The sequence below is a fragment of the Thermobia domestica genome, chromosome 7 (genome assembly GCF_964235325.1).
Source record: "Thermobia domestica chromosome 7, izTheDome1.hap1.1, whole genome shotgun sequence".
Classification (NCBI taxonomy): domain Eukaryota; kingdom Metazoa; phylum Arthropoda; class Insecta; order Zygentoma; family Lepismatidae; genus Thermobia; species Thermobia domestica.
Window position 1 is genome coordinate 145,924,145 of NC_137460.1, and position 68,515 is coordinate 145,992,659.

At 35.8% G+C, this 68,515-nt stretch overlaps 1 long non-coding RNA gene across 1 annotated transcript; it reads left to right on the forward strand.

Annotated features, from left to right (window-relative positions):
• Nucleotides 1–13,090: 13,090 nt before the first annotated feature.
• LOC145690459 (uncharacterized) lies at nucleotides 13,091–60,452 on the forward strand. Its single transcript, XR_014132236.1, has 3 exons — nucleotides 13,091–13,157; nucleotides 31,677–31,772; nucleotides 60,100–60,452. It is a non-coding gene; the product is annotated as an uncharacterized LOC145690459 (long non-coding RNA).
• Nucleotides 60,453–68,515: the final 8,063 nt, after the last annotated feature.

Genomic DNA, 68,515 nt, shown 5'->3' on the forward strand with positions numbered 1-68,515 from the left:
ACCGATGCATCAAACCACAAAAACATTAAAATCTTCCCGGTGCTACTAAGATATTTTGACAGTGAAAAAGGTATACAGGTAAAACTATTAGAAGTGAAATCATTACCTGGGGAAACAGCTGAAATTGTGAGTACATATTTAATGAAGTGTTTGAAAAATGTCCACGCCGGTGAGAAAACTGTTGCTCTGTGTGCTGATAACACCAATTGTAATTTTGGAGGCGTCTATAGGAAAAGAGTTAACAACGTGTACAAGAAACTGCAAGAGAACTTGGGCCATAATATACTCGGGGCGGGATGTTCAGCTCATATTATTCATAACACTATTCGAACTGCTGCTGACATGCTTCCAGTTGATATTGAGTGCATCGTTTCCAAAATATATTCTTATTTCTATTTATACACTGTGCGTGTAGAAAACTTAAAGGAATTCTGCCAATTTGTCGAACAGGAATACCAAAATATTCTAGGATACAGCAAAACAAGATGGCTCGCACTTCTTCCTGCTGTGGAGCGACTACTGAAAATGTTTGAGCCATTGAAGTCGTATATTCAGTCTCAAGATAAATGTCCATTTATCTTGAAGTTATTTTTCGAAAACTCTTTGTCCGAGGCATGGCTATTTTTTGTTCACAACCAGGCATCTACTTTTCAGGCTGCAATTGAGTGGAAGGGCAGTGTGTCACTGTTTTTGAAGTTTTTGAAGCAATACAAAATTTGAAAGTAATCCTTCTTTCTAAGTCTGAAGATTGTTTTCTCTCCTCGTCAGTAAGAAGAATACTTGATAAGTTAGAGAAGGAGGGACTTCATTCCGAAGTTCATAAATTTCGCCAATACGTCCATGTATTTTATCAAACTGCAGTAGATTATTTGAACAAGTGGACTGAACATTTAGAAAATTTGGAATATTTCAAGTGGGTAACCCTCAGATCTGTTCTTACGTGGGAAGAAATAGAAAAGACTGTGAACTTCCTTCAAACTCTTCTGCATTCACACAAGATTGATGAATGTGCACTGTATGATGAATTTGTGTACATAAAAACAATTGTCACACTTGAGAAGTTAGACGAGTGGAAGTCAGGGAACACATCATCAGATGGGCGCTGGGTGGAAATTTTCTCTCACTTTAAAAGTAACGAAATACCCTATTCAAATTTCATGAAGCTCGTCGAGTTTCTCCTGTGTTTGCCAGGAACCAACGCGCCGACAGAACGAGTGTTCTCCATCATGAATAACATTTGGACAAGTGAGAAGTCTAATGTCTCAGTCGAAACTTTAAGATCTGTCTTAATCACAAGAATAAACTTCGATTACACTTGTGTGGACTTTTATAAAATGTTATGTACGAAGAAAGACCTGTTAAAGAGAATCCATGGCACGCAGAAATATCTGTAAACTGATTGTGTATTCTGGTTTTGTGTGTACCCATCTTGATGGTGTGAACTTCTCAGAAAGGATTATTGAATTGACTTCATCATTATGTAAGTAAATCTTCCATTATTAATTGCTATTTCAAATTACTTCCTAGTTTTATTTTAAATTAGTTACTTCAAACACAGAGAAAAAAAGCCGAACGTAATTTGCAGTTCTATTAAAAATTTCAATGATTTTCTCTTTGTTTCTTTTATTAAATTCTTTAGAAATTCGACAAAAATTCCGCACTGTTTTTTTTTTCTCTGTTTTCCGGAGACGGTTATGCTTATTCACTCTCTTCTGTAGTGATCTTATAGTTGAAAATTAAAAATGTTTTTCATGTTGCTTTGAACCTTCTTTCCGAACGGACGTAGTGGCTCAAGCCTTGACGTAATAGTATTCGAGGGGTAGCAGGTTCGATCTCAGCTGCTGGCCATCCAGGATTTTCCAGGGTTTATCCAGTTTACTTGTTTACTAATGCATTGAGAGAAGGTAAATAAAAATATATACAAAATTTCGGTGCTGGGCTCACCAATGTGATTTTTAAAAATGTCCCAATTTCGTGCTGTGAAAATATGGTAGCCTTACATTATAGTTAAGTGGTTTTAGTTATCCTGTGTACCAAATCACATTGGTGTATAATAAATTCGAATAGTGATTGTTAATAAAGAAGCTGTGAAGAATACAAGGCGCCCTTTCCATGAGATACCATGCGAAATATCTCATTTAAAAAAATATTCTTCTGTATTTCAGTTTTGTATTATAAATTCATACAGCTGTTATTGGCAGAACAGGTAAAGAGTATAATCACTTACAAAAATATTATAAAGTTATGTAGCTATAAAACAAAACAATGTAATACATCAAGAATAGTTCGGATAGTCAAACGTACGATGCATTCATGAAATACTACATTGACACAAGTCTCTAATTTACGATTTTTACGGCATCGAAGCTTGCACAGTCTTAATGTACATCCATACATCTAAGCATATTGATTGTTCCTGTGTTTTAAATCAACGTTTGGATAATCAGTATCTATTGTAATTCTAAAATATAGGTATATTAATTTCCGTAAAATGTGGTCTCCCTGTCACCACGGCACTGCACGTCCTCAGGTTGTGGATCGAGGAGAAGGCCTCTGGGATATAAAGGTTAGCTGCGAATATACTGAATAAGCAGTCGCGGACAGACAAGGAGTGATCCTCCAGCTTGAGGATTTGATGTGGGGCTAACAACTCATCCTGTAAAAAAAAAAAAAAAAAAAAAAAGGCTTGTTCAGATATATTGCAGAATCCTCGGATCAGAACTGATAACTTGGCACGAACTCAGCAAAGAAAAATCAACATGAGAATTGGAACATGGAAGATAAGAAGTCTCTATAGGGCAGGCGCGTTAAAATGTGTAACGAATGAGTTTAGAAATAGAAGATGGACCTAGTGGGATATCAGGAAGTTAGATGAGAAGGAAATGGAGGATTCAAGTCGGGAAATTTTACGTTCTTTTACGAGGAACGAATTAAAATTTACCAACTAGGATAAGGACTTTTCGTTCACAAACAAATATGTAATATCAGCAATTACATGGGTTGAATTTGTTAATGATAGATTTTCTTTTAATTCTCTTAAGGGTCGGTGGTGTAATATTATTGTTTTAAGTGTACATACCCCAACAGAAAATAAGGATGACAATAAGAAAAGTTTCTTACGAAAGAATAGAACGGATATTTTATCATCTCCTGCAATACCATATGAAAATTCTGTTAGGCGCTTTCAATGCAAAGGTAGGACGAGAGGGTATTTTCAAACCGATTATAGGGAATAAATGTCTGCGTAAGGAAGATTGTGACAACGGCGTTAGACTCGTGAACTCTGCAAATCCAGAAACCTTATCGTGATGATTACAAAATTCCCACGCAACGTTCATAAATATACATGGACCTCACCAGACGGGAAAACACATAATCACGTTTTAGTAGATAGAAGAAAACAGTCTAGCACACCTTATGTTCGGTCGTCCAGAGGAGTTGATTATGATAAAGAGAGAGACTATCGTTGAACAAAGGAAATATTCAATATCTGAAAACAGAGGAGAGTCAGATGAGAGGGGAACCAGATTGAAGTATCGAATAAATTCTCGGTTTTATAAGGTTCGGAGAGCACTAGTGTTCAGGATACTTGGTTGAAATTAGAGATAACATTAAGATCTCAGCAAAAGAAATATTGAGACACGCAGAAATACGTACCGTAGGAACAAAGCATGGTTCAACCAGGAATGCACTAAAGTAACAGAGAAGAGAAAACAGAAGAAACAGCGTTGGCTACATAATCCGAATGAAAAAACTACATAAAATTTCACTGTCATCTGGCGGAAAGCTTCCAAAACTTTTATAACAAAGAAACGCGATTTTTGAAAGCTAAAATTAATTAACTTGAAGATAATAGTAAAAATAAAAACATTCTGGACATGTATAAATGCATTAACGGACTTAAGAAAGGCTATCAATTTCGTGCTTATATATTAAATAAAGCTAAAGGAACAGTTATCACTGATCAGGATAGCATCTTAAATAGATAGAAAGACTTCATTGACGATTTGCTTAACACATAGCCAAAAACTAATGTGCGTGGAGAAAGTGAAATGCATACAGCATAACCGTATATTCCAGAACCTTACTAGACAGAAATAGAAATAGCTATTTAAAAAATTAAAGAAACACACATCTCCGAGTATAGACGAAATTCTGGTTGACTTAATTTTAGCTGAAGGAGGAAAATTGTAGAGCAAGATACACAAACTGATTCTCCTTGTCTGGAACAAGGAGAAATTACCACAAGAGTGAAAAGAATCAATCATTATTCTAGCTCAGAAGAAAAGCAACAAAACTGATTTAATAATTATTGAGGCATTTCTCTTCCGTCAACATCCAATAAATCCTCTTAAACATTCTATTAGAAAGATTGCCTCCATACGCAGATGAAATTATTGGAGATTATCAGAGCGGATGTAGGTAAAATCGATCAACTATCGACCAGATATTTACTATTCAACTAATACTTGAAAAAGAAATGGGAATACAATACTCTGGCACATCACCTGACTTTAGACTAGGGTAGGAGGGAAACATTGTATATACAACATGCTTACAGAATTTGCAATACCGAGAAAGGTAGATTAATTAAGATATGTTTAAATAAATCCCAAAGTAAGGTTCGAGTAGAGAAATTTTTGTTCACGAGCTTTCACCTTGAGAATGGCCTGAAAGAAGGAGATGCGTTGTCGCCATAATTATTTAACTTTGTTCTGGAGAACACTATAAGGAAAATCAAAGACTGGAATCTGGTCCTAGAGATGAATTGTATTTATCAGGTTATGGCGTATGCTGATGATGTAAATTTAATAGGGGATGATAGAACAATAGAAAGGAATGCAGAAACCTTACTTAACGCTTGCAGAGATATGGGCTTAAAAATAAATGCAGAGAAAACTAAAAAATGGAAGTTTGTCGGGATTGTAATACTGCATTTTATGGATGCATTAAAATACCAAATAATATTTTCTTTCGACAAAGTGGATACTTTCAAATATCTAGAATCATTATTAACAGACCAAAACCATAATCACTATAAAAATTTGATGTCAACTGAAAGCAAGGATTTAGTGTTATTATTCAGCTAAACATCTTTTGTTGTCGCGAATTATGTAGAGGAATTTGTAGCTTAAAATATAAAACGATAATCATGCCTGTTGTGCTTTATGGTTGCGAAACATGGTCACTGAATCTGAGGGAAAATCGCAGACTGAAAGTATTTGAAAACAAAATTCTTAAACCAATATTCGAACTCCAAGAGAAACGAGAATGGGGAATGGCGGAAATTTCATAACGAGAAACTGCATAATTTTATAACGTTTACAAAACCATTGTTAGGGTCACCAAGTCTAGGAGGCCCAAATGGGCATGTTATGTAGCCAGAATGGAAGAAATTAGAATCGCTTTTAAAATTCTAACTGGAAATTCAAATAAGAAAACAAAAATTAAGAAGACCGAGGCGCAGATCTGAGGAGAATATTAAAATGGTTCTCGCAGAGATTGAAATATAACGTAGAAACTGGGTCCAGTAGGCTAAGGACAGAAATCAATGGAGAGCTTTTGTAAACGCGGCACTGAACCTCCTGTGTCCATAGGCCATAGAACTATATTAAATTGTTGATACATTTAGCTTCTTTTTATTTGACAGAAATTATATTAGAGGAACTAAAAAGTTTTTTCTCTAGTAAAGAGGATTTCGATTCAAGGTTTCCACAAATTAGCTATTTACGTTAATACCAAAACGTTAATACTAAATTTGGTGGTGATTTTGATATAAAAAGGCATCCATACTTTCTTTCAAAGTGTATATATATATATATATATATATATATATATATATATATATATATATATATATATTCCCATTTGTATCGGCGCCCTTTTAGTAGACTTGTCCACCGCCCTCATTAGTATCCCAGCACGGCCCTGATTCCAGCAACTAAAGAGAACACATCATACCACTTCGTTTCCACTTCAGTTTTCCTTTATAATTTATTTCGTGATCATAGTGACATGGAAATTTTCAACTTAATAGATGAAATCCACGTAATCATTAATTCCTTAATATAAAAAATTATTTACAAAATGTTTTTAACGTTAAAGTGCTTCGAAAGTCCCAATTGTCTATAAAAATGTACCAAACGACGAATACAGTAGTCTATGTTAACTAGAATCGATAATGGAACCAGCATGTGGGAGGAGTGCATGTTACATAATAATATTTTGTGCCATATTGTGCATGTATATATTTCATTACGTTTACAGTTCCACAGTGTTACAGGTTGTTATTATCCTTCATGGAATGTATGGAGTGGAAATATATATCGCACCCAACGTTCCCCGAACTTCTGACCGTAAACTGGGTAATCACTATTAGGAACGATCAGCTGATTCAGCTGAGGTGAATACAGGGAATTACCACGAACACGATATAAACTTAATGGCAATAGTCCATGGTTCGAATCCCGACTTTCACCACTTTTGTTCTTAGTTGGTTAATGTTTACTTGTGAGTTGGTATCATCCAGTCCAAGAGTCTGTTTTCTTTCATGAACCAGTACAAGGACGTTCAAGGATCAAACCCGAAACTATTAAATCTGTTTACTAAGTTTGATTGCAATTTGCACCAAGGATATCAACAAGAAATAATAATAATAATAATAATAATAATAATAATAATAATAATAATAATAATAATAATAATAATAATAATAATATATCAATACGAAAGAAAACTATGAGTTTTATTTTAATCCTACTTTGAATCTTTTTATTGGTTTTTAAAACTGAGGACTATTCAAATGAAGATATGAGCGTCACTTGTTCTCCCTGTGACAGTACAAAGCGGCTAACTCTTTGTAATAATGCCAACATCCGACTCATCGATAGACCGCGCCTACACGCTAATGCCCTTTTGATAGTTTTACTCCTGATAAAAAAAGGCGTTAGCTCGCCCAGTATACCTTTAAACGTACAGTTATATTTTGGTTCAAACAGTGTTCCATTTATGTCGCTGCCTTGCAAAATCTCGTAAATAGTATCACTGTGGTTTTATTGTTACACTGAAATGCATTTCAGTTTTAAACTTCGGGACGAAAAGGCTATAAACGACACTTTTTCCTTAACAGTCAATCTTTTTCAATTTCACAACTTGTTTTAAAAATTTTACAATAATTTCGTAGAAAGATAAGAACAATTGTTTTTAATAATAATAATGATATGTTTGTAAGGTCTCTGTAGTGGTGTTAGTCGTGTTAAAACAGTATTTACTTGTGTTGTATGCAAGTGGGATAGTGAGAAATAAAGGAGTGTCTCGAAAGGTACACTGGTCACTAACGATATCAGTTTGAGGCTCCCCTCTTGGTAGTATATATGTGAGAAAATACTTTGTACACTATTACTAGCACTAACAATAACTTTCATATCACATTCGGTGATGTTTTATGATGCCTAGCACAAGCCGAGTTTCTCATCAGCGTCACCTCCTGTCATTGCAAGAAGTTCATTTCAGGACAAGCTGAAAATCATGGTCTAGAAGGTACCGAGGATAATGATTTCAAGAACGAAGAGGATGTTCCTAAACCTAAGAAGAATAAAACTTCGCAAAGTGAACGTTTCCCAAAGTGTAAGAAAGGAGATACTGAATACGTGACTAATTGGGAAGGTAAATGTAGAAATAAAGTTGAAGAAAGTTTTCAAAAAATGAAGGAAGAAATTGAAAATCTTTCGCTCATGAAATATTTTGTTTGCTTATGTCCGATGAAGTATTTGAACAAATTGCCGAGCAGACAAATCTATACGCTCAGCAGAAAAACATTAATGAGTTCAGTGTTAGTGCTGACTTCATTAAAAATTTCATTTTTATTTTACTCTTATTGGGATATCGCACATTGAAGAGGGAAAGGGAATATTGGTCTGTGATATGAGGATCTTCATGTAAAATTAAACAAGAAAACGCCAAGTAATATGGAGGTGGGCGGAGCAAATTTCCAGGAAATATCCCACAATATGTGCACTTTAGCCCATTTGGACACTTTGCCGCCAAATTAGCAAATTGTTGCAAAAGCATCATTTTTTATGTGAGAACTTCTACGAATGCAAGAAATGTGTACCTGTGCCAAGAAAGAGACTGTTTCGAAGAATTTTACACAAAATAGAAGGTCCTTTCGAAAGATGTAATGTTAAAAAAATGTCACCTTTAAAACCCAGTGTACCTTTTAAGGTACACATCTGTATCTACGGAAGGGCATAATATATTATCCTGATATAAATGCGTATTTATTTTTTTCAAATTATAGTGTCCTTACTATACATACCAAAGTTGAGTTAAAATATCTCAAGTACATTTCCCTTGGGCGTTCAGGAGTTAAGAATAGCGTAACTTAAACAAGCATTCGATAAGAAAATATCATTACTAACATCAAGAAATGTGTCGTTAGAGTTTCGAAAACGATTTGTTAAGACTCTGGTATGGAGCGTGGCGCTTTACGGATCAGAGACGAGGACATTGAGAAAAGCTGAAGTATCCAAGCTCAAGGCATCTGAAATGTGTTGTTAACGCAGAATGCTCTGCATATCATGGATCGAGAGGAAAAGGAATGAAGACGTACTAGAGTAAGCTAATGAAGGACGACAGATTACAAAAGCCATCCTTTGATTATCGCACAAAGAACCAAGAAATGTCCCCCAGGAATCACACTAAAGACCTAACCGGACGTATAGATTTGTTCAACATGCCTAGTGGAGGGAATGCACGACCCAATTGTTCATTCAACAGACTACTGTCATCTTACTGTTTCGGGGATCAGTAGAGTTCACTGACGAGCCCATGATTGGGCGGGATTGTAACGTCAACATGCATAACACACACTCTTGGCACATGCATATTATTACCCCATGCCGTAAGCGTCGATGGACCACAACTAGCACATCTAGCCAAAAATTGGCGGTCCCGCAGCGACGATCCGGGGTGACCCCACTTCCTTTTTGAAAATTTTGCCACCAGGGGGCCACCAACGGCAGAGACGCGACGGAACGCCAATCAACCACAAAATTACTCCCCCAAAATATGTTAAATCACCTATATGCGTGACTGGTTTACATGAAGGTGAGGGGTCGCGGAGGCTCAGTGGTAGAGCGTTCACCTCCGGTGCTTGGGGTCCCTGGTTCGAACCCAGTTCGCGCCGTGTGGACTTTGTGCTGCACAAATACCGTTCTTGTGGGTTTTCTCGGGGTTCTCCTGTTTCCTCACACTTTCTTCATTTCACTCATCTTCACCGTCTACTTTAGCCTAACCGGCATAATCTTGTGACATAAAACTTAAAGATTTCATTACATTTCATGGAGGTGAGGCTAACAGACACGATAAAAAATGTAAAGTACACCGGCTGGGCGCGAACCACCAACCTTATGATCACTAGGCATGTGTTCTTCAGATTTTGCTACAGAGGCGATGCAGAAAGCCTGGCATGTAGAGGAATAAATCATGGAGGTGTTTTAAATTTCGCTAATAAGAGTGCTATTTTAGCCATGTATATTCGAATACTACCGTTTGGGATCAAATAAAATGCGTTCACCATGTAATTTTATATATAAAAAATGACGCGCGTCTATTTCCTATATTTCATAGTTCTCCCATATTCACTTTGTAATCATCGGCGACAGTTGACATCTAAATTCATACAATTATGCACACTTATCTCAAGATTTTTCACTTCATGATGTAGAGGCAGGGGTTGCTCTTGAGTCCCGGAGATCATTAAGAAAACATCATATATAATAATAACAGCATGCACATGATTGAAGATAGTTCGTGTTGGTCTCTTTCCGATTCTCCGCGACTAATTGAAGGAGCGTAGACCAAAATGAAGTCCTCGCTGCTACGCGGTGGTAACTTTAACACCCCGACTCAAGATATCTGTTTCGACTCGACAAAACCCGCCGCCAGTGGCATATTAGGGGAATTTCATCGACGAGTCGCTATATCGGTCATCGACATTTACCGGCAAGTTGGACATTAGGTCTTGGTGACGTTTACGACATAGGGTATGGTACGGTTGCCATAAATAATGAAAAACGAGAAATCAGAAATTAGTTACAAGCTCTACAGTGCATGCTGGAAGTGTCCCCTGTTTTGATTCAAACGCTAGTTCACATGTTTCACCAGGTGGGCGGCAACTTTACGAAGATTAGAAGTGTTAATGTTCTCAATGGCACTGTGAATGTTCGTTTCCAGAACTTGAATAATTAGTTCGAGAATTATTCTTGTATACCTCTTGCTTTAAATAACACCATAGAAATGTATAGCAGTGTTGCCGGGTGCATGTAAGTAAATATTTTATCATTATGATTTCAAAGTTAGTTTTTCATTGTTTTAAGGAATTGCATAATGTAGACAGATCCTTAACACACCTTTTGATACACTGAAACATCAGCGGGGTTGCCGATTCAGAGTGTTAATTTATGAAATGTAGGAAATGAGTGTTAATTTAGGGAATGTATATACAATGTCCCTAGCTCCCCTTTATAGAGGCCTTGTCCGATTAGTTATCGGTGGAAATAAAAATTCTTTTTTCTGCTCCATAGTTTTCAAGCCACTCCAACTAAACAAACTGAAAATTAACGACAGAACATAAATACGTATGAGTTATGAGTCAATTTACATGTCTTGCAAAATAAAAAAATGATTTACAAATTCTGTTACATCTGGCAACACTGTGTGGTTCCTTGTGTACTTCAATCGTTGCTTCCTAGTCTAAAAATATATGCATGAACAAGGATTCATTTTGGTATAACTATTATTTGTGTATAACTTCAGGTTCAAAAGTTCTACAATCTCAAACTTCCGGTTGCATTGTATATTGGAGACCCTGTATTTGAGCTTCCTGTAAGTACACTGCCCGATTACTGGAAAATGTTCAAATGGCGTTCCGTCACATGTATACATGCATAATGGGGGTCCCCCATACTTTAGTGTCAATGTCCGCTACTGATGGTTCAACAAGAACTTTTTAAGATGTTGGATCGGATGTAATAGTGCACGGCCTTCCCGGTCTCCGGACCTGAATCCACAGGATTTTTATCTGGAGACACACTATAATTCTGGTGTATGTTACTCTTGTTAATGATATCAACGACTTGGAACAGCGTATCCATAACTTTTTCCCATGACCCAGGTATCTTCGAACAGGTTCACCAATCTATGAGCTGGCATTGTTTTGTTTTGCTGTCTATCTCTTTGACATCTCTTGTGATGTGCCCGACGAATGTATATAATTGTTTGTATGTATATATGTATCTATTGTGTGTGTGTTTATGCATATAATTAAAGCACTTTTTTTATTTATTATTTATTTTTATTCAATTTTGTAGCGGAATTCAAATTAAATCAAAGTATTTTATTGAAATCCATGATCAGTCTGTCGGCTGAAAATACGTGTAGTACGCAGTTCTTTCCTTCATCTATCGTACAGTTTGTTATGCTTCAGCATTATAGTTTTGGTGTTGTTTACTTTTATCGTTATGTTTGTTAACTTTATATTTACTTTAATTTACTATTGTTTGTTTCTGTTGTCTATGTATTTCTTAGAGGAACATCAATTTTGAACTATTTTCAAATGTATCATCAGTTTATGAATATAAATTTTGATGTTGAGACACATCAATGATTTCAACAGCATATTATATAGCTGCACCGAAAGTAACTCGAATGAAATATACTAGAGGAACTTGATCTTTGGTCGGTACCGGATAGAAAACAAAGAAAAGAAAATCGATTTAGAGATATAACACTGCTGACTGTAAGATTAAAGAGATTGTACTCTACTCTTCACGGACGCTTCAAAATATAAAGGAAAAAATGTTGGTGCAGCAATATCAATTCCGAATTTAAACATTCTTAAAAAATATAAACTTCCAAAAACTTTCACAATTTTCGAAGGAGAGGCTTTTGCAATAAGACAAGCTCTAATCCACATTAAAACTTTAAAACTTTATTGTTCATGTATATGTTCAGACGCTCTCAGTGTATTACATACTTTAGAAAAGACTAATTGGACTATCAAAACTACCTGGCTTTTACTTAATATTAAAATTTTATATAAACAATTACTAGAAAATGGGTATATAATTAAGTTTTTATATACTAAATCACATACCAACATAAATTATCATGATGAAACAGACCTGGCCGCGAAATCCGCATGTGATGATGGACAACCTGCTCTGATTAAAATAAGTCATTTAAATCTTAAACCAGTGGTTTGTCTTCAACAATCTCAATCAATAAATGAATGGAAAGCAATTAATCGACAAGGTCCAGGCAAATTCTACTGGCAGATCATGGATATAAATACATCTAAACCTTGGAATATCATACACAACTGGACAAGACATCAAGTTATCCTATTTTATCGACTACTTTTCAATACAGCACTAACACCCCATAAATTATACAAAATAAATAAAATTGAAAGTAATCTATGTTGGTGCAAAAAAGATATTGGATCTATTGACCATATAATTTTTGCTTGTGATAATAAGAAAAAGGAAGGAAATTTATAATGGATACAATTTTTAGGAATCTTGGATATGGACCATACTGTCTACAAAATCTTCTGGCATCAAATAATTGGAAAATCATTCACACCATTATAGAATTTCTACAACTAAATTAAATTCATATATAAAATAAATAAATAAATAAATAAAAACAGACTAATCTGATAAAGCAATTTAGCGAAAACTCATAATTAGAAGATTATAATTAATTTTTTAAAGACCAGTCCGTATAATCAAATGGACAAAATATAATAATTTTTATATCCAAGTCTGATAAAAGTTTAAAAAAAATAATAATTTTATGTATTATATATCAACAGAGATCAACAATTTCAGAGAAGACCTAATTATTTGATTTCAAGGATTATACGGAACCGCACTGACAAGGAATTTTAAATTAAATTTTGGACTATTAAAACAGAATACATAACTTATATAAAACAAACCAACAAAGTGTAATAGGGAATACAGTTCGAAGCTGCCTAAATAAAACCTAAACCCTACTTCTGGGTTAAAGAAGAAGAAGAAGAAGAAGAAGAAGATTAAAGAGTCGGTAAAGTTCTCTTTTAAAAAGTTGTGATTATTGGTCTTTTCAAGGTAGCATTAATTTTATTTTATTTTCGTTTTCTGAAAATTGTCTTAATCATGAAGATATTAGGCATGTAGAGTTAAGTCTTGGTCAATCTTTGCTTTCTTGGTTTCCTATACACTTGCATAGCCATGAAACTAATTACATCTAAAATGCACAACTACTAATTCGAAATATTTATCAATAATCGATATTGCCTCTTTCTTGTTTCTCTGTTTTATTCATATTCTGCTTGTTTCATGTCAAAACAGATTCTTGTTATGCTATACATGACGATAAGGCACGAGCCAAAAGAAAATACTAATAATAACTTCAAAGGTAATACTTTACAACGCTGGTGTGGCTATTGTAGTATATCTGGATATCAGATTTCGTTGTAGTATAAGCAAGTAAACCATATTTTTTTTCATGAGAATACGGGACACCTTTGACGTCCCCTGCCCCCAAAACTTTTCATTATAATGAACTGTAGCTCTGGTCATGAACAACAGTATGATAAGCGAAAGCTTCCTCAGCTGCAGCTACTTTTCTCTCTTCGTCCCCTTCAATTAAGTTTATGGAGTGAAAATATTTACAGTGTTACTACAAAGGAATCACTTTAAAAGCTCAAAAGACGGTGCTTGGTGTCCTGGGTTCGATCCCAGCCCCTGCCAAGTGAACTTTGTGGTGAACAAACACCGTGTGCGTGGGTTTTCTCGGGGTTCTCCCGTTTCCTCCCACTTTCTTCATTCCACCATTTCATTCATCACTCATCATCACCGTCTCCTTTAGCCTAACCGGCATAACCGTGAGACGTAAAACTCAAAGATTTCATTTCATTTCATTTCGTAATTACCTTCAACATTCTTAGCTCGTTTATGCTGGCTGAATTCTGTACATGGCAGTATTCGCCAAAATTACAAAATTACGTTTGTGATTTTAATTTAATGAAAATTTAGTTGATTTTTCTCCTTGCGTCTTGTGTAATTGTCAGGGCTAAATTTACACATTTCTAAGCCCTATACCAAAGCACAATTCTGCGTTCCTAGCCGCTCAAAAGTATCATTTATAATTTTTGTTAACTTACCTAATGTTTTGCTGGAGAAAAAGTCGCTCATCTTCCTTGTAGTAGTAATGGCATGACTTGGTCTAACTTTGGTCTTTGACCCCGAGCTTTGTGACGTCATAGGGTCAAAGGTCAATGGACTTGGCCCAGGGTCAATATACCTAGGGGTACTTAGGACCACCTCCTCTAGATTGTACCTTGGTCCACCCTCTAAATTTTGGCAGGGGTAACTAGGACCACCCCCTTAAATTTTGGAAATTGCCAAATCTAAAAATTTATTGTGGTAGCCCAGGACCATGGTATGTATCCCTATTAATATTGGGGGTCCACCTCGTTCCCTTTCAAGGGTAAAAAATTGCCAAAAAGTCAAATTTCGAGTTTTTTTTATACCTAATTTATCCCCTTTGATGAGGTTTATTTACCCTATATGGTTATGTACAGGGGTCCATTCCATTTCATAAAACATGGGTATATTGATGCACCCCTTTAAATTTTGTAGTGTTGCCACGAGACGAGACGAGACGAGACTTCAGGCTGTCTCGCCTCGTCTTGTGCAAAGCATGTTTCGTTTCGAAAAGATATGCTCTTCTTGTTTCGAAGGGTTCTGTCTCGTCTCGTCTCAATATTGTCTGTCTTGTGTCGTAAAATATTGTGGCATATCATACGAACGAAAGTAAAATGTAGCAGACTGTACCGTGCTCATCACGATACACTAAAGTCATTACCCAGAACCAGAGATGCAGTGGGTCGGTGGGCCAGTGGGTCAAGTTTTCTGAGTGGGTCAATGGGTCGTGAGTCAACAGCATGTGATCCACTGTGACCCACCACCTGGCGTGACCCACTGTGACCCACCACCCGCTGCGACCCACCACCCATCATGACCCACTGCGACCCATCGACTCAGTATGATCTACCGACCCACTCTGCTCACTGCATTGCAGACAGTATCTTCTGAAGACTGGTAAATTTGTCTTCGTTTTACTTTCAAGACCTTCGTTTCCCTTACTTTTCCATTTGTTTCTAGTCTATTTACCTGAGGTAAGTATATCTAACCAAGTGAAAAAAGAACTTCAGACACTTTTGGATATTGATATATTTATTTGTAATAATAGCAATAAGACTTATACTACTACTTAGCTTTCGAGACCTGTGAGTTTTTAGATGAGCTAACTACTGGAAAAAATATATTTTTGAATCACTGTAATATAAAAATTATTATATAAAAAATTGAATGTAACTATGTGTGTCTGATCATCACGGTCAAATTGCGAAGTCAAATGAAATGACTTTTGGTATAAACTTAGGTTTTAATCCAAACTGGAATGTTATATTGCTTTCATTATATGCACAATATCCTAAGGAGGTAGTGAGGATCCGAATTTTTTGGGGGAAAAAATTAGTATCTCGCACGCCGTTAAACTTACGGATCTTAAATTCAGTGTATTAACTCTTTATTAAAAATGTGTCCTAACATTTTTTTTAAAAATTCTCCTTTATGGGGGGAGGGGACTTTCTATATATGGAAAATTGGTAGTGAGTTGGTTTGTAGAAATGATCGAAACCGATCGATGTTATTTAACCCCTTCAGTGTGGGTGGCGAGTTAACTCGTGTCTTCAAAACGCACCTGCTGTGCGGATGGCGTATGTATACGCTATCATTTTGCTTTGGCTATTTTGTATTGCGTATGGCGAATATACTTGCCCATAGTATGAGTAATGTTATTTCCGACAATATTTAGCGAGTTTGCGCTCACCTAGGAACCCCAAGAGACCACACAGAAAAATTGGGCTTGATCTGTTGAGACATTCCCAAATTTTGTGTAACCTAACCATATGATGATGATGATGATGATGATAACCATAAATACGACAATGACAGGTTATAGTAGCCAATTAGAAGCAACAAAGTTCATAATGCCGAAAATTTCATTCTGATTGCTTGAGAGATTCAAAAGTTATTAAAAGGTAAGAAATTCCAAAGTTCTCAAAAAAACTACACTTTTTACAGCGGTTCGCATCTGAAACTTACGCACTGAAGGGGTTAAGAAAAAAATCAGAAACAAAAAATACAGTGCTTGGCTTCATATATCTATTACTTTCTACTATAATAATTGATGAAGCTTATGTTTATTATATTGAACGCTTACAGCACAGGGCAACCAACCCATAAAGTTGTGAGAAAAATAGGCATAAAATTTGTACTGTACGCTCACGGAAATTTGAAGTTTGGACCGTACGCATAATTATATGGAAAATTTTACACTTTTACCCCCTTCACGTTGGTCTACTTACCTTACGTTGGTCTACTTTCAAATTTCATCCTTTTTTGCACTGAAAAGTATCGATAATTCAACAAGGAAATAATTATACTATGATAATTTAGTTGAAATTTATCGTAATTTGGTAGATGGGAAACAGCAGTGTGATAATTGAAGGGGAAGAAGGAGGGAAATTCCCATTCACCTCGGAAAACTTTCCAGGAACCTCGTTCCCTTTCGCTTTCTAGACGGGGGAGGGAACTTGGTAATGGCATCAAACCTTCATGTATAATTACAAAAATTAAATTTATAAACAAATAAGAAATCATCAGTTTATCAGGCTTTAATTGATAATTTATTCAAAAGATTCACTATCGAAGGCGTGGTAGATGAAGTTTCTGTTCTCCATGAGTCGACATTGCCAACTGACATGGTCGATATGGAAAAGGTGTTTTATGGTGATAGAGAGATGATACTTCTTGCTGAGTATTTCAAAACTGACCAAGAAAACTCGTTACCAGACTTAAGTCTAACAAGCAAATTGTCGATGAGAAGTTGCAGAAATACGGTAGAAGTATTATCAATTTCCACGACAGACTGTGAACGAGGATTTCCCTTTATGAATTTACAGATGACTGATATTAGAAATAGACTAAGTGCTCAAACATTGCCTAACTTGTTGTTCACCAATGTTAATGGCCCACCGCTAGACAAGCTCAAAGTAGACGAGCTAGTTATTTCTTGGCTGAAGGATGGACATCATTCCGCTGCGGATGATTTATCACGAAAAAGTTACCAACAGGAAATAAACCCTATTTCAGATTTTTTTTAAGGTGGAAAATTACGAGTTATGGAAAATGTATACTTGTATTACTAATGGTTTATTTGTGTTATTCAACTTTGGACCTATGTTTTAGTAAGTATCTTCTTTGCTTTTCGTAAACAACTTTGAATAAATATTTATAATAATTGCAATTATGCATATTTGTAACTTAAATTTAATGTGGTGTTTTAGTAATTACACAAATTACAATTATGAGCATACTTTATGGAGATGCTCTAACAGAGGGTACCCAAGCACCTTTATACACTATGAAAAACTGATTTTTCAAGTCTTTTGTGAGAAAAATAGTGTGAACTGAGAAACCATAACCTTTTCCATATTGTACAGGGGTATTTTCCTGCGAATAGAAGTTTCTTTTGGAATGCGTTCAGAAGTTAACACTTGCAAGAATACTCTCTCAGTACAAGTATATTTTAGGCACACACTAATTTCCCCCCACCCCCCACCTCGGACTGTTTCAATGTCCTCACTGACAAACACTTTACCATATTATGTCGTAAAGGTCAGATCCACCGTTATTGTAACAGAGTGGTGCTTGAGCGATTGACTAGAAATTCAAACTCCGATTAGTAACAATTTCACAGTCTTGTTTTATTACAAGTGTAAACTCTTTAGTCAGTACAGAAGAGACCGTGGATCGTGTTCAGAGTTGATGACGATGGATTTTGGTGAGTCAGAGTAGGTCACAGTGGGTAAGATTGGTTCATGGTGGGTGGTGGGTCAGAATGGGTCACGGTGGATCGTGGGTCAGAGTGGGTCACGGTGGGTGGTGGGTCTGTGGGTCGTGGGTCAAGTTTTTATTGACCCACGCCAACTCTGCCCAGAACACACAAGACAAGAAATGTCATGTAGCTAAAAAAAAAAAAAAAGTACACCGTGAAGCATTCACCTCTGATGCGTGTGGTAGTCGGTTCGATGTCGGTTCGTGCCATGTGAGCTTTGTGGTGAAGAAACAAGTGTGTCTGTTTTCTAGGAGTTGCCTCGTATCCTACCACTTTCTTCATTCTACTAATTTTCCCATCATCATCCATTCAGCGTGAGAAAAAGTTGACTAAACGTCTTAGAAAATAAATTCAAAAAATCTCACAAGGCAAGGACAAATAGTTTACAAGATAACATTTCTCTGTTGTTAGTTGTCTGATTCTCCTCGACCCTGACTTTTTTTTCATTCTGAAACTGAAATTTATTTCACGAGTTTCAATACACGAATATACAGTAAATTGCTCATAGGTACATCGAAGACGAAGACACTTGATTTCATATATTCCAGAAAGATATATCTAGGTATATACTTTGATTTCATATATTCCAGCCTTTAGGTTTTGCAGTGTTAACCCAGACCAATCCAAAAACTACTTTCCAATTTAGCATGTTTAGAATTGTTGCAATTATTTTTTAAAAAATAGCTTGGAACAAAATAATTTTATTGAGTAATAAAAGTAGTATCAGTATTAACACATTCACGAAGAAATTAAGTGTCGACTAAAAGCAGGGAATTCGTGTTACTATTCGGTTCAAAATCTCTTGTCGTCGCGAATTCTGTCGAGGAATCTGAAGCTTAAAATATACAAAACGATAATCATGCCTGTTGTTCTGTATGGTTGCGAAACATGGTCGCTTACTCTGAGGGAAGAACATAGACTGAAAGTATTTGAGAAAAAATCCTGAAATGAATATTCGGACCTAAGAGGAACGGGAATAGGGAATGGCGGAAACTGCCTAACAAAGAACTACATAATTTATACGGTTTATTCAACATTGTTAGGGTCGTCAAGTCTAGGAAGCTTAGGTGGGCGGGTCATGTAGCTAGAATGGAAGAAAGTAGAAACGCTTTCAAAGTCTTGACTGGAAGACCAATCAGAAAACGACCATTAGGAATACCTATGCGCAGATGGGAGGACAATATTAAGATGGACCTCGCAGAAATTGGAATACAAAGTAGAAACTGAATGCAGTTAGCTAAGGATAGAAGTCAGTGAAGAGATTTTTGTGAAAGCGGCATTGAACCTCTAGGTTCCATAGGCTATAGAGTTAGTTAGTTTTTAATAAAAGTATTTAATTTAAATTTTATAGGTTATTGCACAATAAGCTCTATTTAAAATGCCATAGTACTGGAAGCTGAACGACACATCGGAGGAAACAATGCTTGGGGGACATTCTACACCCCCATTTTACAAATTTGTCCCCCTACCCCCGGGGTCTGTGCCCCTATATGGTGTTCGCCCCGTTTGTCTAACATACTCATGACGGTACACCCAGATTAGCTAGTGGTGTAAAAAAATATTTTTGGGTGGCCTTTTTCGAATAATGATGGCGACTTTCTTAAACATTTTCTTATATTGTCGTGATCTATTCGTGATCGTACAACGTAAACCTTCATACCAAGCCGAGCAGTCTGCGGCGATATACCATCAGCTCGAAGACCCCGTGTTGAGTCCCGGAAGGGTCATGTGTATAGATTTTAACAGCACTTGTCTTTTCGTATCATTGTCAGGGGGCGAAATGGTGCTGGATAAGAGGATTTCAGTCTGAAAAATTTGGGGAGAATATGGTTTGGTATCCTATTTCTTTTTTGTTAATTATATTCTTCAGTGTTCGAATTTTTCCCCTTTCTTATGATATTTTCTGCTTTCAATGGAGTTCCATGAATATTACACCAAATGTTCTTTACACTTATCAAGTTCGAAAGGTTCTATGTGCCTGTAGGAAACCGTTTCTGAAGACAATTCAGGTTCTAATTAATATTATTCACCAGGAAAGGGAAGTATTCCCTTCCTCTCAACATGGAAGCAGAGGGCAACTTCGCACTCTGGTCAGATCAAGCAATTCCGCGAAACAAAACAAAGACCCCCTGTAAAACCTCTTCCCCTTTAGTGTTATCGTTAGTATCATAAATTTACTGAATGCAAACAACAATTTGGAGGGTTCGTCGACAATATCTTGGCTTTCTTTGTCCTTCGCCCGGTTTCCAAACGAAGAGCTGAATTTTATAACACGACTGCTGTATATTGTAGAAGCCCCTAAGCTAGCGATTGGTAAAATGGTAAAAGTATGTGTGTGTATTTGTGTGTGTGCACGCGCGCGCGAGAGAGAGAGAGAGAGAGAGAGAGGAGAAAAAAGTTTAGTTGCAATATGACGTGCTTCAATTGCCGTTTTCGGTGCATTTAGCAAAAAGAATAAAGACCACTGTGAAGAGTGTACCGAGTTTTCAAATTGAATGGATGGTGGTGGTAGTTCGGTTTCTTGAGCTTGTAAAAATCTTCCCTGTCTTTGTTTTGTTTTCATCATTTCAGCCAGAAATGGAAAAAAATATAGAATTCCTTAGTTTACAGCAAGGGGAATTTGGGACAAGACATTATTTCTGGAAGCTCATATATCACGATTCTTTCATTCAAAAGACACGATTGTTTCATTCATTCGAAAGAATTTTCAAACAAAAAGTTTCAAAAAATTCAAACGAAAAATTTTCAAACAAAATTTTTCAAACAAATTTTTGAAAACAAAATTTTTAAACTTAAAAATTTCACGGTTAACCGTCAAACTTTATCCGGTTTTTAACTATTCGATTAACAAATAAACCGTTTTGATTATATTTATCAGTGAGTGCAAAAGTTTGAACGAAAATGTTCAAACCAAGATTTTTAAACAGTAATCGATAAATATTAAACAAAACTTAAAACTGAATCTAGCAAAGATTTGAAATCATCAACCAATCAGATTGCGTGAAAGATACTGATCAGCGAATCAAATTGCATGAAAGGTACCGTAGTGATTAACCAATCAAATTACGTCACCTTGTGACTAAATTTCAAAGTTTTGTAGCATGAATTGCTTTTCGTATAAGATTCAATAAGGTTAGCTTTCAGATTTCTAAAGTTCAAGGTCAAATCAACCACCACCAATGATCTTAGACTATGCGCTGTGACTAGAGTTCAAAGTATTGTTTCAAATTTTCGTGCCTCATGCTAAAATTTTGTTTAGCACAATTCCCTAATTTAAAGAATGGTCCTATATACCTCTCTCGATATACCTAAGTCTTAAAATTAATCATATAATTACATGTTGTAGTTAGGTCTCAATTAGGTCAATTGTTTACCTTAGCAGAACAACTGCTGTCTAGAAACGTGTTATTTGATAACTTCCACAAATTTTGAAAAGGAAATGAATCCCTGTACACTACCTCATCAAGGTCAATCACGTGGTACATCATATTCCTTACGTTTATATTTGTCCCCGTAGGCTGAATAACCAAGACCAATAGCGTAATTTCATTTTGATAATTCTCAAATTATCCTACAAAGTTTAAGGGGAACGTATTAATGTACCAATGCCCTGAACTCCTAATCCCATCATAGGTCAATAACTGGTCACGTGACCATACTAATATTTGACAATGATTGACCCAAAGAATGAAATACCACCCAATTCTAAGAACAATTACCAATTATTGATTTAACAATAAGAAATGTACCCCTCCCAAAATTTAAGATTGGTACACAAATACACATGTACTCATTCAATAATCAAGTAATAAATCTTGTACTCATTCAATAATAAAGCCGCGTCCAAAAAGATAAAATAGGTCAATAACCTTTAAATTTGAAATATTGACCATAAGAGGGACACCAACATTTACAATGGGTCCTAGAATACGTTTACCGAATTTTGTTATTTTGATTATTCCCAAATTTAAGGAATGATTCTATGCATCCCAACAAAATTTAAAATGGAACGTAAAAATATAAAGGTAACAAACATCTGTGCATACTCATATAATGTGCTAAATCCTTATCAAAGGGAATAAATTGAGTCAATAATCGAACACACGGTCATACTAATTTCTGGTAATTTTTACCCATGAAAGGGAACGAGATTTATAATGGTATATATTCACAACCTATATTATTATATCAAATTGGGCAATTTCCTAACATTAAAGGTGAGTCAATGTACACTCGTGTCCAAAATTATTGTCGCATGTCTATAAATATGTTGTTGTAGGAATATAATTTGACAACGAATTCACCTGGTATTTCTTATACTGTTAGTATGTGTATAATCAGCAAAGACATGCATTTGGCAAATTTCATGTCAAAAGAGCAGTAAATAAGAACAAGAGAACGAAAATAAAACTTTCTTGTCTATTTAGCAACATTTTGTTTTACTCATTCTAAGTTTCTTATTTATAATTATTTTCCTATGAAATTTACCTCAAATATACATTTCCCGATTATACACATAATATCAGTATTAAAAGTACCCTGCAACATCATTATCAAATTATATTCTTACAAGAAGACAGTTATAGATATGCGACAATCATTTTGGACATGAGTGTACCTCTACCAAATTTTAAGATGAAAGCATCAATGTAGTCATGCCTTATAAAAGAAAATAGATCTCTGAACACATTCATATATACATATAAGGTAATAAAACCGCATGAAAGGGAGTTAATAACCTCCGAAATTTGAATTTTTAACAATTTTTATCCATAAAAGGGAACAAAAATGGACCACCCAAATTTATACTAATACATATTAGGGTCGTATAGTACTATATTAAATGTTGAAATTTGGCAATTTTCCAAAATTTAAGGTGGGGGCCAATGTACTCCTTCAAATTTTTCAACGGATGCACCAATGTATCTATATCTTAAGAAATAGAATAGACCCCTATACATGCCCATATAATCATATAAGATAAAATCTCATCGAATGAAATAAAATGGGTCAATAACCTCCGAAATTGGATTTTTGGTAGTTCTTTACCCATGAAAGGGGACGAGGTGGACCATCCAAATTTATAGTGGTACATATTGAGATCCTGTACTATGATACCAAATGCTTATATTAAACAATTTCTAAATCTGAGGGGGTGAGCCAAGGTACCCTCCCAAATTTTAAAAGGGTGCATCAATGTACCCATGTCTTATGATAGAAAATTGACCCCTATACATGACCATATAACCATATAAGATAATAGGATCTCATCAAAGGGGTTAAATTGGGCCAAAATCCAAACACGTGGTACAACATATTGCTTATCTTCATATTTTGGCAATTTTTTACCCATAAAAAGGAACGAGGTGGACCACCCAAATTTTTCATGATACATATTAGGGTCCTGTGCTATAATACCGAATTTTTAAATTGGTAAATTTCCAAAATTTAAGGGGTGCGCCAATGTATCCCTCCCAAAATTTTAAAGGGGGTGCACAAATGTACCTATGTCTTATGATAGGAAATGGACCCTATACATGACCATATAACCATATAATTTAATAGGACCTCATCAAAGGGGATAAATTGGGCAAAAAAAACACGTGGTACAACACATTGCTTACGTTTATATTTTTTCAATTTTGTACCCCTAAAAGGGAACGAGGTGGATCACCCAAATTTCTAGTGATATATATTAGAGTCCTGTATTATTATACCAAATGTTTAAATTGGTAAATTTCCAAAATTTAAGGGGTGGGCCAATGTACCCTTCTCAATTTTTAAAGGGTGCATCAATGTACCCATGTCATATGAAAGGGAATGGACCCCTATACATAACCATATAGGGTAATTAAATCTCATCAAAGGGGATAAATTAAGTCAGAAACCCCCGAAATTTGACTTTTTGGGAATTTTTTACCCATGAAAGGGAACGAGGTGGACCCCCAATAATGATAGAGGTACATACCATGGTCCTAGGCTACCACACCAAATTTTCAGATTTGGCAATTTCAAAAATTTAAGGGGGTGGTCCTAGGCACCCCTGCCAAAATTTATGGGGTGGACCAAGGTACCCTTGCCAAAATCTAGAGGAGGTGGTCCTAAGTACCCCTAGGTCATTGACCCTGGGCCAGGGTCATTGACCTTTGACCTATGACGTCACAAAACTCGGGGTCAAAGTCCAAAGTTAGACCAAATCATGCCATTACTACTCTTGTGCTTGTAGCTGTAGAAAAGCACTCGAAACCTATATCTGCATGTTTTTGGTGATGGAGTATGTCCAAGTTTCCATCATGGAAAGAGTAGCATTACAAATTTTGCAGTCAACTTCATAGTTCAGATTCGTTGTTTTCAGAAAAGGTACTTTTCTTTCACGTTGGAAGAAAACTTACATTTCGGCTTAGGCGTTCTCTTTGATACAAAATTGGGACACTTTATTTGTAACGTATTATCAACAGCAGCTCTTCTCGCCCACTTTACTAAAGATTGCAAATCCCCTTGACTGCCAACGGGCAAACACAATTCTGCGCTGCGAGTCTATTGGCTTGCTTGCTAAGAAATCGGAGAGGGTGGTGTAATAACTTCCTCCAAGTCTTTCATGTGACAACTTATTATTCATTTACTAATAACAGAGTACCCAGCCAATGTCAACATTTTTGATTTTTCACTTTTCGATAAGCTAATATTGAGAGTAGAAATGGGATGGAATTGAAATACGAGACTTTTGCCTATCCCGACTAATTTTATGGGGACGCGGGTCATTCGGATACAAAAGCGGGACTGTCCCGTTTCTTAAGGGATGTATGATAGGCTTAGGTATAAGTATTATCGGTTCCTCATTATGAAAAAGTGGTAACAAGACATATTGGCAATCAAGAATGAACCAAGTTAACACCTCATACAAAATAAGGAACCAAGAATACAAATAGCACAACGATATGGAATCTCCATACATCATAATCATAATAATACTGCACACGTCCTGCACAAGTGATTTACACCTACCGCACAGGTGATTTACAGGTAGCACGTATTCGATTTATATGTAGTGCACAGGTGATTTACATGTAGGGCAGAGGTGATTTACACGTTGCACACAGATGATTTCCCAGTATGTAAAAGGCACATTCGAGATGCAACGAAAATAAGTTTATATATTCGGTGCTTTACGCTGTAACACCACAGATTTTTTGTCCGTCGTCCCGGTTAAAGCGTTTTGCCCTTTCTTCGGTTAAGTGCTTCAGATATAGAAGTTGGATTGAACTTTAATGTGGTTGGTCTATATATTTACATATATTCGTGTACATATATTTAATATTTATTCATTCATTAAATATATATACACACAGAGGGGGTGATTGAAGGGTGAGAAATAACATATAATGAAATACAAGCATAATATAGTGGGAGGCCAAGTGTGCAAAAGTAATATTGTAGAAAAAATACTTTTATTAGCATGCCGTGCTGAGTTATGACGAATGTAAAACTGGAACGAATATAGTGCAGGGTACAATAGGCAGAAAAGTATATCAAGATGAAATGCAGTGCTCTGAACGCCACATCACAGGGATTTGTTAGTACTCGCGAATGCAAGTTATCTTCTGTTCCTGGGGCGATTCAGGAACTGATGAAGACTGAGGAAGCCCATGTTAATAGGTAGTTACGGTGCATATGATAGGTAGATGAATGATGAAAGCTCACTTGATTCGTAGGTGTGAAAGATTTCGGGATCCACTACAGCATCATGTAGTTGCAAATGATAAAGTCATGAAGTGCTGTGGGGAAGTATCGACGTAAGTTAGAACAACGAGGTCGGCAAAATACAATAGGTATAGTAGAGGAGACAGTAACGAGCCGTGAAGAACGCCAGATTGGAGGAAGATTGGATGAGAAAGTGTTCCGTTAATAGAGATATATGCTAGCCACCCTAATAAGAAAGAATGGGTGAATCTGATATATGAGGATGGTAGAAAATAGTTAGGAAGTTTGAATAGTAAACCAGGGTGCCAAACTTTGTGAAAACCTTTTTCTAGATCAAAGGCAACCAGACAAGAAGGAAAACCTGTGTTGTATTGATTGTAAACAGCCGTAGCTAGTCGTAATAACTGATCCAGCGTACTAAACTGAGGTCGAAAACCGGCTTGATGAGTAGGAAGTAGGTTATGGTTAGCAAGATGAGCGAGCATGCGGCGGACTAGAATGCGTTCCAATATTTTGTAAAGGCAACTGGTGAGGTGAATAGGGCGATAAGACTGTACGTCAGATGGAGGTTTTTCAGGTTTGAGAAATAGAAGAACTTTTGAGTATTTCCAGTCGATTGGGGAAAAAATCCAGTGCGCAGGATAAAAGTATATATGGTGCTGAGAAAAAGTAGAAAAGCAGGTGATGCTTGCCTGATGAGAACATAAGTAACAGAATCAAAGCCTGGGGCAGTGTTCCGTTTACGGAGCAATGTTTGGTGAATATCGTCTGGTTGAATCGGAATGGCAAGTTGATTATTGAGTTCTAAAGATTGGTTGGCAGATGGGCGCAGAGAAGCAGAGGTTGGATCTGTACGTCGGTTTATTGAATTTTGTAGGCGCTGCGGTGTATGCCAACCTGGGAGAGGTGTAAAAATATCTTAAAAATGAAGCAAACGTATTAACTTTGTCCATATCAGTAATGACTGCCTGATTATTCTGGACAATGGGGTATGGTATGCGGGAGACTGTCCCGGTAAGTTGATGGAATTTGCGCCAATATTTACTGAGCTGTGATTCACTTGCAGGTGTATTGCAAATTTGAATCCTATGGCGTTTCTTATATGCAACAATATAATTGTGCGTAATTCTAAGTTATTGTCGATGAAGTCGAAGCGCTTCCACATTACCCGTAGCGAGGTACTCGCGATCGATGAAAAGCAGATATGAAGGGTAAATAGTGCGGAGGCAATTTTAGTTTATGTAATTACATTTCTGTTGTTGAAATGGAACGGTGTGCTGCATCTTGAATAGATTCACTAAGCGCAGCTATTGTGTTATCTAGATCATATTGTGTAGTAGGCATGAGTAGGGTTTTAGTACCATTGTCCAGATCGGTGCGATATTGTTCCGAATTAGCTCGTTTGTAACAGAATACTTTCTGAAGAGGTAGCTTAGGTTGAGAGTGAGGAGAGCAGTAAAGTGCAAATTTGATAGGCACATGATCGCTATCAATGGAATCAAGCACATCGATTTGTATACTCTGAGAGAGAGATGTTGAAGTGATTACAACATCAGGAGTAATATTGCTGATGGGGCGTGTAGGCTTCGGTAACACATGGAACGCGGAAACTGTTTCAGTGTGTAGAAAGTCAAGAAAGTTAGTTTTGTCCATCTGTGACAGGCTATGAATGTTTAGATTGAAAGAAGAGACAAGGTAGAATCGATGTATCGAAAGAAGTCGTAGTTGATTGTTTTGCCTGGACGAATATATGGTGACGAAGGTGATAGTGTGGCCTCGAAAATAGTGACATTATACTCAGGAAGGTGGAGTGTTAGCGGAAGTGGAACTATAAGGAAGACATTGGCTAACACCTATAGCTGTACCTCCGTAGACTCTTGGACCAGATGGAGCATCATGTCCGAGTAAGTGATATTTTGGAAAGTAACAGTTCAGATGTGGTGCGAGGTACGTTTCGTTAAGAGCAAAAGCTGCAATTTGTTCTTCTTGAAGTTGTGTAAAGAGCGTATGATGTGTTGAGACTGATCGAATGTTAAGAAAAAGTAAGTAATAAGCCATAATGATACGTATTATATGAGCGTATATAGAAGTACCCATATTAAACGTAGACAAGTCGAGTTCAATAGTTATTTAACAGAAATATTTCATTATTATAGTGTTTATCTCAAAATCATTATTTGTTAAATACAGCTCTTAAAACTAACTCCTGATACCACTAAGATTCGTTGTACTTTTCAACCTAAGGACCCACCACTTTCACCATCTACGGTTCTCATTTGTTTTTGTTAAGCCACTGTTTTGAGTCAATGCATATGGCAAGAAATTCTATTAATTAATTATTATAAAAATCAGAGGCGACTATCAAGGGAGCAAGAGGGGCAGTTGCCCCCACTATTTTGAAGTGACATGTATATTGTTTCATTTGGAAATGTAAATTTTTGTATGAGTTATATTACTGGTTTATAGAAAAAATGGTGTCATATGATATTTGCCGTTGCGTGAGTACGTATTGGTTAATTTGTCTTCCCGTGGAGTTAAGAAAGATACAGGAATTGCGTTTTAGTTGCAATTCAAAACAATTAGTATTGCATTGCGTATTTCTTTAAATGTCGTAGAATTCGCTTGTAGTATTTACTGTCTTTCATTTTCTAAAAGTAATAACACACATTTAATGGCATGTGTGGAATTAAAATATATCATAAGTTGTTCATTAATCCCCAGTTTCAATGTAACTTCTACAAAACAACCCTCATTATTCATTACTATGAATAATATTATCCTTTCTACTTATTTGTTTTGCAAATTTGCTATTAAATAACCTGATCACATAAGTTTTCAGACAGAATTTCAAGATGTTCGTTACCAATGAATCAAATCTCTTCTTATACTTTTGTTGTTTCAGACTACAAATGGCTATTACCTACTTGTGTTGCTCTTGTCAATTTACTTAATAAAATATGAAATACGATATAGGTATTTTAACTGAAAAATATAGTACCTTGTTAGTTATTCAACTTTTCGTCAAACAAATTGTTAGAAACAACTGGGAAAACTAACATTGATATACACGTATTCAGATCGTGTCTGCCCCCCCCCCCCCTGCCGACTTTTAACGTCCACTCGTCGCCACTAATAAAAATGGAAATTTTATTTAAATTACACAATCGCCTGTTACGGACATGCAAGAACTAGCTGTATGAAGAAAGATGTGTTATGCTCGGCTTCTGAAGTAAACGATGCATTACTAAATATGATATATTAATATTTAAGGATAGTTGTATTTTGGAAAAACAACTATGATAAATTTAGTGAATTAACAGCTAAACAGTAATCTTTTCAACATCATTAAATTTTACTCTATTACCAAAGGATACGAATAACTATTCGAAAATGAATCTAAATTATAAACTGCATGCATAAATGGAATAACGTTATATAAACTAAATGTAATTTCAACTATTGCAAGCTTACCAGAAAAATATTACGAACTTAACGTAACTTTGCTGCATTTAGGAAATAGATCAAACAGTGTCTTAATTCAAACTTAATAATGAAGAATATTGGTTTATGGATTTGTAAAAGAACACAACAGGTAGGCCTACCTAACTTTTATCTCTGGATTTCTTCTGCAAAATTCAACTGTAAGCACTGGCGTCTCTGGAATGTAAAATTTGGAGGGGACATCAAAGAAAGTGATTTAAATGATAGTACCTAGCCCGACCTGTTTATTATCTTCGATTCCATTTGTTACCTTTCTGCTTACCCTCACGGACCCACTGAGACATATCAAGAACTCTGTTATAATCGTTTCACAGCCTGAATATTATATCCCAGATAAATATAATTATTATTATTATTTATATATTATTATTATTATTATTATTATTATTATTATTATTATTTATATATTATTCTGTCGTTAGTGAATAAATTAAATTAGAATAGAATATTGAATATTTTGTACTTCTAAATATTGGGGGCACGCGTCCCACTCATCCCCCCGCCAGAGACGTCCGTGACTATAAGGACACTTTCTCCGGAAAATATTCATTTCATATAATGATTGAATAGTTGATTATAAATTGCTGTTGTCATTAATTATGTAATATCTACTGGTTTCCGCATTAGCTTGGAATTTTACTTTGATAAAGACATTATCTAGTAAAATTATTTTATGTATTCATTCTTCTCACTGGCGTCTCTGGCATGTAAAATTTGGAGGGGACATCAAAGAAAGTGATTTAAATGTTACTACCGAGCCCAACCTGTTTATTATCTTCGATTCCACTGTTACCTTTCTGCTTACCTTCACGGACCCCTTGAGACATATCAAGAACTCTGTTATAATCGTTTCACAGCCTGAATATTATATCCCAAATAAATATAATTATGATTATTTATATTTTATTCTGTCGTTAGTAAATGATGTAAATTAGAATAAAATATTGAATATTTTGTATTTCAAAATATTGGGGGGACTCGTCTCCTCGTCCAAACCGCCAGATACGCCCGTGATTCTTCTGAATTATGTTAAGAGTGTTCCAATTTCCTCTTTGCTCTTGGGGTTTAAATAATTCGACATCTAATTGTTCATATGCATATGTGAAGACACGGTATTTAATCTGTCCCGTGCGGTGTGATTTTAGAACTTAAATCGGTACCATATTTACTTTCCACCGAACCGGAATTAGCGTTCATTTCAGCGGTTCCTACACACGGTGGCGACTTAGAAATACTACAAAACTTTAATATCTTTTACGTTGCGAAATTTCCGCGCTGTTGTTGAAGATCTGGAGGAATGTCTGTGTCTTTGCTGCAACATGATTCCTCGGAGAAGACGGGACCGCTACAAGTTCGTGTCCATGGGTTTTCTGGGGTATTCCCTGCTCCTCCTACATTCTCATTTTCCACCAATTCCATCATCGTTCACTTACTTAATTATCCATCTCTCTTATCCTAACAGGCATAAACGTGGAACTTTAAACTGAAAGATTTTTCTATCCTACAGTTTCTTAATGTATGAACTATAGGCTATAATTAATAGTATAGATCAGAGTCTCTCAAACTGTCGTCAAGAGGGGAACAATTTTATTAGAATGTTCAACAGAATACACTTGTCCCCTTCTTTGTCTTCTTTCTTGTTTTCTTTGATATGTTTATCTTATGTTAATAAAACTATACGTACATTTTAACTTAGTACAAAGTATTGATTAAAATTCCGCTAATTTTATATTGGAAGCTATTAGAATTTGTATAATCTTTACCCTGTTAATGGGAGGTGGTGGCTCGGTGGTTGGTTCGTGAAGTCCCTGTTTTAATCTCAGCTCTCGGCAAGTGTTCTTTGTGGTGGACAAACACTGTGTGCATGTTTTATTTATGAGTTTTCCCGTTTCCTCTCGCTGCTTTGATTCCACCGTTTTGTTCATTGCCACCCTTTTCTTTGAGTTTCACAGCATAATCTGGAATGTTCGTTAAAAAATATATATATTAAGATACATATTGCCAAAAGTCAGACCTCCATGATCCAATTTTGGTCCACGGATCACAGTTTGAGGAACGTCGCTCTAGCTGATAGTACTAAAACAACAACGAAACTAAGCTAACATATTTAGCAATGACTTACATTTGAGTACTTGTATGTACTTAAACACTAGAAATTAATATATTTAGTGCTCTATATCAATGTTACGTTGCTTGTAATTTCATGAATTTTATTTATTTTTTCTTCTGTCATCTTCATCAGAGCAATTAGAAAGTTCAAAAAAGAATGAGATAACCAGTAGATGCAATTTTATCATTAATTTATCTACAGTAATACCTACAGTGTGCATCATCATTTCTAAATCCTCTGATGAAGGTAACAACAGAAGCGTCCTGAAATTATAAAAAACGCAACATAGATGTATGTAAGTGTGAATAAATGCGTACTGATGTATTTTGTATTTTTGTCTTTTCAGTAGCAGAAGTGACGAAAGTTTGAAATTAAATGTAGTAAGCCAAGAGATTGATAGCATTATTTTTGTACACATTGTTTAAAGAAGCGAAATTCATTGGTGAGGTACCGCTTTCTTCTATAAGTTAGATTGTATTAAAAATAAGCATTGTGTCAAGAATATTTTTTCTTGGAATCGGGAATAGTGTCGTATATTACTGTTGATTCAAATTACCTACTTATTTACACACTCTATATCAAGGCAATTTTTTTTTTTTTTTTTTTTTTTTTTTGGTATTAAGTGTAAGTCAAGTAGAGACTGATTAGGTGTCGTTTAAAACGTAACCTATTATATCAATTTCCAACTATATAAAATTAAAACTTATAGAAGTAGTCTTCTATAACATCTGATTTCCGTGAATGGTAGTACAGATCAGTTCAGGCAGGTAGTGAAACAATCTTACAGTGATAGCCTCGAATTTGGTTGAATTTAACAGATGTAAAAATTCAGGACAAAGTAAGACACTTACTTTTTTTCTTTTTGTTCGAAAAAAAATTATTGCCTAAGATATAGGTTGCCACAGATAGCAACTCGGGCGCCATTTCTCACTTACGAATTCCGGCAAAATATTAAGATACTCTATATCTGGAACGGTTCAAGATATTTTGTTGCACTTTGTTTTATTCGAAACATTATAATTTACTGATCAAAATAACATCCTCCGTTTGGAAATATATGACCGAATTTCTCATGATTATAGATTTCTAAATTTTCATTGAAAAAGTAAAAATTTTTTTTCAAAAAAAAAAAACAATCCACAAAACTTTGATATTTTAATTGTTGATTAGTACTGTAATACTACAGGCCTTGAAAAACAGTACTTCAACTTTTGAGTTGAACTTGATTCATAAACAATTTTATTCCTGGTGAGGACACTCGGTCGATAACAACAAGCCATCCTGAGTGATGATTCGTGGGTTTTCTTAATTCATTCCAGGTAAAAGTCGGGGTGGTACGTAATATACAGGCTCGAGGCCACTTCCTTCCTTCCTTGTTTCTTTCTTCCTTTTCCCTTCCCAGGGTAGTATGCTCAGGTTGCCAACTTTGAAGAAAAAATCGGGACGGAACAATCGGTGTTGGAGCCCCCTTCTTATCCTCCCCGGAGACTGCGAGTAGTTGAAAACAATGTAAATAATCAGCTGAATAACACGAACCTGAATAAATGCTGCACCTTATTTTCCCACCCACTGCTCATCATTAGGTATAAATAATATATGCAAAAAATTCAAACCAAAACAACTGCAATTTATTTAATATAATAAAGTTTAGAGAGAAAACTATATCATCATCATTATTATAGGTATTCTGCACTTAATTGGCAGGTCACTTGCTGCAGCTGAGAACTTTCCATGCTCCATGGTCCTCCGCTAACCTCTTCGTCTTCACATATGAGCTTTCTGTTTTTATATCATCCATTAATTGTAGTCCTCCTCCCTCTCTTTCCCGCCACCATTACCCTCTAGGACGTCCCTCATGATACAATCTCTCCTTAGGCAATGTCCCAACTAGTTTCTCTTCCTCTTCCTAATAATATCTAAAAGTGTTCTTTTCTCACCCACCATTTCTAACACTCTCTTATTCTTTTTCCGCTCGTCCCAACTAATTTCTTCCTTTTTTCTCTACACCCACATTTTGAGGGCTTCCAGTCGATTTTCATTACTTTTAAGTAATGTCTACGTTTCCCCCATACAGTACAACACTCCACACGAAGCATTTTATGAGTCTTTTTCTCTACTCTTTATTCAAGGTCCCACAAACCAGAGTTTTCTTCCTCCTAAAGGCTTCTTTCGCCATTCCTACCCTTGCTTTTATTTCACGTTCGCATTTCATTCATAACTAAGAATACTACCCAGATATCGAAAACTATTCAGTTGTTCTATTTTCTCCCCTCCTACTTTTATATTTGACATAGATCCCTTCGTTCCAATCACCATGGATTTTGTCTTTCTAACATTTATTTTCATTCCATATTCTTGAAAGCCTTTCCTCATTTCTTACAACATTTTATTGATTTTCTTTTCAGATTCTGCAAGAAGCGCCATATCGTCTGCAAATCTTATACATGTAATCATTCTACCTCCTACCGAAATGCCGTCATCATCATATAGGCTCTTTTTCGCTATCTCTTCTAGATAGACATTAAATAGTGTTGGCGAGAGGCAGCATCCTTGTCGAACTCCCCTTCCAATTGCACTCTCTTCCGTCAGTTCTTCCCCTATCCTAACACTTACTTGTTGGTTCATGTGTAAATTTCTTATGTGTCTTCTATCTTTCCATTCCAACCTTATCTTCGTTAGAACTAGTGCTCTCAAACGGGTCTGGTCAGATCAACTCGGGTCGGGTTGTCGGGTCAGACTACTCGGGTCGGGTCAATCGGGTCAGCTCGGGTCGGGTCAGTCGGGTCATCTCGGGTCGGGTTGTCGGGTCGGGTCAGTCGGGTCAGTTCACTTTGGTCAACTGAGTTTCGGTTGAGTTTAAACTCGGCTGGAGTCGAAAGCTGCTGTTTTTCACTAGCTGCATAATTAAAAATAGCAATTTTCAATTGATTTTATAGAAATCATAAATCTATTTTGAACACTTGCAGCTAGTGCGGATCGGGTCAACTCGGGTTGGGTTTTCGGGCCGGGTTGTCAGGTCAGGCTACTCGGGTCGGATTGTCGGGTCGGGTTATTCGGGTCGGGTTGTCGGATCGGGTCAGCTCGGGTCGGTTTGTCGGGTCAGATCAATCAGGTCGGATCACGGGTCGGGTCAGTCGGGTCATCGGGTCGGGTCAGTCAATTCGGGTCACGGGTCAGGTCAGGTCGGTCTTCAACCCGACCCGTTGAGAGCACTAGTTAGAACTCCCAACAACAATTCCCAATTCACGCGATCGAAAGCCTTTTCTAGATCAATAATACAACATACACCTGTTTCCCTATTTCTATAAATCTTTCACCGATTGCCCTTAATAATGCAATGCATCTCTTGTGCCCTTGCCTCTTCTGAACCCAACCTGCTCCTCCTCAACTTCTTCATTTGTTCTCCCATATAACCTTCTGTTCAGTATTCGAAGCAGAATTTTCGCTGCATGAGATATGAGACTAATAGTTCTATAATCCTCACATCTTTTTGGGTTCGATTTCTTAGCCATCGATAAATCGGTCGATCGTCTTCAGAAAGTCTTTTGGCCACTCTCCTGTTTCATATATTTCATTGCATAGTCGGAACAATTCTTTCTTTCCCTTGTCTCCCATGTTTTTAATGAATTCGGTTGGTATGTTATCTATTCCGGTTGTCTTTGTTAAATTGCTTACATACATAAAACTGTGTGTGTAAGTGAATAATTTATTCCTTTGTAAATATGGCCCAGTAAAATATTAATTAACTTTGAAAATCGATGAATCGAAATAATATGCGTCCCAACGAGTGCCCGGTCGAGATGCGGGACAAGTAAGTCAAAAATCGGCACGACAGAATCGGCACGCTTGGCAACCCTGAGTGTGCTCGGTGAGAGACTTCATCTCTCTTATATCACGGGTTTAAGGCGATAGCTGCCGTAATACCCGGGAATATCTATAAATAAACAATTGAAAATTTTGCCATACATTAAATCAGTCTCCGTTACCACATTGTCACATGTTGGTGAACTCAAATTCTGGTATTATTTGACACGGCATTTTAATTGTGCTCAAAGATAAGTAACAGATACAGATTTCAAAGTATATATGCAAGATTCAAAACATATTACAGGTTCCAAAGCATACCACTTCTGTGCACTCATCTTAGAACTGAAATTAGCAATTCAATTCGCCCAGAGTGCTAGAAACTCCACCAATAAAGAACGATTCTCTACTATTAAGTTATTCCTCTTCAGCAAAAATTTTAGGGTTAATTATTCAAGATAGATTTGTCTGGGAAGAACATATTTTAAGCTCAAACAATAAAGTATGCAATCTAAATTTTGTTTTATATAGACTACAAGGCACCGTTTCTCGACATACTTTGCTTTTATTTTACTATGGTAAAATATATTCACTTCTCAGTTTTGGAGTTATTTTGGGAGGGAGCATTGCACATCCACCTTCCGCACTCAGAAAAAAGCCTTACGTATTATTTTCAAGTTGAAAGCAAGATCATCTTCTAGAGAAATATTTAAACTCCATAGAGTTCTAACGCTCCCATCTCTGTACATATACAGAAGCATTATCTTTACTAAGACTAATTGGCGTTCCTTTGCAGTTATATCTTCTATACATTCACATAAAACAAGGCAAGCTACGAATGTTTATGTCTCGCAACAAAATTATAGCTCAATTAGAAATAGTGTGAATAGTATGTGTACAAGATTGTATAATCACTTACCGCAGCATTTTAAAAACATTAAGAACCCTAAAAGTGTTTAAGAATGAGATGTTCAAATTTCTTGTAGATAAAGCTTATTATAGCGTTTCTGAATATCTAGAGTGTAATTCTTAAACTAAGTTTATATTTAGGTGTATTCTTTGCTACTATTATTTTGTTATCGATTGTAATCTAATTTTCTTTTAGTTTATTTACTTTTACTATTACCTTTGGAATTTGATGTACAGTGAAACCTCCCTTAACGGAAACCTCTCAAAAACGGACACCTCTATAATACGGACAGATCTTTTTGTTCCGTCAAAAACATACGTTCTCTTATGAAAGAAAATCCTCCCTTTTACGGACACTCTCAGATACGGACGCGGACAGTCCTTTTTTCCTCCCAAACATTTCAATAACCTCTTCATAACGGCCAGAAATTATTCTCGGTTCTACGATACACAAACACACACATATATACACACACACATGTTTCTTCTGCGGCCGTACTGAGGATTCTCGTGTGTCCACTTGCTAAAGAGTTTTATTACACTTGTAGAAGAAAAAACATGCATTTTTCGCTAAACAAAAGAGTTTAGCCGGTTAGTTCGTCCTAACGCATCTTTTGAGAAGGTTCTGAGAGTTTGAAAGGATGAAAAATGCTTATAGTGTGATGACATGTAATTAAGAAAATTACCATACACGCATTATCTTTTGCAGTATTCGCTGTTAACACATCCCCAGCAATAAAATTATTTAACAGAAATGAAATTCTCCTTCATCCCTCCCAGTAACTCAAATACGTACTAAATAGAGTATTTCATATTGAATTTTACGTATTTACGCGCTCATACATAATGTATTTTCTGTATATTACTGCATACAATTACCGTTGTGAGAAATTAAATTTCTGTAACCTCTCTGTAACGGACACCTCTCAGTAACGGACAAAAATTCATGTCCCATTCGTGTCCGTTATTCAGAGGTTTCACTATTATTTTCTGACGTGTCCTATGTGGTTGGTTTTCTGCAACCTCTATGTACAGAAAGGATGAAACTAAACTAAACTAAACTAAAAATATGTTCAACTGCATCCGTGTCTTCCTTTGATATTAGATGGTGGGTTCCTGTTAACCCTTTTCTTGACAATGTATCCTTTGGGATACATAATTTTGTTGAACATTTTTCGTTCTTTGACTACCTATTTTGGCAATGTATCCTATGGGATACATTACATCACATCCTTGTCTAAATAAAACATGTAACTAAAATGTGCAATTATCTATTATTTTATAATGACGGAAGTCGCATCCAGTATTTTTTCTGAGCAACACATGTCTCCTTGCCAAGAAAAGGGTGAAACCAGTAGGAACCCGCACATCCGGAATCTTCAAAACAACGCTAATTGGAAGTAATGACTGGCTGTGTTGTTGTCTTGCGAGTGGAAATCTATATTGAGCAGCCGGTCCATGTGGAAGCATCAAGTTCACGACATTTAACTCCCAACTGATATCTATAGCCTTTGCAAGCCACCAGTCAGAGTTATACACACAAACCACAAACATCCCTCTTTGTAGGTTGTGAATCTGAATATTCTCCTATCGTTTCTGAGATCGTGGTGGAACAAATTAAATTTCTTCTTCCTTGTTCTTTAAAGTTCGTGTAATATAAGTTCACCCACACGAGTCCGGAGATGTGGCTTATCAATTCCTTTCATAGGGATGGTGTGGTTGGACCATTCTTTTTTTTTTTCTGCTCGCGAAATTCTTCAACTTCTTTCGACAACAGGATCTGAACTGTACACGTGTATTATTTCACCACTATTGTAAAATCCTCAGTATTTTGAGTTGCAGCTTTACTTAGGCTGGAAAGATAATATTCTGTAGTGTAGTGCTTCAGTAGGCCCCTTACACCATCGCAAGGCTTCTTTCATGACCAGCAGTACTGTATTCCCAGTGGATTGACACATTTAGCTTTGTCAATCCAAACAGTTGGCAAAAATTTTTTAAATGGCTAGAACTTCATCAGAAATGATGATAATCTGTGATTGCAATTGTTGAAGAATTTCGCGTATTGCCAACACTACAACTGCAACACTCGAGGTTTTGTTTTGAAAATACGTGACTCTTCTAAAAATTAATCTTTATCATTACTCCATTGATTGTGTTGTATTACTTGTCGCAGAATCACAGACCAGGTCTCAGTAAATTCGCAGTGAAGTACATAGAAACATAGTTGTTCAACCGCGCTACACGTCTCTTCACTTCCCTTAATGTGTTGTTGTTGCAATTTCTTCAAATATTGGTGTGTTACTGCTTTCACTTTCCTTTTCCTAAGTTCGACAATGAACGTATCAATGACAACAGTTTTCTTAATAAGTTTATCTTTCATATTGCATATGTATCCTCAGAAGAATCAACTGCTATGATTTCCAGACCAAGTGTCTATAAGGCAAGATTTCCCTTCCCAGGGCAGTCACTACATTACTGAAATAAACAGGTCTCTCATTGCATATCACAGACTTCAGACGTCCAATCAAGATGTCATATCACTCGCCTTCAAGTAAGTTCTTCAAAGTTACCATAGAAAGTTTAAAATTGGCACACACACACACACATATATATATATATATATATATATATATATATATATATATATATATATATATATATATAGATAGATAGATAGATAGATAGATAGATAGATAGATAGATAGATAGATAGATAGATAGATAGATAGATGTGTGTGGAATCACCCACTTAGATCGTAGTGCATAAGATTTTGATCTTCCAATATAAAATACAGAGTGTTCCTTTTTATACCTTCATGTTACGTATCTTTTCTCCTGCAGCTGTTTTAGTGTTAGTATCTTTTCTTGTTGGGCCTCTATCGAGAACAGTCCATTTATCTTCCAGATAATATAGCTATGAAATTTGAACGTGTTCTTCATTCACAAGATGACAGTAATGGGGATTCGGTTTTCCAAACACTACTCTTCCAGATCCCACATTTCTTGTTTTGTCTATCATGTATTTTGTTGCAGACGGAATGTGATGCAAAATGTATACCTTTGAAAGGAACACTCAGTGTTGAATTCAGGCATGTTCAAGGGGGAACGAGCCCCCCAAGAATATCTATACACATGCATTGAAATACACTCTATTTGTATTTTTCTGTTTAATTTTTTCGGAAATTAAACTCTTAAAGGTAAAAAATTTTGTTTTTTGAAAAACTAGATTCTATTTTTGCCCAACCTAATTGTTCTAATCAACAAACTCCTTCTCGTATAAAGTCGAAATGAAATAAAAACTTGGAAATTAGAGACTGACTCACACAAACGTTTTACAGCGTTAATTTGGGGGAAATGGCCACATGTTGGTTATTCCAACCCACCAGACAATAACAAGTCGCGAGTTTTGTTGCGACAGATTCCTGCTGCTCTGTTACAATCTATAGAACAGAGACCCCCTTAAATGTTTATTGCCCCCTTGTACAAAAGTCTGAATTCAACACTGGGGGCACTGGGATAATTGATAGACCGTGCATGTTTTCATTATAGGATCAACACGATGTTTGATATAAATTCCCGACAAGTTTCACGAGATTCTTTTGGTTCAATATTTTCTGAGGATGTCTCTTGTACTTTGAAGAGATTGATCAGTTTTGATTTGGTGTCCTCACCCACAGCTGCAGTAATTTCGCTATGCTTTTTCGATGGCATACACTTATGACCTGACAGCAAGGACCATAGTTCATTAATAAGACTAACTCCAATCTCTATAATTGACTGATTTAGGAATATAAGTCTTCGTTTATAAATACAAAAAATTCATCGTCTACGTGACAGGAAGTGGTGTATTTCTTGCGCCTTATGGCTTCTAGGCAGAGTTCGAGGAAGAAAGGGTCTCCTTTTTAAAGTTAGACCAGATGTATTGGTTATTGAAATAATCGTCCCTTTCAGCAACGATATTTTGCCTGTAGTTACATTACCGACTGCAGTGTTGGGGTGGATGCCCACGCCTTTTTTATTTTATTTATTTATTTATTTATTATACAGAAGCGCTAAATAGATGCCTTATTTAGAGAGAAGAGTGGAAACATTAAAATAATGAATAAATATAAATGAAAATATTATCAGTAATAACAATCGTATCACGAGAGCTTTGTGGACTGCAGAAAATGGTTTGGCCGGCCACATGCGGGCCACTGGCCGCATTTTGGACAGCTCTGGTCTACACCATGATAAACTTCTTGTCCAGTTAGTGTAATTGTCGATATTCTGTCAAAGCATTTAGAACACATAAAGTCATCACTGGAAACATCTTGACTTTGAAACAGTCTTGAAATAAGCACATTTATTCCCACCCTGAAGAGTTTCTCTTTGGTTCTCCTATGGTTCCAGTCGAAAAACACCCTACAACTCAGTGAATCAGCAGAATTTTCATAGAAGCTTACAGGCACTATTGGACCAGAAATTTGAAGAACTACTCTCTTTGTTTTCCTGTTGACAACTGAACTGTAAACTCATGTGTCTGTTCTCCCTTTTACATGATAAGCCACACACACAGAATTATCTGGTTGGGATGATTCCAAAATGTTCTAGAACATTCTGTTACATTGTGGAATAATCAGAATGATTTCAGATTGTTCTAGGATATTCTCTGACATTCTAGAATTATCTGGATGATTCCAGGATGTTCTAGAAGGTTCTGTTACTTTCTGGAACAATCTGGATGGTTCCACATTGTTCCAGTAAATCTTTCATGATTTGAAAGGTTTTATGTAAAAAGAAAATTCGGAAGAATAATATATTTCATCAATTCCAACTTCGTTTAATTTATTGTTTTTGTTCCAATACGTTAAGAAACGAATTGTCTGAGAATGAATTCATTACAAAACCATTATGAAAAATTCCAGAATCAAAGTGGCGTGTTCTACTTTTTAGGATACGTAGTACCTTTAGAGATACAACTCCTGCAAAATTCTCAGAATTTTTGGGATTGTTGTTTCTGAAACAAGGGAATTTAAAAATTTAAGAAAAAAAACAGCAATCAAGACATTAGCGAAAGTTAAAACGTGAACATTCTTTATAAAATCTATTTAACTTAAAGGAGAGAGTTCTTATATGGAATGTAGTACTGTACGGTACTGATCAACGAGTTTTTTTTTTTTTTGTTTTGTTTTCTTTTGTTTTTAAGAATTGAATAAAAAATAATTTTTACTAAGAAAAATCGAAGACTATGCCCGAGAACTTGAACCATATTTGTAAACAGAGAATATTATTTGAATCAATAAATTTAGTATCTTTCAAATAAAAGAAGTAACAAATTATTTTGAACTTTCCAGAAATAGAGTGCTTTAATACTTTGTAGAAAATCGCACTCGAGAAATGCCCTCCGATTCGCTATCTTTGGGGGGTTATATCTCGAGCCTAATTTTTTTTTGGGGGGGTGGGCAAAATACAAAAATACGAGTTTCTTACTTTGTCTTAAATTTAACGGTGTCTTCCTGTTCTGACTAATACCTGTTCTGCCTAATGACCCTCCAGCACTTTGTAACGCATTTTTGATTTAATCTTATCTTTAGGCACAACAGGAATTCCTGTTCTGCCTAGCTCCTGTTCTGCCTAATTCACACAAAAGGGATATTTTGTTTTGAGGGAAATTTATTAGTACCTATTTCCCCTTGATTTTCAAATATCATTCAAGAATTCTTTAATAAAACTTCAAGGCACGAGTGAGGGTTAGTTAGTTAGATTGAACACGCGAGTGGAACGAATTGTTTCATGTGGCCTGGCCAAATACCCCTAGAAATCATTTTTAGTATAACAAATGTAGGGAAAGTGTCCGGTATAATGTAAAAAGCAAAACACTACAATTACGTTGAGTAAAATGATTACACAATTTATTAGAGATAAATACTTCCAAATATCTACAAAGGAAACTTGCTCTAGAATAACAAATTAAAATATCGGAAAGGAAATACAGTTTTAACTTCTTAAAAGTCACATATATATCTTTTCAATTTGAGAGAGAACAAAACGTCGAAACTTCGGAACACACACTAAACCCACACACAACCTCAATGTTATAAATGTAAACTGTAAGATACAGCGTCTACATAGGAAATCAAATCAATTGACCCAACTCTAATCTACTTTGCAAGGACTTGATTCTCTGCTGAATACGCTTATATTTTAGTTTCTGTTCTCTTGGTTTTTTCCCAACTTCTAGAAGCATCATTAATCTTTCATTTTCGTTCTGCTCTTGCTGTAAAAGCTGGACAAGGTTAAACTTGTTCGGATGTTCCTTTGTCAGCCTTTTATTAAACTTCGAATGCCAGCCCTCCACTATATTGGTTGTCCTTTCTTCTCCGTTGTCATAATGGTTCCATAGTTCACTAGAAAACATTTAAGAGAGCATTAGTATTGAAAAACACTAAGCAAACAAATTATAACGTTTACGAATAGATAATTGCCTGAAATATCTTTTTGAAGTTTCAACGAAAAGCGCATCAAGTTTCCTGCCAAAAGGTATGAAATTCAGCGGTAGAAAATCGCAACAGTCAAAGTGGAAGGAGGAAGAAGTACCAAAAAAAAAAAAAAAAAAAAACACTGAAAGGTATCGGCATAGAGAGCTCAGATATTTGAATATCCATAATTATTATACTTACACAGCTAACCATTACTTCAGCCATTAATAATATATAAAAATGTACATAAATAACATATAAATTACTGTAATTAATTTGTGAGCTTTTGACAATGGTGTCAGTGTCATTTTATTCAGTGACAATCAGAGCCATTTTCGAAAACTATATGTTGAAGGAAAGACTGGAATTGATTAACATAAGCAAGTATTTTTGTCTCTCTTTTTTTATTGCAATTTTGGACCAATATACTAAACCCAAATCGGTAATGAGGAAAAAATATTGCAGTATTAAATTACATATGTTTTATATAATTCGTAAGAAAAAGTAAACCTAACTATACAATACTTACGGTGTGAACTTGGCGTCTGCATCGTCCAACCACGTTTCTACCAAATTGTCGTGAAAATCGTCTCGATTCGGCACTTCTGGTGCATCTTCTTGTATATGTAAGTACATATCACCAATTTTATCAATAGGTACAAGTGGTAAAGCACTAGCTCGTCGTATCCACCTTCTAACTTGAATATTTTAACGGTACAATAAAGATAAACCCAGATAGAGCATTGATAGCAGCCCTTTCAACGTCCACAACAACTTTGGCAGGATTCAAGGTGAAACCATTATCAACAGTCTTCTCCTTAGTTAAGCACAGCATTCTGTAATTATCGTCCTCTTTTTTGCTTGGCAGTAGACAAAATAGAAATTGAAAGACCTGCGCCAAGTATTTCCTGTGTAAGGTATAAAGTTGACGAAATACACTTCCAGCGGCTTTAAATGTACTATCCATAAATAATGTGTCCCCGCTTACAAGCTTCTGTAAATTTTCTGTAAATTCTTCCACTATACTCAGTGCATATGGAGAAAACTGCAGTCACTGGGGGTTTATCTTCATTGTACCGTCAAGATATGCAAGTTAGAAGGTAGATACGACGAGCTAGTGCTTTACCATTTGAACCTATTGATAAAATTGGTGATTTGTACTTACATATACAAGAAGATGCACCAGAAGTGCCGAATCGAGAAGATTTTCACGATAATTTGGTTGAAACGTGGTTGGACGATGCAGACGCCAAGTTCACACCGTAAGTACTGTATAGTTAGGTTTACTTTTTCTTACGAATTATATAAAACATATGTAATTTAATATTGCAATATTTTTTCCTCATTACCGATTTGGGTTTAGTATATCGGTCCAAAATTGCAATAAAAAAGAGAGACAAAAATATTTCCTTATGTTAATCAATTTCAGTCTTTCCTTCAACATACAGTTTTCGAAAATGGCTCTGATTGTCACTGAATAAAGTAACACTGACACCATTGTCAAAAGCCCGCAAATTAATTACAGTAATTTATATGTAATTAACGTACATTTTATATATTATTAATGGCTGAAGTAATGGTTAGCTGTGTAAGTATAATAATTATGGATATTCAAATATCTGAGCTCCCTATGCCGATACATTTCAGTGTGAAGACATTTTATTTTATTTTATTTTTTTTTTTTTTTTTTTTTTTTTTTTTGTACTTCTGTCTCCTTTCACTTTGACTGCTGCGATTTTGTACCCTGTGTTAGAACCTTCAGTCTGTTTACTGCACGCTGTATTTCATACCTTTTGGCAGGAAACTTGATGCGCTTTTCGTTGAAACTTCAAAAAGATATTTCAGGCAATTATCTATTCGTAAACGTTATAATTTGTTTGCTTAGTGTTTTTCAATACTAATGCTCTCTTAAATGTTTTCTAGTGAACTATGGAACCATTATGACAACGGAGAAGAAAGGACAACCAATATAGTGGAGGGCTGGCATTCGAAGTTTAATAAAAGGCTGACAAAGGAACATCCGAACAAGTTTAACCTTGTCCAGCTTTTACAGCAAGAGCAGAACGAAAATGAAAGATTAATGATGCTTCTAGAAGTTGGGAAAAAACCAAGAGAACAGAAACTAAAATATAAGCGTATTCAGCAGAGAATCAAGTCCTTGCAAAGTAGATTAGAGTTGGGTCAATTGATTTGATTTCCTATGTAGACGCTGTATCTTACAGTTTACATTTATAACATTGAGGTTGTGTGTGGGTTTAGTGTGTGTTCCGAAGTTTCGACGTTTTGTTCTCTCTCAAATTGAAAAGATATATATATATGACTTTAAGAAGTTAAAACTGTATTTTCTTTCCGATATTTTAATTTGTTATTCTAGAGCAAGTTTCCTTTGTAGATATTTGGAAGTATTTATCTCTAATAAATTGTGTAATCATTTTACTCAACGTAATTGTAGTGTTTTGCTTTTTACATTATACCGGACACTTTCCCTACATTTGTTATACTAAAAATGATTTTTAGGGGTATTTGGCCAGGCCACATGAAATAATTCGTTCCACTCGCGTGTTCAATCTAACTAACTAACCCTCACTCGTGCCTTGAAGTTTTATTAAAGAATTCTTGAATGATATTTGAAAATCAAGGGGAAATAGGTACTAATAAATTTCCCTCAAAACAAAATATCCCTTTTGTGTGAATTAGGCAGAACAGGAGCTAGGCAGAACAGGAATTCCTGTTGTGCCTAAAGATAAGATTAAATCAAAAATGCGTTACAAAGTACTGGAGGGTCATTAGGCAGAACAGGTATTAGGCAGAACAGGCAGAACCAAATTTAACATCTGTAGATTTAATAACATCAGACCAACAAGGTAATCCATTTCCTGAATTGATATAGACTGTCAAATGGTCGAAACAACACCACATATTGTCTTTTTTTATTTTATTTATTTATTTATTTATTTATTTATTTATTTATTTTATTTTATTTTTATTTATTATTATTATTATTATTATTATTATTATTATTATTATTATTATTATTATTATTATTTTTGCAAAGTGTCGTATCTCAAAAAAATCGATTTTTGAGTTAAGAACAACCCCGAATCTCCCTTTAGGAACTCTATAATTCTCTTTAATAACCGTGTTTAAATTACTAAATATAACTGTGGAATAAGCAGTTTGATGTTTGTCGTATCTCAATTGTAGACAATTAAATTTCTCTCATACTGCCGTAACTCAAGATACGACAGTTTTGCAAGAGAACTTAAAGTAAGTTTCAATTGTTCACACAGAGTCGTATCTGAAATGACTTTCTATTTGTGTGTATGTATGTGTTTGTGTGTGTTCACTTTAATGAGTAATTTGTTTTAATATGTTATTTAAGCATGCAGGAAATATTTATGTGCCTTCACAATTGATCCCTGTGATCAAGCTGGCTTGTAGAAAGTAGCCTTTTAAGGTAGTGGAACTACAGCGTAGTGATTTCGTCAACTTCAAGCAGTTCTCCAAAGAACTTAGAATTCTACAAATTCGAGAATCAGAGAGAAATAATGCAAAAGACGTAAACTGGAATAACATGATGGAAATAAGAGTTTTGAAGAGGTCATCGATAACCAGCATCGCAACCAGGCTAGTTATCGCCCGGGGCAAGAACTCGCCTTAGCGTTCCCCCTGACCAACCAAACCAAAACGCTCCTCCACCACTCCTGATATTGGCATCACACAGAAATTCTCCTATTTCAAATTTTCTTCAAGTGGTAAAGCTTGATTTCAAAATTGCAGTACATAATTTAATTGTTGGTACAAGATAAAACACCAAACTAATTAGTATTTGATTGCCAAATGATCTGAGAGTAGCATGCTTGACGCATTCTTGTAGTCCTATCATAGTAACTGCAAACCACAATGTTTCTGGAATTATATCGGAATGTGCAATTGTGCATATGTGTAAATGAATCAGCAGTCTGTTGCTTCAGAACAGAATATTTAATTATGACAAACAATCAAGCTGTTGTCTCAAGTATTATAGTCGGACATTTTACAAATCTCTTAAATCAATGTAAGTTAAATGAAAACACAAAAAGCTAGAACTACAATTTAACTTTTCTTGCTCTTTTGGCTGCATAAGTTTTTACAATGTCCTCAAAAGATAGTTTTGAAGTTAACATAGGCTCTATGGATATGATCCTAAGGTTGGTAAGTCATTATTGTCCTGTTAAGTTTCTGAGGTACTTTTTTAATGATCTTTAGTTTGCTAAAACTCCTTCTCTTGCCTTATAGTGAAACTAAATATTTGCCCACTTTTGCGCCCCCCAATCCGGCGCTCTTGACCCCTCCCCCTTAGTTACGTCACTGCGGAAAACTATTTTCTTACAAAATAGGCCATCTACAAGGAACTTCAACTTAAGCGCCTCAAGAAGAATAGATTTTAAGGTCGGAAAACGTCGCCCAAGACAAATACGGAGACATAATATCTTTGTGCAACGGACCTATCCCTGTCATACGAATGTGTCAGACCCAGCAATTTTCTTGCACCTCGACCATTGGGACGGTTTCAAACAAAAACGAGTTTCTTTCTTTTCATAGTTTTGTTAAGTTTAGGACTGTTTTTTACCAGTTACTTTATGTACATATTTCAGTAATTTTGAGTATTGTATGAAAGTGCTATTAACTGTACTCATTTTAGTTATACTCATATTTATTTAAAAGAATACTATTATACCATATTTTAACCATAAAATATAATACTTAACCATAAAGTATATGTTATTTGAGATACATCACTTTGCAAAAAAAAAAAAAAAAAAAAAAAAGTTTGCTTTAAGAATGAGTTATGGACTTAATACTGCTATACTCTAGTAACGATAATTTATTTTTAATTTAGTTATTTAGCCCCTGTCTCGAATTTCGTTTTTCTTTCATACAGTTTCATATTTACTTAGTAATGTTAATTTGTACTATTAATTTCATACAACATTTTTTCCTTTTTAGCCGAAAGATCATAAGCCTTATTAGTTTGTTCTTTTACTATTAATTTCATAAATATGCTTAATTAATGAATGAAAGAAATATGACTTTTGGTTGTATCGTTTGTTTACTATTTTTTATAACTTACTCATATCAAAAATAAATACAGCAAGTTAGATGTATACAAATGGAAAAATTTACAGTTTTCCAACTTCAATTTGTCATTATTCTTATATCTCAAGAACTATGTACAGTGATGTAACTCATTCTTAAAACAAACATTTCTTTTTTGCAAAGTGACTTAACATATATTTTACGGTTAAATGTTACAACATTATATAATTTGAACATGTGGTATTAATGAATGTACTTTTGGCTACATTGTGCCAAAAATTGGTAAATATTTGTTGGTAAACACAAGCGTAATAGAAAAGTGAAATAGCTGCAAAATTTCAAATCGCTCTCCTGAAAAACGAGAAAAACTGAGATACGACACTTTCCAAACAAAGGGACGATATGTTTCATATTAAAAATATAAGTTAATTAGAATCATAGTTTTATTATTACTATTTTCATCTAGACCTTTCAGCTAGTGAAAAGAATTGAAGATGTCTTTCCTCTAATTATTGGTAAATAAACAGGAACGATCTTTTCAGAGCAAAGGACAAAATATCCAGGAAACTGAATAATGAAATACAAAGGAAGCCGAGAAGGTCAGGAAGGCACAACGTACAAGTAAATGTGAAAGCATAGAGAAATTAGAAAATCTAAGAAAATAGTAGCAAACAAGCCAGTAGTCAGTCTCCAAATTTAGAGGGGGCTAAATAAAAATTAGGGTGGGCAAGAAAATAGTAACAAATGAATAGAAAATTTAAATCCATAGGGAAAGGTCGATTGGAGAGGAAGAATAAATTTGACAGTAGAAAATAAGAATGATAAAATAGTCAACGAGGAAAATACGTTAGGTTTTCTGAAAGAAGTATATATCGAGGAATTCTATGGTTGTAGGAACAATGTGTGCATTGTATTGTTGAGTTTTAAGTCTGAAAATCTACCTTCTAGACTAAAGGAAGTTATGAGAAAGTAATGGTGAAAGGACAATACATATCATATACGGCCTCAGCAGAATTCAAAACCAGGACAGACATGTCTTACGATCGCTCAACATTTCTAACGGTTGTTGCTTGTTAGATCGCTTAACATTTCAGTTGGCAATACATCGTGTAACCCAGATGTTAAACATGAAAAGTAAGCCAGAACAACAGAATGTTTATGATACAGATAGATGAATCAAAACACTTCGAGACTTAGAAAGTAAGAGTGTAACTGAAGTATGTTGTATGCATGTTGAGTGAATTAAGAATTTAGTAAAAGAAGGCAAATATGGAAATTTATACAAGATCTCTTCTTAGTCGAGTATCTAAGGTTCATGGTTTCTGTGCGTGTATCTCTAGTAATTTTCCAGTAGGCGGTACTGAAAATGGACATTAAATATCAACCAACGAAAAAAATGGGAGACGGTCCGGATTATTTTTTTTGCTGACTGTAACCATAACCGGAATTAGGAATTGTCTACTGGGGGGCAGACCTTTTTGGTCGATCTCTAACCTGTGGAATACTTCCTTGGTAGGTGGCCATCTTATAGGTGGTATTTCTATTTTTGTCAAAACTTTGCGGGGCTTCGCTTCGCTCATGGCTGTGACGATTCCGTCTGTGCAAAAGAGAAACTCAAAATGATGCGAGGAATACAATGTAGTGTAATATGCACAGGAAATTGTGCTTTGAGTATCGAATAGAAGACATGTGTGAATAAATGAGAGAATTGACGAGTTGCAGTTTTGAATGTACAAAAGGAAATAGCACAACAGATGCCACAAGTTTCTGAGGTAATCGATAAAAACAAACATCGGAAAAGGAAGAAACAGACGTTGTGAATCAGTGGTTACAGGATTACACCACTAGTTCTTTCCCTTTCTACACGATAGTTATGAAAAATATTAGTCTACTATAAATTAAAATTTTAAAAAATCAAAATCCTGAATCAATATGATCTTGGATGCTTGAACATCCCCTCCTTTGACGACATTCTGTGTACTCTATTGTTGTGCATAGTGATTGAGAAAACGTTGAGCGTAAATATTTTTGTAGTACTAGTAAAGGGTGCGTTGGAGCGGAAGAAAGAAATGTATATCAAAGAAGCATACAGTATATGAACCAACTGGTGAGATTTGAGAAAACGGCAGATAAAATGTAATGGAAAAGATGTTCATTTCTCCAGCAGCGTTCTATGTATCTGTAAAAGGATGTAGTTAAGTAGAATCTGGCTGGAAAAATGATATTAAAAATGGGTCTAGGAAAATTCGGTGTAGGAAATTTCGGTGTAGGAAAATTCGGTGTAAGAAAACTCGGTGTAGGAAAATTCGGTGTACAGAAAATTCGGTGTACGGAAAACTCGGTGTGGGGAAATTTAGGTGTAAGGTAGATTCGGTGTAATACATATTGAATATTACCACTTATGATAATTTACGACACTTTATATTGTGAAAACGAAGACCATAAAATGTAACGAATAAAATGTTATTTCCTATTTCAAGAAAAGCAATTTTTTTTTTTTTTTTTTTTTTTTTTTTTTTTTTTGCCTTTAGTCCACTACCTCTTGCATGTCTTTCGCGGGGTATTACTATAAACTACTTTTCATCACACAATCAAGATGACACTTTTTGTCAGAAATAAAACAATTATAAGTTCAGAGAATAGTTATAGGAACAACTAAAAACACCTTTCCTATAGTACATCATAGAACATATACAAGGTGATTCTTTTAAAATTCATGGATTTCATTTGGTCTAGAATTTGTAACTGAAGTCCAATTTTCATGCGGTTTGTGGCAAATGATCAAGGAACGTTGGAAGATTTATGGAACTATGTTTACTGCTTTAAATTCATTTGGGGTAATATCGGCCACGCCTCTAGAAAAACAGCAAATATTCGCCACTGTATCGAATTGGAATTAGGTGAGGTGCGGTGTGGAGATTTGAGTTTCTTCGTTAGATGGCAACCTCGCGACGGTCAATAAGAAACAAGAAACTGGGTCGTTGTATTGAGAATTATGCTGTGCTACTGTATCAATATGATCAGGACACAGTTACAATAACGTACTCTTTGGAGCAACGTGATTTTATCGTTAAAAAGTTTTTGGAGAACGGGATCTGTTGTTGCTACGCAAAGGGCATTTACACGCAACTTTGCCTCACGTTCTGCCCCAGACAGGAACATAATATGGTCGTTAGTGAATAAATTGCAGGAAACAGGATTCCTTCTGAGGAAGACAGGGAAGCATCGGACCTCGCTGGCGGATGTTGTGAAAAATGTCAGGTACCGCCTCTAAGTCACCCAAGAAATCTCTATTCAACATGTGATTTCGCTTCAAATATCCAATATCTCATTCGAACTGTAACGTACAATGGCGAATATTTTGCTGTTTTTCTTGCGGCCTGCTCTATATTACTCCGGATGAATTTAAACCAGTAAACATAGTCCCATAAATCTCCCAACCCTCCTTGATGATTTGCAGCAAACCACATAAAAATCTGACTCAGTTAGAAATTCTAGAGCCAAATGAAATCCGTGAGTTTTCAAAGAAGCGCTCTGTATATACATATGTAAGATGCAAAAATATATTGATCAAAAAAGTCTTAGTGGAAAGGGCAATATAAAGCAGGATGGTTTTATCAGATAATAGTTGTACAAATAGTTCACTTCTCCTCCAATCAGATACTTTAGTTTGTTTGCCTTAAGGTAAACAAATTAAAGTGTCTGATTGGAGGACAAATTTCTCGTCATGTAAGGGCCATAAAATGTTAAAATCCCTCGAAATTTAGAATTCAAATAATTTCAGGAACACAATTCAATATAAAGCAATATAAAGTAGACAGTAAACAGTAAAAATGATAGTAGACAGTAAAAGTACGTTCTACACAAAATTTGAACTTCAAATTAATACACTCATTTATCCTCAAAGTTGAGTTTTTAATAAATCCTACGGCCTACTGCAACGAATCTTTCTTTACACCGAACATTCCCCACACCGAGTTTTCCGTACACCGAGCTTTCCGTATACCGAATTTTCTGTACACCGAAATTTCCTACACCGAATTTTCCTGATCCCATTAAAAATAGAATCCAGACACATAAATCCATGTAGAAAGGATTTATATTAGTGATTTTATTTACTCATACGCATTTTTACCCTAAGATCTGACTGCTTCATTAAAAGTTGCTCGAATCTCTGTAGTACCATAATTAATGAATTTTAACCGAAGTTGTACTTCTCTGACTATTATGTTTAATTGTAAGTCACGACACAAGTAGGCTAGTCCTTTTTTACAGTGCGATATATATATATATATATATATATATATATATATATATATATATATATATATATATATTAATTTCATTAGCTAATGATAGAATCTCCAGTCTAAAAGACGATTTGGAGACTCTCTGCGTCATTGACCAGAAATAACTTAGCATCGTGAGACGACCATGAAACATTAGTTTTATTCATTGTTCAGACGGTCACCCTGCGATTTTTATTTCTATTTACATACGACTAACGATACTATATATTTTCGATTTTTCTAACCCCCTATGTCCGAAAACAAAACCTTATATTTCCTTTGCAGGTACAGGCTCCAAACTTCAGAGGCAGCCTTATAATGTGCCAAATTACAACTCTGCATGCAAGAACAGTCTTTCATCTGAAGATCAACCAATAGTTGGCGCCATACACTTCGGTTGCTATGGATTTTGATCATCCAAGAGCACTACAAATTCAACAACAGTCCAGAAACACTTTGCTGAACATTCTCCGTACAGTATGAAGTGAAACAGGAATGAACACGACACATATCAGGTGCCATAATCAGGCTTTTGTGCATTTGTATATAGTACTGTTGAACGATCAAAATCAGTTCCTACAAAGTATATGGCGCCACCTATTAACCTTGAAATGCCAGATTATCCTCTCGCCATGCGGAACTGAAATTCTGATATTTTGTACGGTTGCTTGAGTAGTTTAGTGTCATTTTCTGCAAAGAAAATGAAATTATGAGTTTTTACTTTCGGATAGTAATTTTTTCAACCTCTTATAATAAGGGAAAGAAAGAAAATGTTTCACAACCGATAACGTAGATTTCTTCTCTGGTATTGAGAATTTGAGATAGGTATACCTCACAGTGTTTCAGAAGGAGTAATTTGTTAACTGTAACTTTTGGAAAGGATAGCTTCACCATTTGTTTCTTTTTTCGCATTTTTTCATGGCTATATGGTTAGAGTATGCGCCTTACACGTAGAAGGCCCGCGATTCGATTTCCGGTGGGAGTTTGTGTGGTTCGGATCCCACATTAAGACATAACGGTTAACCTATAGGTCTAAGTCTCATAGCTTTGGTGATGAAAGGGACGTTAAACTTCACGTAACCAGTCAATGATTTTCTCTGCCAATGTTAGCACTGATCACGTGTCTTTTTCCCATTTGAAAAAATTAAGATTATTCTGAAAGGACGGACAGCATTGAGTAAGCACGCATAATAGCTTCCTTCGTCCGTATCTGTAATTTCTATCCTGTAAAGGAAACTTTTGTCACTTTTCACCCATCTCATCCGAACATCGATATGTCACCTAAGACGTACCTGCAAGATCACCTAAGACGTACCTGCAAGATCAATAGTTTCCATTTGCATCGACGACCTTCTGCGAACGTTCTGGCAGACCATGGACTCCATCGCGGTAGAATGTCGTAGGCCGTGAAGCGAAGAAGGTATCAAGTGCGTTTTGCACCTCTCCTAGGGATTTGAACTGGTGTCCACTAAGATGATTGTCCAATGGATGGAACACATGATAATCGGACGGTACAATGTCCAGGGAGTGTGGCGAATACGTAGGTTGCTATATATATTTCTGGCCTAGGCAACACTAAGTGTTGCCAGGTGCAATCTGACATTTCCATTGGAAAGTTTGACATTTTGTAGCATAAATGTACTCAGAACTTTTTGACTTACGACAATTTTTTTTTCTTTTACAGGTACTTGAAGAAATCAACTTGGCAAAAAAATGGAATTAACTCGTGAACATTTTCGTGCGATCATTTTTCACAACTTTCGACGTGGATTATCACGACAAGAGTGCATCGATGAACTTAAATCTTTGTATGGCGACGAAGCACCATCCTATAGCACTGTGAAAAACTGGTACAACGAATTCAATCGTGGCCGACGCTCGCTCAAAGACGAATTCCGTGAAGGTCGTCCAAAAACAGCCGTTGTGCCAGAAAACATCGATGCCGTACGTGAACTGATAATGCAAGACCGTCATGTGACTTACCGTGAGATAGAGGCATGCCTAGGCATTTCTTCCACCAGCATACATTCGATATTGCATGAACACCTGGCCGTAAAAAAGGTTTGTTCTCGTTGGATCCCGCACAATTTGACAATCGCTCAAAAGAAAGCTCGTGTGGATTGGTGTAAAGAAATGCTGAAAAAATACGATCGCGGTGCTTCAAAAGACGTTTATAAGATCGTCACAGGTGACGAATCATGGATCTATGCGTATGAGCCCGAAACAAAACAGCAATCGACCGTGTGGGTCTTCCAAGACGAGCCAAATCCAACGAAAGTTGTTCGTGGAAGAAGCACTTCGAAGCAAATGGTCGCCTGTTTCTTCGGCATAACTGGTCATGTGGCGACTGTTCCGCTTGAGCAACGTAGGACGGTCAATTCTGAGTGGTACACCACCATTTGTTTGCCTGAAGTCTTCGGAGAAATTCGAAAAATGAACAAGAGAAGACGAATCATTGTGCACCATGACAATGCGAGCTCTCACACATCGGCTCAAACCAGCGCATTTTTGACCGGCCAAAACGTCGAAGTGATGGGTCATCCGCCGTACAGCCCTGACTTGGCACCCAATGACTTCTTTTTATTCCCACACATCAAGAAAAAAATGCGTGGTCAACGATTTTCGTCGCCAGAAAATGCTGTTGAAGCATTCAAAAACCATGTTTTGGAGGTGTCTCAATCGGAGTGGAAAAAGTGCTTCGAAAATTGGTTTGAGCGCATGCAAAAGTGTATAAATCTTGATGGAGAATATTTTGAAAAACAATAAAACCATTTTCGTTGATAAATATTCGTATTTTCATTATTAGGCCAGAAATATATAGAGCAGCCCTCGTATAATAGTGTTTCCCATCCAAGGCGTAGAATGCTGTCTCAAGTGATCCTAGCCACGTGGGGCTTAGCGTTGTCCTGTAACAAAAGGACCCCTTTGCCATTCAAAAGTTCTGGCTCCAGAGTACTGAGTTTTTCTTGAACACGGCTCAACTGCTGACAGTGCACAGTTGCATTGATGCTTTAACTACCAGTTCCGGATGCACGGTGCCGTGAGTAGCCGCGAGTACACCTTCTTCTGGTGCAGCGCTGGTTTCGGCTGTTCTGAAACCGGTTCTTGGAATGCCAACCAATGATGACGGCGCCGTGGAGCTTCGAAGAGGACCCACTTCTCATCACATGTCAACAACCTGTCCAGAAATGACTTCTTCCTCAGACGAGACAATAAAGAAACAGGTGTCTGCTCGCGTTGCCTTCTACCTCGAGTCACATTATGTGGGACTCTTTTACCCAACTTGTAGTGTTTCTCAAGTTGATGGAGGTGCTACAGAATGGAATCTTCACTCATACTGAACTGTAGTTGCAGTTCCTCACATGTCTGGCCATTGTTCCACTGAATTGCTGCCTGAACATCTTCATTGTACACGTGTTGGTCTTCCGGCACGTGGTGCGTCTTTGAGTGTTTCGTCACCGTCCTTGAACTTGTTAAACCACCGCTACACTGACCGCGTAGTCACAACAGCCTCACCAAAGGCTTGGCATATCTTCCGCACCGCTGCAGTGGCGTTAGATCCCAGTTTGTACTGATACAGCATACACACCCTTATGACGCTCTGTGGAGGTCCCATGTTCTCTCTCTCCTTACGCAAGTTCACGGTGTAACTGAACTTTCACCACAACCAAATACTATGTTGGCTATACCCACACCAACAACTAACCTTCTCCTTATTTTCATTCGCATTCCCTAACAGTGTGAGGGCCAATTGAACACAGACCTCCACAAAAAAGCGACAGAACTTTCTTGGTTACCTTTATACTCCGTCCCTAGCACTTTGGAATACCATGCATATCACTTTACTTTTGCATTGGCAACCTTAAATCGCCCATCTCAAAACCCTCAGAATTTGAACACACCTCGTGTGCGCATTCGGTGCTCACTCAGCAACATATCGGAAAGTTCATTGTAGTGCAGTAAATGAAGCTCAAATTTTAATGAAGAAAGAAACAAATTACTAACAAGCTGAAAATTGGTACAGATGTTGGGAATGATGTTCTAAACAACATACTAAAAGTCCCCTGAAATCCCAGGTGACCTTCGCCGCCATATTGGAAATTGGCCGCCGGAAGTGTCAAATGAACAATACTCAGATAAAAATAGCAATATATTCGCTATGGTTGAACATAAAGAGATAAACTTAGTGTCGTTTTATAGAATATAGACAATACAATATTTTTTAAAGAGAAAATATTTTTCATAAAACTCATACTTTTAGAAATATTAAGCTCTAAATTCTAATATTCCGAAAACTACCGTCAAACTGATTTAAAATTTTATTGAACTTAGGATGTAATTATTAACAAGTTAAAATTTGACATAGATGTTGATAAGGATTATTTAAATGACATACTAAAATACCACAACTTCTTCGTTCGCCATATTGGAAAATGTACAAATGTCCGAAGTAATTGAAAGATAATATTTTGTTAAGTGAAATACAAGATCTGAACCGGAAAATAGTTCCAATATTTGAGAAACTGTAAATGCAGTCGATCCGAAGTCAATTGGGATCAATGGTGGTGCAAGGGGAAACATTATGACATATTGATGAAACGTTGATGAAACATTGATGACTCTAACAATGTTGGATAAACCGTATAAATTATGTAGCTCGTCGTTATGAAGATCCCGCCATTCACTATTGCCGTTTCTCTTGGATCCGAATATTCTCAAATACTTGGATCTTGTTCTCAAATACTTTCAATTTATGTTCTTCGTTCCGAGTAAGCGACCATATTTCGCAACCATACAGAACAACAGGCATGATTATCGTTTTATATATTTTAAAATAAGCTAGTACATTACACATACAATCAATTATAATGTCAGTGATATATGGTGTTCATTAAGCAAAACACTCCAAACAATAAAGATTCAACTTAGAGTGAAGAAATGGTTGTCCTTCGTTTTTCATTATAATTTGGCCATGAGATATGCAGCCCCTATATACAATTATGTGGTGTTGGAATGTATAATAAGTAGGATATGATGCTTTAGTTTTTTTATTTAATTTCAACAGTTCCAGTGTACACGTAAAAATGTAATAAATAAATAATGGCCATGTTTTTTTAATATTGAGTTAGAACTGGACAATCTACGCAAAATTTGCAATCGATCATTGAAAACGTCATCTTTCTAGAGCCTGTAGTTTCCGAGATCTCAGTGTCGAAAGGATTTGCCACAAACATATAAACGTCCACAAACGTATAGTTTAAAACACTCCAGAGATGGCAGCACAATTCATTTGCATTTATTTTGTAGAAGGCTTATTAAAATGCAAAGGCTTTGAACAATAATTTTAAAGGATAAACTTTGTGAAAAAGATCTCTTTAAGTAATTTATTTAAAGCACACCTTTTTAAAAATAATTGTCTTTGTTATAAACGTAAAATCACAAATAACAGTAAATCAAAGGTTTGAAAGCCAAAGTTATAGGTTGGAGCTCAGTCGCTCTCAATTGCTATTGTAGCTTTTTAATAGATAGATAATTTTCTTCTGCGTCCACCTGAATATCTTTTGGTGAAGAAGTTGAAAATTAAAAGAAATTATTTTCTTTTGTTGTGAAAGTCTAGTAAAGTGAAGCGTTTTAGGTGTTGTATAGTAGGTTGTTAAGTGTCTATTAAACAAGTGAGTCTTCCAGTTCAAAAGCGTCTCTTGTCCATTTACAGAAAATCCCAGAAAACTTAAAAATATGAATGATCTGCATTTTTTGTATACAACTGGAAATACTTCACAATGTGTTAATGTAAAAAGCCTGAACATGAAATATTTCCAGTTCTACAAAACGCATCGATCATACAGTTTTTCTCGGTTTTCTGGCTTTTTTTTTTTTTTTTTTTTTTTGGTAAATGGACAAGAGCCGTTTTGGAACTGGACGACTCAAATTATTGTTTATGTATTAATTTCTGTTAATTAAAAGATTATGTACGAGTTATTGTATGGGTTTTTTAAATATACTGTATATTTGGAGATGATACTTCATTATGTTATTAGTTTTGACAAGTGAATTAAGTTAAACACTGATTTCTTTACTTAATTTTAGTAATCTAGTCAACTTCGTAATATTAAATGGCATTATTATTAATGTGATTTTTGTTTTATACTAATAATAAGTAATTAATTGTATTTCAATATCTCGTTAAATATTTTTATTAAGACAAAAAGCAATCAGAGTAAACACCAAACTTATTGATGGTATAGTCCTCACCTCTGACACGTGGGTTCCTGTTTCAATCCCAGCTCCCAAAAAGTGTATGGTCTCTGTCGTGGACAAAAGTTGTGTTCGTGAGTTCTCCTGGGGTTCTCCCGCTTCCTGCGACTTATTCCGCCATTACGCAGGCCTGCGAATTTCAACTTTTGGAATGCATTCCAAGGTTTGATCACAGATTACTATGTATTTTGGGCGCTGATTTCAAAAAGCAAGACTCTCTCTTATCATGCAAGGATTTACGTCTCAAGAAAATGGAAAAAGAAAAAACGAAAAGAAAATTATAGTATATCCATGTATTTGAAGACAATTGTTGAAATGACTGTTTCTTGTTATATTTTCATACAAAAATTTGTTTTAAACTGTGTTATTAGCTGAAAGACTTCCTAGAAAGACTTGAAACCCCCCAAAAAAGCTGAGAAGAAAGCTGGGATCATTCCGGAAATAAAGAAATTGCCGTGAGAATTGAAATGCTTCATTAGTTTTTCTGTTACGTTCAGCCGGAAAGAAAATTTACAGCCATCACCCTCCCATAGTAATTTTTCCAAATCACATTCACTGTCAAAAATGATATTAAATATTCACAGCAAAAACCACTGTTTGTGGCCACATTTTCTTTGACGTTCAATACTTCTTTTCGAATTTTAACTCATGTTTCTGCTGTCTATTATCTCGGTATAACATCCAGCAGTTACCAGTCATCATTGATAAATCCAACAACGTTGATAGCTTTATTCCATCTTTTTTATCTCCTGCTTAATTCATTTATCCATTTCTTCATTCACAGTACCTAAATTTTCAGAAAAGTAATCCAAAGGAGAGTTTAAAGAGTGTAATTTTAAACTCATTGTTCATCCCCACTTCCTCTATTTTGGGGTATTTTCGACTATTGTCTTGTAATTTGGATCCCTGTTGTTTCTGTAGTTTGGTGGATACATCTTTAAATTAATTCTATGCTTGTTGCTTCACAGTTTTTACATTTTTCTCGAATTGCTTGTCATTCATAAGTTTTCTGATATCGGATCCAGTGTAAATGATTGCTTTAAGTTTTGCTGTTGATAACCCTGAAAAGTCGTTGCAGATATATTTAAAACATTTCCCTTCTTCCAGATTGTTTCATCAGTATAAATTTGATATGGAAGGGTAGTAACAACACTTTATTGGGCTCAATCAAACATTGCTATAAAACATTTTTAGTTCCAGTTTACAGTGATGTCCTTTCCGGCCAATTTTTTTCTTGATCCAGTGTCCTCTATCTCGACTGTCCCATTGGCACAAAACACGTGGATACTTTGTGTATCCTCCTTGTTGTCTGGTATCATTGATTTCATTTCTAAATCCAATTCTTCCGTCATCATTTTTCGCCTAGTGCATAATTGTGGGACATTAAACTGAAAGATGAAAGAAAAGACAGAGAAAGTTATTATTATTATTTTTTTTTTAGTAACAAGTTGCTTTTCCGACCCAATTGCGAGTATGAAATTAACATGTGAACGTTGCATTTGGCAGAACTAAAAAGTCCAGATCTAGAGATAGGTGTAACGTGCCGATTCATCCTCATTTATCCCTCTACAGCGGGAAGTCAACGAAGCAAAAAAGTGCAGATTATGTCCAAAAAAATGATGTCTTAATACACCTTCGTTGTTGATTTATATAGTGACGTATTGCGTGTATTTGATTTTGACGTACCATCCTAGACTAGCTTAGTTACGGTACTTCACCACACGTCAGGTGAACGGCAACTTGGTACTTTGAATACGACCTGATTGATTTATTTTCAAAGCTTTTAATGACAATATTTCTCATTGAAGTACAATATCATTCAGACAAGTTAACATTGAAATCAGAACCTGTTTTGAAATATAGATTAAATGACGATATGAGATGTGTACACAGATACTGAAATAAAATTATTAATTTTTGTTGATCTAGAGAACCAGTTATATAAAATTTAAACATAATTTTAATATTACAGGAACAGAAACAACAGTGGCGAAAATGGATAACCCTGAGCTCAAGCTTACTTTGATACGATTGGCAAATAAAATAGCATGTACACTTATATGTACCTTGATTGCACTAACAATCTTTTATGAAATATTCATTATATTGCCAGTCATGTATCCGATGTGGTCTTATTGGTATACAGTTCATTTTGTGTGTGGAATGTTCGTAGCGGGGAATGTCAGCATGAACTATATTGCAACAGTGTTGGTAGATACAAGCATATTCCGTAGAGCTATAAGGGAAGCATCAAACGACAGATGGAAATTTTGTTCAATCTGTAATCGATGGGCACCACCTAGGTCATGGCACTGTAAGATATGCAAAGTGTGTATATTGAAAAAAGATCACCATTCTGTTTTGACAAACTGTTGTATAGGTCATTATAATCATCGGTATTTTATAGTGTTTTTATTTTACTTCTGCGTTGGAACTATTTACGCAACTGCATTCAATATTAAGTATGTTTATCTTAATCATAGTTCTAGTAATCCGATACCTTTTTTACAAATTTTCATGCCATTAACGCTATATATTTTCGGATACAAAACTCCTTGTAGTTATTTGTTGATACATGTAGTTTTCGTCTATGGTATTCCTTCTGGGGTAGCCTTGTTATTGATTCATGGCAATCTGATGTTACAGGGTGTACTCTTCAATGAAAAGAAACATAAAATAACAGAGTACAATTTAGGTCTAAAGCAGAACATCAAGGAAGTATTAGGTGTAAATTATATAGCCGTATTTCTATGGCCATTTACTTCATCTCCTTTGCCTCACGATGGGACTGATTGGGATTCAGTAAAATTGGCGTAATCGTGTGATCTATATTCAAGTCTTTAAATTGATCCTGTGTTAGAATTTTGACCATATTGAGTATCACACTGTGTTTGTATTTTAAAATCTGTATTTAAATTAAATAATTAGTGATATATTTTATTTACATTTTGTTGTGTATTCGCTACTTACGATTTTGGAATTTTAATAAATTTGTTTCCAGTTATGTAAAAATAAGATTTAAAAATATTAATGTAATTAATAAAATAAAATACTTAGTAATAATAATAATTAATAAAACAATTAAATTTTGCTGTTGATAACATTGAAAATTCGTTGCAGATATATTTAAAACATTCTCTCCCCTTTTTTCGGAGGTAAGACTTTAACAAATTGCTTCATCAGTACCAACTTGATGTAGAGGGTTGATAACACTTTATTCGGCTCAACTAAACCTTCGTGGAACACATTTTTGGTTCCGGTTTGCAGTGATGTCTTTTTGGACTACTTCTTTTGTACCCATATTATCTATCTTGACTTCCATTGGCACAAAACACATGGATACTTTGTGTAGCCTCATTGTTCAACTTCCTAGAAAATAGTGATAAGAAAGCATTCTCTTCTGAAGAAAGAAATGAAATGAAATGAAATCTTTAAGTTTAACGTCCCACGGTTATGCCGGTTAGGCTAAAGGAGACGGTGATAATGAGAGATGAGTGAAATGGTGGAATGAAGAAAGTGAGAGGAAACGGGAGAACCCCGAGAAAACCCACGCACACGGTGTTTGTCCACCACAAAGCCTGAAGAAAGAAGTACCGCGAGCAAGAAAGTACTTTTTTGTAACCTCGATCCAAGTAATTATGCACTTTTTTTTTGGCAAGTATAGATGCCTTACCAAATGGTTGAAATCGATCTGAGCAAATCGCTTTGGATCACCAATATTAGTTGTGTGTTCCTATCATCTCCTTAAGTTCCATCTATTCTTGAGCCGCTAGAAAACAGAAGCTCTAGAATTTTGGGAGGTTTTGCCTCAGTGATTGAGAGACTTGGTCAATTGGGCGACTTGCAGAAGATCAATTAGAGTAGTGTATATCTTCCTTATTCTGTACATTGAAACCATGGACAGAATCATAGCAATGTGTATATGCTTTCTCGGCTCACGCCAAACCATCAGGATTCCGAAAGGTTTAGACCAACTTCTAAGTTCCTCTACACAAGTATAACACACTTTATGAGGCGTCCAAAGTTCGTCTTGGTCACCCAATTTTATACCAAATTACGCTTTGTACTTGCTTCACAAAAATAGTAATGTTTCTTTGTTTCCTTTCCCCAACGAATTCACGATTTATGTAACAAAATAAGCCAGAAGTCTTATTACAACTTATTAAAGCCGTTGAAAAGTTTTCAAAATACAGTGTCTGTAAAGAGTGTCAGGTCAGCGGGTAATAAGTCCAAGGGCATCTCTGTTCTAGATCCGAACCTAACCTAACCTAACTTTTCCCCCACCTCGTGATGTAACGAAAGGAAGCCTAAAGTCAGTTACGAACGTAGAAATTCAAAATTATAAATTTTAATAGTTTTTATTAAGATTTTGGTAGAAAACTATCGGATGTCCAACTTCGGAATAAATGCCACTAATTTTCCCAACTCGCCAAAGAATTTCTGCCTTGCCAGGAAAATATTTTCCCTCATTTCATATTATATATATATATATATATATATATATATATATTCCTTCACTGAGAGATAAAATGCTTGGATTGTATATCTGAAAAGTCGCCCCTTCCCGTAAAAAGCTTCATTCGAACACTAAATCGAATAACTGCATCTGTGATGCAGTGCTGAGTTTCTTTTAACGTTCCTTTCAGCACCGAGGCTGTATGAGACGTGGACCTACTGATTGATGTGGAATCCGAACCACATGAGCTTCCGCCGGGAATCGAACCCAGGTCTCCAACGCCAAAGGTGCGTACACTAAGGCGGGCTATACACAACGAGATCAATCCTAGGAAATATCTTAGGATTTATCTTCGGAAAAATGTTATGACATATCTTGTAGGAAATCCTACCCTTTTGTGCCATACACGTGAAGAGTTTTCCTGTCTGATCGAATGACGTTTATCAACAGTAGTTCTATTTAATAAAAGTACAAAGTTGAAGAATTATTATGCTAACCAGACTGCACATCCTACTGACATTAATTTCAGTCACTATTGTTAAATTGGATACCTCTTAAAAGGAAAAAGGAAAAAGCATAAAAGTCAGAAGCGTGCTGGTAAACTTTTGACGCACCACATTTTAGAAGATTTAGAAGTAAAATTTAATACTTTGCATGAAAAGACATATTTATAAGGAACAAATTTTTTGCAAGCAACATAACTAAATACAAAATAATACACCTGTATTTTATGTTTACTTAGGGTTACTAGTGTAAAATCATTATAAATGTTTTAACGACGGATAAAATAGGTGAGAGACAATGTTTAGCAGAAAGAGTCCAGCTAATTTTTCTAAGAAATGTTACAATTTCGGTAGTTTGTATTCACATTAGTTTAGTGTAGGTTGGTTCAGGTTAGTTACACTTATGTTACGTTAGATTATATTGGTATATGGGTCCAGCACAATTTTCAAAAAGCTATAAAATTTGGCTTACTTCTATTAATATTAGGTTAGTTTAAGTAAGTTAATTTCATTAGGTTAGATTTGGTTAGGTTGTGTTAGGTCTAAGTACTTGCATCTTCCACTTCTCCTGTAAATTTTTGTATGTTTTGCCTACTTCTGGACCCCTTCTGCGAAACATTTACCTAAGTGAGTGCATATGAAAGATGACCGGTGATACTAATTTCCATCACCGGTGTATTTTTGCATAGTTTACAGAAGCTATAATTTATGTTTACAAGTGGAGCGCTACTACTACGATACCATGACAAGTGCTATTCAAACTCGTATCATTGCCAAAACCCACTCGTTTTCACTACATTCACTGAAGCGCCTGCTTCCTTCGCTCGCACCCCCTCGCTGACGCTCCGGCCCCCGCTACGCCCTGCTATGACTCTGTTAGATAGCATTCGTACTTTCCAGAAACCACCTAACAACTGGGTTTGCGTTTCTTGCATTATAGTTTTTATACTATATATCCGTCCCCCGTATTTGTACGCAAATCGTAAAAGAATTGCAGTTTATCAACAATTGCTTTTCATGGTCCCCTTGAGGGATTTTATCTATGCTATGTAAGATATTTTCATGTCGGTCAACGCAAATCATTTAGGAAACAGTGACAAATTATAATTTTTCAACAATTATTTCGAGTAGTACACCTAAAGTAAACCTGCACGATCAGAAGATACCTCATCAGTTGTGTTTTCACTTGTTTTGTTTTCACTTTCTCTCACCTGATGTCGCTTAAATCGAGATCTTACGAATTTTCTTTCCGAAATAGAGCGTGCTCTAAACAAGAGAAATCTCATAGGATCGTTCAGAACACAGGAAATGACATGCGATATGTTGCCATACATGTTGAGATTTTGACTCTAGGACAAATCGTAAGAGATTTCCTAGGATCTATCCTATAATGTATAGCGGGCCTAACTGCTTAGCCATGAAGGAGCTCATCTGTAAAGCAGTGTAAGCAAAAAAGAAAGAAAAAACACTAAAAGTTTGCGCAACTTCGGATCAAAACATTCTCAATGGACTAAACGTCAAAGTCGAGAAATAGTAAACGTCAATCAAAGTGGGCTTCTGCTTATTCATTGCTTTGTTAATACTTAATTCCTTCTATAAATAGTTAAACAATACTATGAACAAACACTACTTAAACTAATAACCGAAAGAATAACACACTATCCAGAGTAATTTTCGACTGATTAAACTAGTTATATATACTATACCTAACTTTGCATTATATTTGTTTTCACACCACGAAAGTGATATACTGTTTTTTGCCAGTCATAGAATGTGCACCCAGTCGAGTCGTGAAATAGATACGCTGTAACGAAAACTGAAATTCAAAGTACGCCTGGCACTCGAAGCTGTTGGAGCTGTGCTATAGCTGTTTCACGTGGCCTGCAACTTATGACCTTCAACTATGTTTTAGTAACCAAATCAATGCCAAGGCACAAACAACCCAACTTTTTATGTGAAGACAACACAAGAAAAAATCTAACTTTTTGTTTCCAAAACGATGAAATAATAAGAATAAAAAGGTTTCAGTTCTTAGTAACAGTAACCCAAACATTAATTAACTAGAGAACATAACAAGCAAAAAAAAAAAAAAAAAAACCTGAAAAGTGAGCTTTCCTTGATTAATGTTTTTAAATTTCAGTGAGGCTGTGAAATAAGTCAATATCTTCGTAGATTATCTACATCTCAATGTAAATAGAGTTCTTTAAACAAAAGGAGGCTCTGCAGTAGAGCGCTTACCTCTGACTTGCTGGGTCCCTGGTTCGATTCCTACTTCCGACAAATAGGCTTTTGGTGAACAAACACTGTAGGTGTGGTTATTCTTAAGGTTTTCCCGTTTCCTCCCATTTTCTTCATTCCATTATTATCATGTATTTTGTTGTCGCCTTCTCACTTACATTGATGTATAATCATGGGGCGTTAAACTAAAGACAAAAACAAAAAGAAAAAGCAAAAGAAAGAAATGAAAGAAATTTTGTTGCAATATCCTAGGTTGCAAATAGGTTTTCTAGACTACACAAGTGGCTCCGCGTAGCATAGTTCTTCACGCTCTCGCCTTCGGTACGAGCGGTTCCGGGTTCGATTCTGGTGGGGGCACTCGGTCGAAAAAGTATCAAAAGGTTTTAAGTCCAGCCATCCTGAATGAGGCTTTCTTGGGTTTTCCTCATTTCACACCAAGCAAATGCCGGGTGGTACCTAACATATAGGTCCCAGGCCGTTTGCTTCCTTCCCTTTCCCCGGATAGTGTGCTCAACGAGGGACGTCATAACTCATATGTGACGGGCTAACAAGGCCATTGATGCTGAAAGCCCAGAAATCTAAACCTTAATCTTCACTACACAAGAAAAATGTTCGCGCTCGGTTTCTTAGCAATTGTACTAAGTAGTTCTGTAGTAAATCTCCATCAATTAATAAACCGTCACATATAAAAAGGAATTAATAAACACATAACATTCATTTTGCGTACCTTGAAATGTAAAAAGTTACAAAACATTAATATTCAAAGCTTTCTCAAAATTCAGATTAACCCATTCCTTTCTCCTCAACCATTAACGAGTTACAACAGTAAGAATTATAGTCATAAACCATATTACTTGTTTAGTACTATATTAAAGCTAGTTATACTAAAGGAATAATGGAACATTTAACTAAAGTGATAGTTTACTATTGTACTTACCCAGGTTTTTCTTTCCTTCCTCTCTTGTTTTCCGTTTGTAAATAACCTCGTTTATAAACCAACTCGCAAGCAAACGACAGTTGTTTCATGACCTCATCTATGGTGAAAGAAAGATATATCTATAGGCGGTCAGGATCTCACATACAGATGGACGTATATAACATATAGCTGACGTACGAAACATTTGTATACGTATGCAAGATACGGAAGATTGTTAGATGTCAGACAACCTGCAGAGACATGATATAACATGTAAGCGGGTAAAAGGCAGTACCTGTGTAGTATATGGATAAAGTACGCTCCGTACAGATTTCCTTAGTAAACATAACGAATCCTTGTATTTGTACAATATACCGCTGTCCGGATAATGGATGTTTCTCAGTGTATGATTGTCATAAAAGACATGGAAGGTATTTTTTAATGAGCAATGTAAAAAGCATGTCTTAATTAATTCAATTAAAATATAAAGGGCACATTAACATTTTGTAGTCTAAAAGCATTTATCATTTTTTCTTAATGATTCTCCTTACTTAAATCACACCACTAATAACATAAATGAATGTAGGTATAGAGAAGGAACCAACTCACTCCAAGAAGGAAAACTAAAAATTGCGCTCGATGTGCCAGAAGAAAAAATGTGCCCTTTAACTCTATAAAACGATTAAGACTTTTTTTTTAATGTATAGCTTCTGTATTGCTCAAAGTTACGTATGAGCATTGACGTGATATTGAAAATATTCATACCTTAGTTTAAAAATATCGAACAAGTTTTTTTCTCTCTCTTCAGCAAAGAACAAGGTTTTAAGCAATTGAACTATGACAGCCATCAATCGTCAAGTCGCTTGGATATCCTCTCAGAACATAATGCACTATGTTGCATCGATCTATCTTCTCATTCTAAAACTAACAATTTTGTTTTTTGGCTCCTTCCTGTTAGTAACAATAGTAACAATGAAAAATTTCGGTATAATATAAGACGTAACATCAACCTTGACAAAGTCTTCTCCGGAAGCTAGTTGCGTCCGCTTACTCAATCAAACTTTTAGTCTAATTTACCTCACACTTGTCACTAGAACACCTTAAATATAAGCCTCCCACGCGTCCCGTAAAAACCGAGACAGTACCAATTTTGGGCCTGAGTGTCCCGCGTCCCTGTAAATTTAGTTGGGAGAGGCAGGGTTGGCTGGTTTAAACCAAGATGGTTTAAACCAGCTGTTTTTTTAAAAAAAAACTGGTTTAAATAAAAAAAAACGAAAAATGCTTTAAATCGTGTGAACTTAATGGTGACGTTTCCACATATCAAACCATCCGCATTACGTTTATCTACTTTTCACCTTTTAATCAAGGTATCCCGTATCGGGTCGAACCACAACCCATCTTTCAAGTGTAAACCAAGTAGCAATTCGAGGTGTCCCTATAAGCGAAAGTCTTCTCCGTGATAACCTTGGTATTTCATAAGGATGTTAAGCCTAAACATACGAAATGAAACCAAACTATATATTTCTACTTGAATGAATGCCTATTGTTTTATAAAGAAGCCAAGTTGCCTCTTATTGATAGAAATTGGCAAAATTTATCAACTGCCTACGTAGCTTCCAACATCAACTTGGATTTGACTGTTTTAATTTATTGAATTATATCTATATACAAAAGGACCTCGCACTTTTCTTATGGAAAGTGGCTTTCGGCTAATGTTGTTGAAACTTCGCTGGTTGATAGTTCTTAACATGTGGATCAAAAGTCTCAATGGGCACAAAGACCGAAATCCACTCCTTCCCCCCAAAAAACCGCCTCCAAGTAGCTGGGGGGATTGAACTGATTTCAGCATGTAAAACTATTTGTTGTTTTAATCAACTCAACAAGGACCCCAAACAACCACATGTTAGACTATCAAACTACTCCACTTGACACCGCCCTTTGCCCCCACATATCCCCCCCCCCGCGAATTACCTTACGCATATTCCATATTATGTAGTTTATAGTTGCGCGTATGTGTTGAAATACCTACAGTTTTGGTCTCACCGGCGATATAATGGGTTTCACGTATCGCTGATTACGAATCTGAAGTGAGAGTTCTAGAATTCAAGATGGAGGATCAATATGGCGGATCAAAAACACGAAACTCCTTAATGTAGCCACAAATAGCTGTTTAATAAGGTATTTTGGGTCGTTGGTTACGAATCTGAGGTCAAAATTCTTGAATTCAAGATTGCAGATCCAATATGGTGGATAAAAACGTCGAAGCCACAAATCG